The sequence below is a fragment of the Bubalus kerabau genome, chromosome 4 (genome assembly GCF_029407905.1).
Source record: "Bubalus kerabau isolate K-KA32 ecotype Philippines breed swamp buffalo chromosome 4, PCC_UOA_SB_1v2, whole genome shotgun sequence".
Classification (NCBI taxonomy): domain Eukaryota; kingdom Metazoa; phylum Chordata; class Mammalia; order Artiodactyla; family Bovidae; genus Bubalus; species Bubalus kerabau.
The window spans coordinates 124,298,545-124,370,633 of record NC_073627.1 but is presented as its reverse complement, the minus strand read 5'-3'; the positions used below and the strand labels follow the sequence as shown (position 1 = coordinate 124,370,633).

The 72,089-nt window shown below is 40.5% G+C and overlaps 2 long non-coding RNA genes across 5 annotated transcripts; one reads left to right on the top strand and one right to left on the bottom strand.

The window, feature by feature from the left end:
* Positions 1-44,099: 44,099 nt before the first annotated feature.
* LOC129651594 (uncharacterized) lies at positions 44,100-47,363 on the bottom strand. Of its 2 annotated transcripts, none has more exons than XR_008714229.1 (2): positions 45,813-47,363; positions 44,100-45,710 (listed from the first exon to the last, which is right to left on the bottom strand). It is a non-coding gene; the product is annotated as an uncharacterized LOC129651594 (long non-coding RNA). The 2 variants fall into 2 exon arrangements; XR_008714230.1 differs by having other exon boundaries at positions 44,100-45,085.
* Positions 47,364-47,366: 3 nt separating this feature from the next.
* On the top strand, positions 47,367-51,149 carry LOC129651593 (uncharacterized). 3 transcript variants are annotated; one of them, XR_008714228.1, is made up of 5 exons: positions 47,367-47,834; positions 49,654-49,763; positions 50,053-50,162; positions 50,467-50,590; positions 51,049-51,149. It is a non-coding gene; the product is annotated as an uncharacterized LOC129651593 (long non-coding RNA). The 3 variants fall into 3 exon arrangements; XR_008714226.1 differs by lacking the exon at positions 51,049-51,149 and having other exon boundaries at positions 50,467-50,597; XR_008714227.1 differs by lacking the exons at positions 47,367-47,834; positions 51,049-51,149 and adding an exon at positions 49,328-49,547 and having other exon boundaries at positions 50,467-50,597.
* The last annotated feature ends 20,940 nt before the right edge of the window (positions 51,150-72,089 follow it).

Below are 72,089 nucleotides of genomic sequence, written 5' to 3'. Positions count from 1 at the left end.
CTTCCTGCTCCGAGGATTCCTTTGGTTCTGAAGTGTGTTAACCTACCAGTAAGGATATCATATATCTTCTAAAAAGGACATCCATCAACTGGAGAAAGATGTGCCATCTCTCTCCACAGCTCATTAGCAGACTGAAAATGTGACACTGCCTGCATTACTCTGATTAAGGATTAATTTTCTAATTCCAGGGATGGAAAGCTCCTGTAAATGAGCAGGCCTTCACACAAAAACACAACCTCACATAGTATGACTGAAACACAATTTTTAATGCTGCCTTCCATCTTCCTAAGACCCAGTGGGGAAGAAAAAGGAGGTTCTCTAGCAAAAAGAGGAGTTAAGGGCGAGAGTTTTCCAGTTTCCCATCCAGACATAGGTCCCACCAGTGGGGGAGAAATGTGATGCCAGCTTTCTAGCAGACTGAAAACTTGGAAAACTAGGTCCTTCTAATCTGATGAGAAAGACAAAACACCTCCAACAGTCAACTGTAGCAAGGCAATAAATAGCAATGTCACAGACTAGATGTGTAACCTGTTACCCTTCCAGGTACATAAAATTTGGGTCCCAGGTGGCAGTAGTGGTAGAGAACCCACCTGCCAATGCAGGAGACATAAGAGACGTGGGTTCGATCCCTGGGTTGGGAAGATCCCCTCGAGGAGGGCACAGCAACCCACTCCAGTATTCTTGCCTGGAGAATCTCAGGGACAGAGGAACCTGGGGGGCTACAGTCCAGTGGATTGTAAACAGTCAGACACGACTGAAGTGACTTAGCATGCATCATTTATTAGAGATAACTGTATCTTGACCCTTTGAAAAATGCCCACTTATGCCAGGGCTAGGCTTCTTAGGAAAAAGTAGCTTTCAATCCCTTTAAAACATGTTACTGAATGCTATCTACACTTTTATATTTCAAATACATTTGAGGGGGCTTCATTTTAAACTGCTATATTTTTTAATTGCTTCTGCTGCTGCTGCTGCTAAGTCACCTCCTGCTGCTAAGTCACCAGTCATGTCCGACTCTGTGAGACCCCATAGACGGCAGCCCACCAGGCTCCTCTGTCCCTGGGATTCTCCTGGCAAGAATACTGGAGTGGGTTGCCATTTCCTTCTCCAGATAGCATTAAATTCAAGGGGGTAGTTTTCAAACACTTTAGATAGAAACTTGCAAAAATATATGGAGTAATTTTTAATGATAAACCAGTACATATACACATACAAAACTAATGCAAAAGTTTTATGAAACTTTATGTACCCGTATTACATATAATGCATTTTAGTATTATCTATTCTACATAGTTCCATTGTTTTTAAGTGCTTGTCACAACCTGAAGGAGATATGTGTGTGTATATATATATATATATATATATATATATATATATATATATAAATCTACTAATGGGTCAAGACCTGCATTTTGAAAAACACTATTCTAAAATTATAGGTTCTAGCTACTTTACTCAGTAGTATGGTGTCAAAAAGTTTTAGTCTCATTAAAATGCATCATTTAAAAAAGTATTTACTGAAGGTAACTCAGTCTCCATAAAGTACATTGTCTTGGGGATTTCAACCATAACTCACTAAAGGAGTAATAAGCCTAACCTTTGCAGAACTGAGATGTGAGCTGAACATTGAGTGAAAATGACATAAAATCAGAACAGAGTTAGGAAAGGAGGATGATCACCAAATGCAATATGTGATTCCTCTGGAAAACACAAAGCAGCATAAAATGAGGGGTATAAAATAGAAAAAAAACATATATGCTAATGAAGAAAAGATCAAACTTGAAACTTCAACCTCCAAGCTTCACAAGTTGCACTTATACTTTTGAACGCTATGAGACTGAGTAATATTCAGGATGACTCCACTAATCATGTGGTCTTGAATGTCTCAGCAGATATCATTTAAGTCATTTAAAAGGATAACTGCAAATTAAATTAGTTCATCCTAATTATACAAAAATGATAAATTCAAATAAGCAAGGTAATTCTCTTCTAAATTAAAATTTTTTTCAATCACTTGGCATCTCAAATCAAAGCAAATGGGTAATGCTACCAATTATATCAATTTGATTCTTAAATTTAAATACATAAACATATGATGAACTGAATTAAAATTCTTATTTGATATGCACTTAACGTATTAACATTTGCATTAGGATAGGAAACCACATTCAAGATATGAGACAGGGTCATGTCCTTGAAAACCAAAGAAGGTTGCCACAAAATTGCCTTTGTGAGAATCTAGCAATAGAATGAGTCCCAAAATCTATTAAACAAGTCATGCCACAGGAAAAGTAAGGCAGACCATACTACTAAAGGTAACGCTATGGAAGCCTATGAAATATTTATCAAGAGAAATATTTGATAAATGATAAAAAATATTGTTTTAGCAAGCTGTATAATAATGTGTTAAGCTTTGACATGGTTGCACTTACGAAAAGAGGACTTTCATAAGAAGGAAAGAAGTGGAAATTTATTGACTGTGTTTTGCCTGGCAGCACTAAATACTCAAATATACTACAGCATTGGAAACTAAGACTCAGAGATGTTAAATAACTTGCCCTAGGTCACACAGTGATGAATAAGAGAGTTAGAATTCAAACTCCACCTTCTGATTACAAATCAATATTCTCGTCACATCTATGTTGCTTTATCCTGAACCAGTACTCAAAATATGATAGTGCTTAAAATATTTGCTTAAATAGTTCCTAAGACTTCTGATCAAGATCAATTCAGATTCTAATTTCATGACTAAAGAATAATAAAGTGACCTTTAAAAGAAAAAAATTTTAAATATGCATGCATAATGTCTGGATGACATTATGAATCTTTCAAACAGCTGATGAAAGAATTATCTATTGCTATATAACAAACCACACCAAAGTAGAGGAGCTTAAAGTGGTAGCTTATCTTTGTCTCTTATTGTTCTGCGGGTTGACTGGGCTTGGCTGGGCAGTCCTTGTTCAGGGTCTCCTGGGAAGTACAGTCAGATGTCAGTTGGGGTTGCCATCACCTGTAGGCTCAGCTGGGTGGGATGTCAAGTTACTCCTGTGACTGACAGGAAGTGCTGGCTATGATTTGTCGCTGCCAACTGGAAGACCTACACGCAGCTTCTCCATGTGATCTGGACTTCTCTCAAAGTGCTGGCGGGGCTTCAAAAGTCACCATCCCAAGAGTAAATCTCCCAAAAAACAGACTTCTTACAACCTAGCCTAAGAAGTCCCAGAAAGTCACTTCCACCACATCCTGTAAGTTGAGCCAGTCACTGGGGCCTAAGAATAGTGATTTACACTCCACCTTTTGATATGAGAAACAACATAACAGAAAGGGAGGGCATGGAGTCTGCCCATCACACCTTAGTCTCCTGCCTCCCATCCTGGACTCTCTAGTTTAGTCAATGGAGTTTAAAGGGAAACTATACAAGTACATCAGAGAAGGCAATGGCACCCCACTCCAGTACTCTTGCCTGAAAAATCCCATGGACGGAGGAGCCTGGTGGGCCACAGTCCCTGGGGTCGCTAAGAGTTGGACAAGACTCAGGGACTTCACTTTCACTTTTCACTTTCCTGCATTGGAGAAGGAAATGGCAACCCACTCCAGTGTTCTTGCCTGGAGAATCCCAGGGACAGGGGAGCCTCGTGGGCTGCCGTCTATGGGGTCGCACAGAGTCGGACACGACTGAAGTGACTTAGCAGCAGCATACAATAACATTATAGTAACATAAATTACTTTGCTGTATTTTTTCTATCTCTTTGACTCTCTTTCTTGGGAACACAGCACTTCTTGAATGAAGGAATAAATAAAGTCTCTGGTTTTTCCATTCTGCTCTTTATTTTCCTTTCCTTTTTTATAACTGAAAATAAAAGATAAATATATTATTTACATATATATTTATAAAGCACCAACATATTATAATCAGTTGGTGAATCATATGGTTAATTTCTACCCATATCTCCCATTTTATATATGACTGACTGAATCATCATCCCATATAAAAAAGTAATAAGAAAAAAGTTTTTAATGCAGGCAAAGGAAAAAGAGGAAAAATGGTAAAGTAGGATCAAGAGAAGAAGGAAAATATAAATGGGAAGGGAAATAAATCAAGGAGAATGAGCAGTATTAAGCCCAAGTGGCTGAAAAAGACAGAAAAAGAAGCCAAATTCTCCCCCTCCCCCCTTATAATGCTGCACCTACCCCTTCATGTTAATCCAATACCAAAACTTAGCCTAAGCCATACTTTCTAATGTCTTAACTATTGCCATATTATCTTACCTAAGGGGCTTCCCTGGTGGCTCAGACCATAAAGAATCTGCCTGCAATGCAGGAGACCCAGGTTCAATCCCCGAGTTGCAAAGATCCACTGGAGAAGAGAATGACTACCTGGAGAATGCCTGGAGAATTCCACGGACAGAGGAACCTGGCAGGCTACAGTCTATTTGGTCACAAAGAGACTAACACTAACTGTCTTACCTAATCTCCCTGCCAAAGTCTTTTCCCCCTCAGAAACCACCAATAAACACTGTTTTCCTTGAGGTACTCTCAGTGACAAACAAACACTAAATGACTTCCAAAGGATAAAGTCCAATACAAGCATTTTATGGCTTGTCATAATCTGACCTAACCATTCTTGCCAATATTGTTTCTCAAATCTCCCCTACATGAAACTATTGATTCAGCTACAGCACTCTACTCACTATATTCAAGCACACAGAAAAATGAGACTCAGTTCAGTTCAGTTCAGTCACTCAGTCATGTCCGACTCTTTGCCACCCCACGGACTGCAGCATGTCAGGCCTCCCTGTCCATCACCAACTCCCGGAGTTCACTCAAACTTATGTGCATTGAGTCGGTGATGCAATCCAACCATCTCATCCTCTGTGGTCCCCTTCTCCTCCCGCCTTCAGTCTTTCCCAGCATCAGGATCTTTTCCAGTGAATCAGTTCTTTGCATCAGGTGGCCAAAGTATTGGAGTTTCAGCTTCAGCATCAGTCCTTCCAGTGAATATTCAGGACTGATTTCCTTTAGAATGGACTGGTTGGATCTCCTTGCAGTCCAAGGGACTCTCAAGAGTCTTCTCCAACACCACAGTTCAAATGCATCAATTCTTTGGTGCGCACCTAGATCTCACTATTTATTATATCATGAAAAATACAAAATCTGAATCAAGGAAAATAATTCACAAAGCAGTATGGCAAAATTGTAAGTTTGTACTACAGCATTTATAGTCCAGATATCTACTAATACAGCCTTCTCATTTTTGTCTTGTGTCCTTTGCTCTGGCTAATACTATCACCTCCAGCAGCTTTCCCTATTGCCCTTGACCCTCCCAAATCTTATCTCACCAGGATCCACCAGATCTCTTCTTCATGGAAATTGACATTAGCTGATTAATTTGGAAGTGTGATTAGCAAGATTATTCTGGACCTGAAGTATGTGTTAATACTACAGCATCTGATTTTATTGTCCATGGAATCCAAGTTCCATTTCAGTTTTTACTCTGTAGATGTATTTGGTGTACAGTGGTTTACAGGACCATTTCAGCCCAGTCTGATAGATAACTCAACTAGCATCTAATCATTTGTACAAATGTGATTTGCAATCATTACAAACAGTGATTACAGAAATAGCTAAAAACACCATTGCTAATATTATAACTCTTTGGGAGCTCTATCTGGATGGAATGTCTTTAAAATAGGATATTTGAAGATAATGATGGGTATATACATGATCAAACAGATTTTGTGGTGAAAGAAGCTTATTGTCAAGTATAATTAAAACTGTAGATACCATTTTTAAATGGTAGGGGAAGAGACTTTTTGAAGCAAAGTACAAATTAGGAATAATTACAGTGATGATCATGGAATGTCAACATCCATTTCATCAAGATGAGCTCAGTATCCTTCAAAGTTCCACTGAGTCCAGGAAAGCATTAGTATAACACCAAAGGGAGCTTTGGGAAGTATACCTTTGAAGTATAAAGGAGTAGAGGGATGGGCAACAGCAAACATAAAAGTGGACTAAAGAGTAAATGTCTTTTATATTTGGAATCTAAGAAATAAACAAATGTATGTAACAAAACAGACTCACAGATACAGAGAATAAACTAGTGGTTACCAGTGGGGAGAGGCAAGATGGGGTAGGGGATTAAGAGATACAAACTACTAGGTATAAAATAAATAAGCTACAAGGTTATATTTTACAGCACAGGAAAATATGGCTATTGTGTTGTAATATTTTTAAATAGAGTATAATCTATAAAGATACTGAATGAATCACTATGTTATACACCTGAAACTAATATAATATTATAAATCAACTATACTTCAATATTTTAAAAGAGTAAATACCTTGATCAGCAATAGAAATTGTACACTTTGGAATATTACTTAAAAATCTAGTTTTCTATTTCGTGCCCAACATTGAGTGTTGGGCATGCAAGTTGCATGCAAGTTGCTATTTTTCTTTTTTAATCTATTTTGATTTCAAAGTTTAGTAAGACAAAACTTTTTTGAGTGTGCATGCAAGTTGCTATTTTTCTATTTTAATCTATTTTGATTTCAAAGTTTAGTAAGACAAAAATTTTTTAGGAAAATTTACATAGATGGCATCATCAAATTAATGGACATGAGTCTGAGACAATTCTGGGAGAAGGTTCAGTTCAGTCACTCAGTCATGTCCAACTCTTTGCGACCCCATGGCCTGCAGCACTCCAGGCTTCCCTGTCCATCACCAACTCCCGGAGCCTACTCAAACTCAGGTCCATCGAGTCAATGATGACATCCAATCATCACATCCTCTGTCGTCCCCTTCTCCTCCCACCTTCAATCTTTCCCAGCATCAGGATCTTTTCCAATGAATCAGTTCTTCACATCAGGTGGCCAAAGTATTGGAGTTTCAGCTTCAGCATCAGTCCTTCCAATGAATATTTGGGACTGATTTCCTTCAGGATTGACTGGTTTGATCTCCTTGAAGTCCAAGGAACTCTTAAGAGTCTTCTCCAACACCACAGTTCAAAAGCTTCAATTCTTCAGCACTCAGCTGTCTTTATAGTCCAACTCTCACATCTATACATGACCACTGAAAAAACCATAGCTTTGACTAGACGGACCTTTTTTGGCAAAGTAATGTCTCTGCTTTTTAATATGCCATCTAGGCTGGTTGTAGCTTTTCTTCCAAGGAGAAAGCGTCTTTTAATTTCATGGCTGCAGTTACCATCTGCAGTGATTTGGGAACCCCCCCCCAAAAATAAAGTCTCTCACTGTTTCCATTGTGTCCCCATCTATTTGCCATGAAGTGATGGGACCAGATGCCATGATCTTCGTTTTCTGAATCTTGAGCTTTAAGCCAACTTTTTCACTCTCCTCTTTCACTTTCATCAAGAGGCCCTTTAGTTCTTCACTTTCTGCCATAAGGGTGATGTCATCTGCATATCCAAGGTTATTGATATTTCTCCCAGCAGTCTTGATTCCAGCTTGTGCTTCATCCAGCCTGGCATTTCGCATGATGTAGTCTGCATGTAAGTTAAATAAGCAGGGTGACAATATACAGTCTTGACGTACTTCTTTCCTGATTTGGAACCAGTCTGTTGTTCCATGTCCAATTCTAACTGTTCTCAGGAGGCAGGTAAGGTAGTCTGGTATTCCCATCTCTTTAAGAATTTTCCACAGTTTGTTATAATCCACACAGTTAAAGGCTTTGGCATAGTAAATAAAGCAAAAGTCAATGTTTTTCTGGAACTCTCTTGCTTTTTCTATGATCTAAAGGATGTTAGCAATTTGATCTCTAGTAGATAGTGAAGGACAGGGAAGCCTGGCATGCTGCAGTCCATGGGGTAGCAAAGAGTTGGACACGACTGAGTAACTGAACAACAACAAACAAAGATGGAAGAATTTTGAACAAAAATAAGTAAAATACTATTATATCAGGCAGGAGAGTGGAGGTTTCTGGGCTGATGTCAAAGTTGTATTACTTGACATGGGTGGCAGTTCTATGGGTGCTCACTTCATTCTATTTGTTTATCTATACACATTATCTTTATGCTTCCTCAAGGATGCAATGTAAAAAATCCACTGATGGTAATAAAATGCCCAAATTCCATAGGTCATTAGCTCACAGGTGTCTATTACTGCCCTACCCTACCTCTTGAGAGTCCCTTGGACTGCAGGGAGATCCAGCAAGTCCATCCTAAAGGAGATCAGTCCTGAGTGTTCATTGGAAGGACTGATGTTGAAGCTGAAACTCCAATACTTTGGCCACCTGATGCAAAGAGCTGACTCATTTGCAAAGGCAAATGCTGGGAAAGATTGAGGGTGGGAGGAGAAGGGGATGGCAGAGGATGAGATGGTTGGATGGCATTACTGACTCAATGGACATGAGTTTGGGTAAACTCTGGGAGTTGGTGATGGACAGGGAGACCTGGCATGCTGCAGTCCATGGGGTCACAAAGAGTTGCACACAACTGAGCAACTGAACTGAACTGACCCAGTCCTTTGCTCTCATTCCCTTTTGCCCAAATGAAGATGTTTGTGCATTGAGAGAACATCTTGTTTTCTAGAAGAAATAGTGAAACTGGTCTGGCCCTTGGTGATATTTCAAAAAAGTTTTGTTGTGATTGGCATGAGATGTCTTTCTTAAGCCAAGGATGAAGTCTTATATTTTTGTTTTATTTAAGGTACCTGATACAGTGCTACACAACTAGTATGCATGCATTCATTCATTCAACAAATATTTATTGACTTACCTATCAACAGACCTATCAAAAGCCAAAGCCATTTGCCAACTAATCTGGTAAAATGGCATTTGATAAGTGCTATAAAGACACTTGAGATTCAGCAATTACTCCTGACCATCAGATTTATTTTGCCTAAAGGATATCACTTACTCTCATTCCCATTTAAGTCCTACAAAGGGATACTAGAGGAAGATCAGCCAGTTAGAAGGTAGAGACTTAATAAAAACTGACATAGAGTCAAAGATAGGAGAGAATAAGCAGAGGAATAAGTAGGCAGAGATTGTACATGCAGCAAGGCCTCAGGACCTGCACAGGTTAAGCTGAGCCAGATATTCTTCCTGTTTCCTTGCTTGTCTTTCCTCTTGCCCATGCCCACATCTGGAGGAGTTAAGCCTAGCACAGATGCCACTGAGACAGGTTGAAGCCAGGGAAAGGTCCTGGGATCAAAACTTGGCTGAGTAGAGTCAAAAGTTTTGAGCAGCCAAAAGTAGCAAGAGCCAGAAGATAAACATAACCCATTTTTAAAGGAGTGCCAGAGGTGAAAAGCGGGAAAGGCACAATTACTCATCAAGTCCAAAGGGGTGAGCACAGAGCCAGAAGCTGGGAGGAAAATGGAGTTAAGAAAGTCAAATGCCAGACAAAGCTGAAATAAAGATTTGGGAAAAAAAAAAATAATAAAGCGAAATAAAGGATCCAAGACAATAACTGGGAACCATTCCTTGGAGTTTGACACTAAATGTGGTTAAGTATGAGTTAGCTTAATTTAAAAAGCACAGCATCTGAGCAGGTGCTTTCCCTCCTTCTGACATTATCTCCCACTTTTTTGCCAGTCCATTATCAATAAGCCATTAAAAACACTTACCAAACAAAATCTGGGAGCCATTTAGGCAGTCCTGCTAATGAACCAACTTAATTCAGACTGATTTGGCCATGAAGATGATCACATTTCTTGAGGACAGCTCTCCCTAGATTCTTTCACTGACTAGTTTGGAAAACAAAGCAATTAAAGAAACGGTATATGTAAATAAAGGAGTTCAGGTTCGAGTAGTCTGAGACGCTGGTGGATGGAAGTGCCTGACTTATCTGCAGAAAATTTACTGAGCACTTACTATGTACCACGCAGCATGTCCACCCAAAGTAATTCAGATATAACATACCAGGGTGTTTAACATTTAAAATTTTCTCCATTTGGTTAAAATCAATTAGATTTTTGTGAGGACCTTGATCCTTTCCACCCCAGCTTAATACTTTCATGAAATCTAGGGTTGTCTTGTCATATTTTTTTAACCTCCCTAATTTCTAGTCAAGTCTCAAAAAGTGAAGTATGCATTGGGGGCTTTTAGCACCTCCAAGATCACCTTCATTCTACTTGTAATAAGGTGGGGGTGACCTACTCAGTCAATATGAACCAAAGTGTTTAGTATCAGCCTTAAAATGAGTGGTTTCTTTCTTTCTTTTTTTTTTAATCATTAACGTCTCTCTTTTTCTGCTTTTCAGAAAAGCAGCAACAATAATTTAAACTTTTCCACTATGTGACCAACATTCCATAGACACTGTTATAATAGCCAAGCCGGGGCTTAACAAAGGATTTAGGTAAGTGTGGGTATATGTGTGTGCATGTATGTGTGTGTGTGTGTGCATGCACATTTTTCACACAATATGTGTGCCAATATGAGGTGGGAGACAAGAAAGAAAGTTTGGAAACATGCACATTTATATCAAAGAGATGCTAGGACCCACAAGAAAAGAATGCTTCTGTGTTATTAATGTTATATTTTGGAGAGATATTTACAAGGAAGGAAGAGGAGCAGCTAGGGAGTGGATTCCTATCTAACTGTGTAGGGAGGCTCCGGTAAAAAGACAACTGAAGCCTTTCCTGGAACTGGGATCTTTCAAGAAAGGAAAAAATGCAACACTTGTTCCCTGCCTCCCTCCCTCTCTCCCTGCTTCCTTGGTGCCCTTCCAAGGTAGGGCCCCTTGGTGCTGGCTTCTCAGTTCTCCCCCCAGGGAGGCTTGCCAAGGCCAAGAGGGCCAGATGGGGCTGCTGGCAGAGATGCTGCTGATCCGGCTCTTTCTCATCCCACTTTCCGTCTGCCAGTGCTTTTGGTGGTGGCAGTGCCTCGTCCTGATGAGGTTAGAATTACCACCCTGCAGCGGGTGGCATGTGTACCAGCAGCATCCAGTTACAATCACCAGCTCCCCTCTACCTGCTCTGGGCTGGAATGTGCCATTATCTCTATACTCCCATTTTACACTTCACACACCAGCTTTCTCTCAAGACAGTTATTTGATCACTAACCACTTTGAATATCATGATCATCGGCTCATTTATTTTTTCTATTTTAAAGGATGGTGCTGGGGTGTGCAGGGAGCAGCCGCATCGATTTCCACATTTGCCAAGGCATCCGAGTGTGAGCTGCCTATCACAGTGCTGACTTTAATAAAAGGTTATTACTGTGATCATTATTTAGCATTTATATAGCTCCTCACAATTGTTTACCCATTATTCCTCAGAGCACCCCTGTCAAGGTGATCAGAATTAGTAACCTCCATTGTAGAGGCAGTACATCAGGGCTCCTGGAGAGATTTTAGGAATATCCACAAAAGGACACAAAATGAATAACCACAGAAGTGGTGGGGCCTGGCCCTCCCTCTAACATTGAGTTCACTTATTCCATCATTTTGTTTAGCAGACCTCCACAAGGTGGGGTCCTTTTGCAGGATGCAGCTCAAATATCCTGAAAGGCCTTCCCCAGCTACCCGATCTAAAATAACATGGCCTTCCTAAGGCTCTCTCCACAACATTTTGGCGTTAATGGACTTCACAGTGCGTAGTGCTACCTGAAGTTATCTGATTTGTCTATTTACCATCTTGTTTACCGTCAGTCTTTGCCATTCAAGAAGGCCATCTCCATGACAGTAGCAGTCTTGCCTGGGTTATTCATTGCTATATCCATTCCCTTTTTGAAAGTAACTGGCATACAGTAGGTGTTCAATAATGCTTGTAGAGTGAATGACAATGACAAGAGCCCTGTAAATACTGCTACTCATGCATCATTTCCTATGCTTTTTCATCTCTTTCTTATGGGTATAATCACACATATAGTCCATTATTCTTAATTACCCTGGTACTAATGATCTAGTCTGTGGATGGCTCAGGTCCTTGCCTGCCTCTCCTTCTTGAGTTCCTTTCCTCTGGAGAGTCCTTCAAATCTTTCAGTCATTTCTTGCCTTTAGTTGAGAAGTGTCAGGAAGAGAGTAGAGCAATGAAAGTTCTACTAGACAATTTTACTAGTTCTAATAGCTTTGGAAAGGTACAAAGTTGAAAGTATTGATTCCAAGATTTCTTTTTCACCTTATATTTGTGGATTAAAAAAAGAATCCATCTGTGTTATATATGCAATACAGTGAAAAGTGCTTTGAAGAAGTTAAAAGCACTATATAAATGTAAGATATAATTATGTATGCATGTAGTCCCATTAACCTTGGTAATTGAGAGTTGGTTACACATTTAAGGTTTAATTAGTTTTGATAGAACAGTAGCTCACACTCTTCTAATGCGTAGGTCCAGACATGCTCTTAGAAAATGTACCTTTGGTTGATTTTTTTTTTTTTCAACCATTAAATCAAGATAAAGCTTGAAATCCCTTCAAAGTCTAAAAGGTTGGCAGTAATGCTAATGTCTCATCAACAAGTAAGAATAGACAAGTGCTACTAAGCATTTATATTTTCCTGCTTCAAATATCAGATGATTAGAATACAGTTCCCCCTAAAAAAAAAAAAAAAAAAAAAAAAAAACTTAGGCTGATCTTGAAAAACAGACCCTCTGGATAATAGAAAAATGGAATTTTCTCTTCAAAGGTTGTTTTTAATGTTCTTTATAGTGCTATTGTATTTGATAACATGTGCTGTTGCATTTCGTCCTTACTACAACTCTGTCCATAGACACTGTTACTGACACTTAATAGATGAAAAAAATGGAAGCAAAGCCCTTAAATGCCTTCTTAAGTCTTAAAAGTCACCAAGAAGACTGGTCTGGCTCAAGTCTCCTACCTCCAGTTTAATATTCTCTACAATAATATTAGAAAACCACACTGGAAAGGAAAGATTCATTCCTAGTACTGCTGTCATACCATCAAGCTTCAAAGGTCAGATAAATATTTTACTTTATGGTTAAATTGGCCACATTTACTTGGTATGTATTATATCCCAGGCCCTGTGCTTTGCCCAGGGAGGTTGCAGAAAGACTAAAAGACTAGTTAGATTTCCCTGCTTGTTACTACCTAGTTGTGATGAGGGATGCTGTTGAAATGCAAAGGAATGGTGTGGCATGCACTAGGAGAGATGCGGAGTTCTACAGGATCAGGGGAAGGGCAATATCTGAAAACATTACACACACACTTAAATCATATACCACACAAACAAATAGGTGGTATGCTCAGAAATTAGCTTTATATCAGCAGTGGTTCTCACATTTGAGTTTAAAGTGAAAGTCACTCAGTCATGTCTGACTGTTTGCAACCCCATGGACTGTATGTCCATGGAATTCTCCAGGCCAGAATACTGGAGTGGGTACCTTTTCCCTTCTCCAGCAGATCTTTCCAACCCAGGGATTGAACCCAGGTCTCCTGCATTGCAAGCAGATTCTTTACCAGCTGAGTCACAAGTGAGTTTGTTAAAACTTATGGGCCTCTGGGCTTCCCTGTGGCTCAGTGGTAAAGAATCTACCTGCCAGTGCAGGAGACATGGGTTCAATCCCTGATCTGGGAAGATCCTACACACCTGTGCTTGCACCACAACTATGGAGCCTATGCTCTAGAGCCCTAGGAGCAGCAGCTACTGAGCCCACATACTGTAGCTACTAAAACCTGTGTGCCCTAGAGTCCATGCCTGGCAACAAGAGAAGTCATCACAATGAGAAGCCTGCACACTGCAGCCAAGAATAGCCTCTGCTCACTGCAGCTAGAGGAAAGCCTGTGCAGCAACAAAGACCTATCATAGCCAAAAATCTAAACAAATAAATGAATAAAATTATTTGTTTTTAAATTGCTGGTCCCAGTTTCTTCAGGATGAGGCCCAAGGATTTTCATTTCTGATAAGTTCTAAGACGATGCTAATACTGCTGGTCTGGGACCCACAGTTTGAGAATCAGTAACAGAGTAATCTAGCAACAAGAAGACTAGAGTAGTATGAGAATGGAGATAACCTGTTCCAACAGGACAGACCAGGAGGAATGGAGTCCTTGCCTAGGAAGCTGATGGTGGGGAGGTACAGAGCAGCCATCAAGAGACTTAAACCACCTGCTTCCAAGGACAGGAGAACCACTGGGCCTGTTCTGGGCCATTTTAAATCACAGATCATTGGTAAATCTCCTTTGCCCATGCCAGGTATACAAGAAGCACTTGGAATTCATTTTGTAAAAAAGCAATCCTGTCTAGAAATTAAGGTGTGAGTTTTATCTTACTTTCCCTTCCTGCCACATCAGTAGCCTCACCCTAGTGCAGTTTAGGTTGCAAAAGCATCTTCCAAGGAGAACATCCATAGCTGCACCTAGTCAGCAAGTGTATCCATCTGTATGTGTAAAATTGTACTAAAACCGATTTCCTTATAATCTCATTTTAGAACATCCTTGTAGCTAAATAGTATTAAAAATAAATAGGGTGTACAGGTTAGCACCCATCTCTACAGACTAGGGCAAAAAACAATTAACTCACTCTATCATGTAAATACCCATGGAAACACATGTGAATCCTTTATCCAACCAACATTCATTGAGTATCTACTATTTGACAAGCACCATGGATGTGATTGGAGATGAAGATAAATAGAACATAGGCTCTGCTGACAGCAGTTCAAAATCTAGCAGGCTTCTTCCTGTGCTCTTAAATCTGCCTAAGGATTGTGTTTTGTTTGTAATAAAAATTCTAAAGCGGGGACAGAGGAAGATAGCTAGTTTTTCTAAATTGACCACCTCTTGTCTAATTATTCAACTGAAAAAACTGCTTCAGTCCTGGGTTATTTTAGTGAGCTCAGATCTATTTTGCTGACACATAGAAAGAGTCTGGGGAGTATCCAGCACCCGTTCACCCCTTGTCTTTAAGTATAGTGAGCCTTTTATCACTTACACTTTTCAGTGTCCAAAGAGAGCACCACTTGGGGTTTTTAAAATATCATTTCCTTTACTACCTCCCAAAATAACAGGGTCACTTCAGGACCAGAGAGTGGTTGGCACTGTAACGGGTTTCCCAGAAGTACTAATAGTTCTGGAGAGGAGCAAGTATTTTCACAGCTGCAGGTCTGGGTGCTGAACTTTCTACTGTCAGTGAGAATCATGTCCCAGTGAAAATATAGAAGTGGAATCAACTGTCAAAGGGATAAGGTGACAGGGAGTGTTGTTTACTCGAGTCAGGGAGCAACCAGAAATGATTTCTGCAGCTGGAACAAAACAAAGACAAGGGTTGAAGGTCAACTTCCTCTATTATTTTGGCTAACCAGCCTACCTAAGAGGCTTTTCTCAAATATTTTGGGTCTGTTGACAATTCCAACTTTATAAAGACCCCACATATTATACCAGTCTCTGCCTCTTGGGTACTGGAGGGAAACAAAAGGGAAAATGTTCAGTCTCATTAGGACTAATGAAGTCATGCCATGGCACCCAGCTCTTCCTGCCTAGCTCATCCATCTCCAAATGTTAGGAATTTTATTTGGTAAATGCTACTCATATCCTTCCACATCATTCCACCTTGGCTACCACCACGGTAGTCCAAGCTGATGTCATCTCTCATAGATTACTGCAATAGCCTGCTATCTGGTCTCTCACATCCTATTTAGACTCCTCCAGACCTTTCTTTATATTAATTCACAGCAACTCATTAATTCATGTATTATTTCATGGTAATTCATTCACAGCACTCTTTTGGAAACTCAAATAAAACCACTAAAGTCTAAATACCCCCACACATACACATACAACCTAGCTTAAATTTTTTCTCTGGCTCCCCGTTGCTCCAAACACTTAGCTAGTGGATTTGGCCAAGAGAGAGCCCTGTGTAATCTGTGCCTCCCACCCTTTTCCCTTTTCTTGTGGCATCATATTCCCCGCTCCTCACTCCCTCTGCTCTCCTCACCCAGATTCCCCCACCTGAAGCATTGCTCGCTCCCTGCTTTGCCAAGTTGTCTCTTCTACTCACCTTTTAGCTCTTAACTCATATCAGCTCCTGAAGGACTCTTAGGGAACACCCTATTCTCCCTGGTTAGGGCAAATCCCCATGCTTCAAACTCCCTTGACATCAATTGGCTCATGAACCCTTCACAGAATGTATCACAAGACAGTTATATAATTTTATTTGATTGTTTAATTTCTGCCTGGTCTCCTCACTAGACTATATGATCTGTAAAGGCAGGGACGCTATCTCTTTTTCCTTACCATTGTATTCCAGAGCCTAGCACAGTATCTGGCACATACCAGACACTGCGAAACAAATACATTTGGAAGAAAGGATGGGAGGGAGAGAGGGAGGGAGGAAGGGAGGGCGAAAAGGAAAGCAAAGAAGGGAAGAACGAAGGCAGGAAGAATTTGAGTGACAAATTGACACTATTAAAATAAGAAAAAGGTCTAGCATTTTAAATGAATGATAATAGGTAACACATTGAATTTCCAATGTTAGATAAAGTTTTTAAGTTATATTTATAATTTATTTGTCATGACAACCCTATAAGGTAGTTATTTTGATCATCTTCATTTCATAGATGAGGAAACTGAGCCACAGAGAAATTAACTACTCAAAATCACACAGTTAGTTACCTCACAACTATAGAGACATTATGATCATATAACCACTTGAAGCCACTGCTTTTAAGGGTCAGGGATTTAATCTTATTTGGAATTGGACCTTGAAAGTTAAAAAAAAAACAAAAAAAAAACCTCTGTGTCCTCTTTATGTGATAAACTCCCCAACAGATAAATATCAGAGAAACTCTTATGTGTATTTCAGCTGCCCCTGTGTCACTTCTCAGGATGAAATTTTTCTACATGAATTTAAGGACAGGCTGATTAAAATGAGCACACTGTGGCAAAAACCAATACAATATTGTAAAGTAATTAGCCTCCAATTAAAATAAATAAATTTACATTAAAAAAATAAAAAATAAAATGAGCACATTCTAGTCGCCAATCCTCACCTTAGTTTTGACTCTATTACTTTAATGTGAGCAGAACAGAAATTGACATGCCAAATGGATGAAAGAAAGAAAAAGAGAGCATTCAGCACATGGGAAGAAAGATTGAAACAGAAATATATTTGTTTAGAAAAGAGAAGATGAAAAGGAATGTGCTGCCCTCCCAGTAACCACAGGAAGCTGCTTGCCATGCGTGCCACCATAGATCAGTTTATTTGGGGCCAAACCTGGAATAAAAGCCTAATGTTTAGACAAGGTAAAGTCTTCTGGGGTGGGTAGGCAGGGCACAAAGTGAAAATAAGTAATCTTATTTGCAAGCTGGAACTCTAGATGGAGCAGTTCCCTCTATTTGAATTTTTTCTGGAGAGGGATAATGATTCCGCTGGATTAGTGACTACTGGAAAGATGACTGGTAGGAATACCTTAGCTCTGTGATAGGAAACAGAATTGGATGATCCACCACTTACAAATGTAACCTGACTCTACGAATGGGAGCCACGTAAACAGAGGAAGGCAGAAGATTAGGAGGAGGAGGAGCAGGAGAGAGAGGGGTTACAAAAGGAAGAACTTTGAAAAGTTGTCCAACAGTATGAAGCATAAATCAAATAAGATACAGGGCACAAGTGCTGGAGTCCAGCTGCTGGGATTAAAATACAGGATCCATTTCTACTAATTGTAACCTCCCTAAACTTACCGTCTTTAAAGCTGGGATTATAATCATCTCTAGCTCATAAAATTCTTTTAAGGATTAAAGAGACTAATCTTTGTTAGCTTCATAGCACATATTAAATGCTCAATAAATAACAGTGCTATTACTGCTGGTAAAGATGATCTACCAACTCATACTAAACTTGAAGTACTAGCTATGTTGAATACCACTGGACTTGGACTCCACCAGAAATACTCAGGGATAATGCTATATTGGACTCCCTCCTGGAGGAGGTCAGCACCTAATGGTAAGCTTTATACCTTTGATGCAGAAGTGCAGGGTATGATACTATCTTCCAGAAACTGTCCATTCTAGACTTCTGTTATGAAATTATTTTCTTCTCTCCCTCTCTTAGCTTTAATGCTCCATCTTTTTTCTCTGGGCTTATTTTCCTACTTCATGCTCTCTTTTCCATTCCTTTGAAACCTTTGCTCCTCTCCCCATGCAAGGATCCTGTCGAGACAGACTAAGCAAATCTTTTTCCTCTATGCCTTACACACTGGGGGCCAAGAGGGTAAAATGTTTCCTTTGGGTGGATGCCAAGGAACTTGGGATGTGAGGGGAGAGTTTTTAATGACACAGTAAGAAAGAAAATATTTATGTTTCATTTTAATTGAACTTTTCTTAAGCTTACTACATTTTAGTAGGTGAAAAAAAGTCAGTGTATGAGAACACTGGGAAGGAAAATACACATAGCTCTGGCTTCAGGCACAGGGGTGGAAAAGGCAAAGGGAAGTCTAGCAGAGGCATCTTACGGGAAGAGCTGCCCCACCAAAAATCTCAGCTTAGCAGCATGGCCTTTATCACTGCATTCCCAGGATAGGTATAGATCCCATTTGATTGGCCCATAAAATTAGCAAGATAATGAACCAGTTCACTCCTTTAAGTATATATCTATCTGTTGGGTCCACTGAAGTACCTTGAGAAACAAGTTCATAAGGTGTCACATCCAGTTAAACCTGGAAACTGAGCACTGTAAAAGGAGTTGGCTTACTTTGTTAGGTAATTCTAGAAATAGCCACATTGTCACTGTTCCTTAAGCATCTGCTATGTGTTAGGTACTGTTCTAACTACTCATATGATCTCATTTAAACCTCCCAGCAGCTCTGTGAAGTAGGTACTATTAAGACATTTTTATATATGAGTGACATTAGGCAATTTACTTGGGTCACACAGCTGATGAACAGTGAAGTTGGGATTTTAATCATGGCTGGAAGGCCACCAAACCCAGCACTGATACTATGATATCAGGTGTGGCCCCAGCTGTCCAGTTATCTACCTCTAACAATACCTGGAAAGGCTTATAATCTTAGGATTTATGAAAATGACATAAGATCTGAGTATGAGACTTTTGCTTTATTGACTATGACAAAGCCTTTGACTGTGTGGATCCTAACAACCTGTGGAAAATTCTTAAAGAGATGGGAATACCAGATGACCTGACTTGTCTCCTGAGAAATCTGTATGCAGGTAAAGAAGCACCAGTTAGAACTGGACATAGAATAACAGACTGGTTCTAAATCAGGAAAGGAGTACGTCAAGGCTGTATATTGTCACCCTGCTTATTTAACTTATATGCAGAGTACATCATGCAAAATTCTGGGTTGGATGAAGCACAAGGCATAATCAAGATTGAGGGAGAAATATCAATAACTCCAGATATGCAGATGACACCACCCTTATGGCAGAAAGTGAAGAAGAACTAAAGGGCCTCTTGATGAAAGTGAAAGAGGAGAGTGAAAAAGTTGGCTTAAAACTCAACATTCAGAAAATGAAGATCATGGCATCCGGCCCCATCAATTCAGGGCAAATAGATGGGGAAACAATGGAAACAGTGAGAGACTTTATTTTTGGGGGGGCTCCCAAATCACTGCAGATGGTGACTGCAGCCATGAAATTAAAAGACACTTTCTCCTTGGAAGAAAAGCTATGACCAACCTAGACAGCTTATTTAAAAGCAGAGACATTACTTTACCAACAAAGGTCCATCTAGTCAAAGCTATGGTTTTTTCAGTAGTCATGTATGGATGTGAGAGTTGTACTATAAAGAAAGATAAGTACCGATGAATTGATGCTTTTGAACTGTGATGTTGGAGAAGACTCTTAAGAGTCCCTTGGACTGCAAGATCAAACTAGTCAATCTTAAAGGAAATCAGTCCTGAATATTATTGGAAGGACTGATGTTGAAGCTGAAACTGCAATACTTTGACCACCTGATGCGAAGAACTGACTCACTGGAAAAGACCCTGATGCTGGGAAAGATTGAAGGCGGAAGGAGAAGTGGGTGACAGAGGATGAGATTGTTAGATGGCATCACTGACATGATGGACATGAATTTGAGTAGGCTCCAGGAGTTGGTGATGAACAGGGAAGCCTGGCGTGCTGCAGTCCATGGGGTCGCAAAGAGTCGCACATGACTGAGTGACTGAACTGAACTGAATTATAAGAATTTTGTGTGTGTATGTGTGTGTGCGTGTGTATGAGTATGTGTGTGTAATATAATTAAATGACATATAGAATCATTGTTCTATTAAATAAATCAGTGCAATTAAGATAAAAACATCCAGCTCCTCCCACTATTCCCAACTAAAACTATGCTTCTTTCCTTGTGAATTTTCTCTCCTTCCTGGGTTGTCCAGCTTTTCCTAATGCATTTCTATGTGGACTGTCAACCTTTACCTCCCAACTGTGCCTCAGTTTTGTTATCTGTATAAGTAGTACTGAACTCAGAGTTATTAAGAGAATTAATGCATTTAAAACACTTGGAAGAGTTTCTGGCATATTATTGGTATTTTGGAAATGTTACCTGTTAGCATTATGCCACATTCTTGAATAGGGATCATGTTCCCATTTGAAGAACTAGTTTTAGTCCTTACTGATGGGTTTGCTAAAAAAAATATTGACATTATCAGGATATATCCCAGGAGAGTTTGCTTCTCTCCCAGTGCTTGGTCACTCAGTCATGTCCAACTCTTTGCAATTCAATGGACTCTAGCCCACCAGGCTCGTCTGTCCGTGGGATTCTCCAGGCAAGAAAACTGGGGTGGGTTGCCATTTCCTTCTCCAGGGGATCTTCCTGATCCAGGGATCGAACTAGTGTCTCTTGTGTCTCCTACACTGCAGGCAAATTCTTTACCGGCTGAGCCATCAGAACATCTGTAAAATGCTATTACCCAATTGGCTTATTAACTGCCCAGAAAAGGCTCCCTCTTGTCCAGAGCCCTCCTAGTATACTCTGAGGGTATACCCTTTGCCACAGTGAGACAGGGAAAGATGTTTTCAAGGCTGATGATAACAAGAATAACCTCCTGGTTTTAGTCAAATCTACAAATGGATTTTTTTTTTCTTTTTTCCTGTCTTTTTATTCTTTTTTTGTTGATGGGCATGAGACCTGTGTGGGCTTTTCCAGGTTGCTCAGTGGTAAAGAATCTGTCTGCCAAACAGTAAATGCAGGTTCAATCCCTGGGTCAGGAAGATCCCCTGGAGAAGGAAATGGCAGCCCACTCCACTATTCTTGCCTGGGAATCCCATGGACAGAGGAGTCTGGCAGGCTACAGTCCATGGGGTCGCAAAGAGTCAGACATGACTCTGTGCCTAAACAACAAGAATGAAACCTATGTATATCCAAAATCCCCTGGAATGTAGCAATTTAGGAGTGCTTCTGTTTAATATGAAGCTTAAACAGACCTTGGAAATATAAATAATGATATTAATCCCAAGTTGATCTGCCTTTTCCATACGTCTTCAAGTTTTTCTTCCTATCTATTTTGGAGCATCCTGGCTCACGGAAAGTTGCTTTTCAAATTCTATGCTTATTTCAAGTGCCCATTAAATCTCGGATTCTTCACATTGAATCATCCACTACAATGTTCCCATTCTACAAATGAGAAAACTGAGACTCAGATGGGTTCAATCAGTGCCCCTGATACTATTTTTCCTCTGATATTTTATCAAATTCATTTTTTCCAAATTATGAAGATTTCCTACTTCTCTCTGGTAAAGATATTGCTCAATATTCTAGCAAAAATCCCTCAGGTAGTTATCATTTGTCTTGGTAGTATATGGAGGGTGGGAGGGGGCTTTCATTTTTTATGTTTTTGAATCTTTGTTTCTCACTTAATTTTAACTCCTTTGTTCCCCTAAGGGGCAACCTGTTTTTATAGGCCAAAAATATTGTCTGTTGGCAATTTTATATGTTTCAACCTGATAACAAAAAGTCAAACACTGTCTCTATTTCTAGGTTTCTATAGTCATTGGTACTGTGCATTTTATTTCTGTGTTTTATTTCTGTGTACTGTGCATTGTTTCTGTGTTTTCTTGGTATACAATATACTTTATTATAAAGTCAAAAGATTTGCTGTGTAAATAGCAGTAAAACATGCACATATATGAGCTAAACATTCATTAATATACCCCATGAATTTCAGTCTCTGACAACACATCTAGGGCACTTATTTTGGGGTCCCCGATATTTCGCAGCCTTGTCTGACACAGACACAGTAAGACATCAAGGAAAGAAAACAATCTACTAAAGTCCAAACTGTTGAACAACTAGTCAGAGAATAGCAAATTAAATTTGCAGCAGCAGGAGGTGAGTTCTGTGTCTAGCAGTGACCTTGATAGCAACCCAGGTTCAGCAAAACGTCAGAGGTCATAGAAGACCTCTCTCCTGATCTGGACCACCTGGTCCTTCATATGTAAACAATGGGAGAGAGCTCCAAGTTCACGATGTCAATATATTAGTGACCGTATGTTAAGTGTGAGAAGTGTCAGGGAATGTGACTGCTGCATCAAAATTTGTTCCCTCAGAGAAAGCCTCATTTGTGACTCAGATCACTTATCAGTCACTAAATCATGTATCAATCATGAGGGAGCTAGAAAATCATGAGCAAATTACAAGCCCCACCAAACAGCTCTTGTGCTGATGTATCCATAAGACAATGAATAGGGAGGATTTCCACAGTGGTGAAAGTCTGAGTAAAGTAATTCAAAGCAACTTCAAATCCAGCTTTTAAAAGCGTGAAGGAAGCAGTAGTTCATATCAGTTTCCCCAGGGGCCTGGAGCCCATTATTTCAATACAGTGGAGGTGAGTGTGGGCTGCCTGTGCAAGTGGGGGCATGGGGAGGAAAGCAAGCCATGGGCTCAGGCCCATGTTAATTAAAGCCTCACTGTGCCACTCCCTGCTTGTGTCACCTCAGGCAAGTAACCCCACTGAGACTCAGTCTCCTCACCTGCAAAATGGGGGTCCTAGTGAAGTCATAAAAGAAATAGTAGAATCTAGTCATTGGTATTCTTGAAAGCTTGTAGAACAGTGCCAGGCATATGTCAGGAAACAAAGATAAGAACTGCCATCTGTTTGGTGCTTTCTCTATGCCAGGTAATGTTTAAAGAACTTTAAGAGTAACATTTATTTAATCCTCTCGACAACACTAAGGCCAGCACTAATACCACCTGTGTTTTTTTGTGGTTTTTTTTATTTTTATTTTTTAGTTGCGGCATATGGGATCTAGTTCCCTGACCAAGAATTGAACCCAGAGACCCTGTTTTGGGAGCACAGAGTCTCAACCACTGGCCCACCAGGGAAATCCCCCTACCTGTGTTTTATAAGTGTGGAAAACTGAGGCATAAGAGTAGGTTTCCACATCTAGCTAGGGAAAGAATCAGGCCTCAAACTCAGGCTGGCATCCAACCCCAAAGCCCAAGCTCTTCACCAATGAAATCTTGTCCTGAGAATAACCCACAGAAGACAAGATGATATTAAGCAACTGACCCAAGGAAACTTCCCTGGTGGTCCAGTGGCTAAGACTCCATGCTCCCAATGCAGGGGGCCTGGGTTTGATACCTGGTCAGGGACTAGATCCCACATGCCCCAACTAACAGTTCACATGCTGCAACTAAACATCCCGAGTGCCACAACTAAGGCCCAGTGCAGCCAAAGAAATCAATATTTGAAAAATTAAAACCTTACCAAGTCCTTCATTCATCCTCCCTCTAACTCCCTCCACCCCCATGAAACCCACTCTCCATGGAACTTAGGTCTTTTAGGAGCTTCTAAGCCTCAGGGCTTGCTGACTCCTGGCTCAACTGTTCAGGGCTGAGGGGTTCCAGAGCCTTTCCAAGTTTTGCTCTGGCACTGAGCCTAACCTTTATTTTGTAACTGATTTACTCTACTCAGAAGTCAGCTTCGGCTACCTTCTGTGAGAACTGGGTAGACCCAGGAAATACTCGGCTGCCCAACCAGAAAATTAAACAAGAAAATCATCAGGCCCTGAAGCCTGATTCTCAATGCCAAACAATTTAGAACAATGAGTCACTCTTTTGAAATAGAAATACTTGTCATGTAGTGTTTAAGTTCTTGTAGCATGACATAGTATACTGGCTAAAAAACACAGTCTGAATGCCCAAGTTCTAGTCCCAGTTCCAGCTGTGTAACCCTGAGCAAGTCCTAACCTCTCTGTGCTGTAGTTGCCTTTCAATCATATGGCAACAGTAATAGGGTCGAGGTTAAAAACTTGCTATGAGGATTAATGATCAATATATGTAAATACTTTAGAATACGCTTGGCACATCATAGGAGCTACCTAAATATTAGTTTTTATTAGCATTGATTTATCTTATGTTTCAATAAAAGTATACAGGCTTTGCAACAATGTCTTTACAGAATAACTTTGCTGAAGCTTTATTCCTATTGAAAATGTTTTCTCCATTATTACCATCTCACTACCAGCCACCACCCATCCCCTATCAACCCCCTCCCCACCATCTCAATTTTTCCTTAAAAGCAAAGGAAATTACATTTAAAAGCCTCACAGAATTACAACACTCCACATGCTCATAAAAGTCAGGAAATGCAAAAGTTAGAATTCTCTGAAGACATTAGCTCAGAATCCAGGCTCTGACACAGTTCAGAGGGCTCTGGAGAACGCTTGCAAATTTCCCACTGGTGAGCTTTGAGGCCTTTACCCGCTGCCCCTCCTCCCCAGCTGCTTCTGTCTTCTGGAACCCTCTAGTAGACTGAGCAAGCCTTTGGACTTGCCATTTCAGAGATACTGCCCTTGTTCCAGCCTCAGAACCCCATCATGGAATAGCGGTCCTCAGATGAAGGAGCATCAGAACACCTGGCAGGGGTTTCTCTGGTGGCTCAATGGTAAAAAATCCACCTGCCAATGCAGGAGACACGAGTTCAATCCCTGGTCCAGGAAGAGCCCACATGTAGTGGTTTAGTCGCTAAGTCATGTCTGACTCTTGCAACCCCACGGACTCTACCCACCAGGATCCATCTGCACATGGGATTTTCCAGGCAAGAATACTGGAGTGGGTTGCCATTTCCTTCTCCAGAGGATCTTCCTGACCCAGGGATTGAACCCAGTTCTCCTGTGCTGCAGGCAGTCTGGTGCCCTGCATTGCAGGCAGATTCTTTACTGACTGAGCTACCAGGGAAGACCACGTGCTGAAGAGCAAATAAACCCATGCACCACAACTATTGAACTGTGCTCTAGAGTCCAGGAACCACAAGTACCGAAGCCCGTGCACCCTACAGCCAGCGCTCCTCACCAAGGCCAGCTGCCCACCAGATAGCAGATCTGGCTTGCCGCAACTAGAGAAATGTGCTCGCAGCGATGAAGACCCAGCACAACCGAACTACATAAATACATGGAGATTAGTTAATTAAAACAAAAAGAGAATGCTTGGTAGGCTTGTGGAAACATGGACAGCTGGACTACTCCCAGAGTGTCTCTCAGTAAGTCTGGGGTGAGGCCTGAGAACCTGTATTTCTAACAAGTGTCCCTGTGAGGTTGATGCTGATGGTCAGGACCACATGTTGAAAATCATTGTCACTGGAGTTTCTCTCACTTCAATATAGTTCCCCCTCAAATCCCACAGACCCCTGCCTACCCACTGCACCAAAAATGGAATGAAAAATTTTATTCACGCATGTACATTGCTTATTTTCTGAAAAATGGAAAACAAGTTCTGTCCAAACTCCAGTACAGCCTTGACCAAACAAGACTCACCTCATTTCGGCTGCTTCACTCCCTCTACCCACCCACCTTTATCCTTCCAGTGAGTTTCCACCTCTGCCTTTGCACAGATGGTCAGGACTGTGTGTGTGTTTATACATCTCCAGCCCTGCTTGTTTACATGTACACATTTGTATTTTTCCTTCCCCCCCATTAAACTATAAAGTCCTTGAATGTCTTTCTCTCTAAGGCTCCATAGCACCTGATGCTAAACACACAGTGGGTGTTTAATACAAACAGTTGACTGATAAATGTTGACTATTTTATTGTATCTGGTAAGCAAAGTGAAGAAACACATATTGCCATGAGAACTTTAAACTTTGCATCAGAGACCAAAGTGTGTTTATTTTTGCAGCATTAATGTAGCCAAAAGATGGCTTTCCACTCACATATAAATATGTGATATGTTGCCAATGAGCATTTTAAACACCATTTGATGTCATTCTCAGAAATACCATCTGTGCTTCTTCTTCTCACATAGTTATCAAAATGAGTAATTTAACATAGACGAGTTTGTTGCATCCTTACAGGGAATTGCAAGAGAGACACAAGTTCTAGAAATATTAATGAAATTGCCATCAACTTTTATTCTATGGGAAATTCATGTATGTAAGCCAACTACATCTCTGTCTTTTTAGAATTAAATAAAGGAATGGTATCAGCCCTGAATATTTTCAGAGGGTTAATAGTTAACCCAGAGTTTATTATTATGTACTGATTTACAAATCACATGAACTTCAATCACCAAAGTATGAGATCATTATTGTTTTATCTATTGAACAGCTAAGAGTTGAACTGCACCAAGTTAAGGACACAGTATATTATCAGTCTTTCCCAAGAAACAGAGGCTGTTAGGGAGCCAATTGGAAAGCAAAGCTTGCGGTCTGTGTCCTCCGAGGTCTAGAATATACATTAACCATAATGACATTGGAGGTCAAATATTTACCCAATTCTGTTGAAAGAAATCAGTGTTATATCTAGTCCCAGTTGATGTGACAAAGTGTGGCCTTTTAAGATTTTTTTTAGGGATTTGATGCTACATCTAACCTTCTGATCCTATTCTTCTCTAATCATTAAGTTAAGGAGAATTTCACTGATGCATTCTGAACACTTGGTTTCTTTCAGCTTAAATCTTTCTAGAGTTCAGTCAGGGACCAGTGATGAGTCCTAACTGAGAATACATGTAGGTTGTTTCTAAATTTTTTTTTTTAAGTTGCTTCTTGCTATTGTTCCTTTCATAATAAAATGTGGTGACAACTGAGTTGATTTCTTTCCTTGGTCTGATTCCCACTGTTGCTTCTATCCACTGAAGTCAGGTCTTATTTTATAAAAGAAGCTGTATTTGGGCACTTGACTTAGTCTTTTCTTACACATAGCACATAATTACAGGCAGCACATGTAACCCCCTTGCAATTAATCTTTTCCCCCAAAGAAAATAGGATGGTAGAGGATAAAGAGTATTATCTTGTCTTTAAAGGGTAAAACCACACTTTGTCATATCACATAGAGATTTCAAGCCAGTCAAACTTTTTATTTTTTTACCTAATTTTTGAGATATAGATATATTCAATAAATAGCACTGTATTCATTTAAGGTATACAACATATTGATTTGATACATTTATATATTGCAATATAATTACTACCTTAGCCCTGGCTAACACCTCTATCACATCACATAATTACCATTTCTTTTTTGTAATGGGAACAATTAAGATCTAGTCTCTTAGCAACTTTCAAGTTTGTAATCCAGCACTGTTGACTATAATCACTTGCATTAGATCTCAAGAACCTATTTATCGACTAACAACATCTCTCCAATTCCCCAGTCCCCAACCCCTGATAACTACCCTTCTATTCTCTGGTCTTATGAGTTCAGTTTTTTTTTAGCTACCACATACAAGTGAAACCATATAGTATTTGTCTTTCTCTGTTCAGCCTGTCAGACTCTTGGCTCATTGGAATGGTTTTAAAAATCAGAAAGTAGGTGTTGCAGCTATGGTCAAGAAAATTGGGAAAATAGTCCTGATCCTTCTCTGCTATTCCAAAAGCACAGTTAAAACTGACTTCAAAGGAAACCGATATTTAGATCAGTTCTGAGAAGATGAGAATTCAATCCGGTTCAACTGCTGCTGGAAACTGTGGATAACATGAAAGTAATAGTCAACATATACCTAGTCTTCAAGAAAGTTTGTGAACATTAAAGGGATGATAAGAGGTCAAAAGCATTTGTAGTGAAGTATTTTCATTCTTCCAGAATTTCATTGTGGTTTATTTTCTAAATTGTGTTGTTTCCCATTAATAGGTGCTTCCTAGACTTTGAAAGACTGTAATTAGTGGATAATTAAGCAATGTGTTTTCATTAATAAATAGATTTTTAAAAGCTTGTTATAGTCCTTTAGTGAAGAAATTCTTAATGAGAAAAAACTTTGTTTACTAAGTTTAACATTGTGGGACCAAAAAAAAAAACTAGATCTTCCATAAAAAGACCTGAACTGACTTCATTTTCTGCGTTTCACTTACAGAAGAATATGGCAACTTCACATTCCTACAATTGGACATTGGTTCGTTTGTCACATGGCAAGATTCATAGAGGGTTTCAGCTCTTCAGATGCTAATTAATTGGAATTGTTTAGGCTGCATTTTCCACAATTTCTTTGCATGTCCCACGTTTGTATCTAGTTTTTTTTTCTACTTAGTTGTTGCCTACTGTGAAAGTAATTTCATCCCCATATAAAAGTCTTCAAGTACCCAAATATATAATTTCACCCATCAGCAAACTTTCAGAAAATCTTCAACTGTTCCATGTATTTCTAAAGACATGTTCCTTTGAAGTGTAGTGCTTTTGTGAAAGCCTGCCTCAGAGACTGTTCAAATTCTATGATGTTCTCCACTATTCTGAGGGTGCTATTCAGGGTGACGGCTGTAACTTCAAAATATATTGGAACAGACACATGAGCTTGGGTTCAAGTCCCAGCTTCACTACTCAGCACCTGTGTGATCTATGAGATTTTATTCAATCCTTCTAAACCTCAGTTTCCTCGCCTATAAAGAGGGATATAACAGCAACCTCATGGGATTACTGAAAAAATTAAAGAAGATGATATATGTATATATAAGCTACTTTAAAGAATGTCAGCATATAGTAAGCACTCAATAAATGTGACTTGCTATTGTTACAATTGTTTGGTTGGTATAAAGTAACTTCTTCTCTTTAAGTCTTCTTGTCACATCAGTTTAAAAATACATCAACATTTTTTTTTCCCCAGAAATGGCTGATTCACATTACTCTGATAACAACACACTGGCTAACACTTGTTCACCTACAAATTGATCTTCACTCATTCAATGTATTTATGCAATATCCACTCCACAAGTACTTATAAAGTGCATAGTTTGTACTGGATTTGGCACCTGGGAAAGAGGGTAACTTTTTCCAGTAATATAAGAATGTCGCCCTTGCTTGTTAAGAGCTCACAATTTCATGGAAAAAAAAAAGATAATTTTTAAAATCACAATTTGGTACAAAAGAATTAGGGAAGTAACAGAGAAATCTTTTTCAAAGACGATATCTTGAAGGATGAAGAAGAGTTTGTCAGAAGGATGGAGGCTGGGGGAAAATGAGAATCTGTCAAAAGTATTGAAAAAGTCAAGTTATTAATCAGAAATTGACAAAAAAAATGGTAACAAAATCGGAACAAGAGAAAGAAAATAAATGGTGGAAGGAGTATTCCTGCATCTAAGTATTGAAGGGGGCACTGAGATATCTCTAACTGACCACAGAGAACAACAGCTCTCAGAGATTAGATTACATCTATTACCAAAATCTTATGTCTCTTTGCTTAAAAAACAATTAGCTTTGGAGCTTCCCCAGATGGCAGAGTAAGAAGACTCTGAACTCAGCTCCTCCCACGGGCACACCAAAATCAACTACTTACAGAGCAACAGCCTAAAAACTAGAAGAAAAGATTTCTACCACGAAAGATATAAAAGAGGAGTCATACCAGATGAGTATAAGGGGCAGAGACACAGTACAGTCTGGAGCAACACTCCTGAGGTCAGCGGCCCACAAACAGCAGGAATATCACAAACTGCAGAGGTTCTTCCCAAAGAGTGAGGTGTCTGATCTCACATCAGAATCCTGCATAGGGAAGATGAGACCACAGAGCATCATGCTTTGAAAATAAGCTTATGCTTAGGAGACCAGAGAGCCATAGGAGACAGAGACTATACTCTTAAAGAATGTTTATAGAAACTCACTTGCTCTGTGACTCAGCAGAGAGGTAGCAGTTGGGAAGGAGCCTGGGTCACATCCACTTGCTGATCTTGAAAAACCTACTGGAGAATCAGGAGGCAACTGGGACTCCCCCTGGGGATGGTGACACTGGCAACAGAAATTTTGGGGGAGCTCATTCTCTATGACGTTACTGGTGCTGGCAAGCACCATTTTGGAATCCTCCTTCTAGCCTATTGGCACCAGGGGCTTACCCTGCCTCCCAATTGGTCTGCAGCAGCCATGTGCCTCCAGGCCATGCAACCAGCTCTCTGGGACCCAGCAGGCCAGCAGATGAACATCCAGGTTGCACAGCCAACCATGCAGAAAGCCTACTCCAGCCCACAGCAGGCCTATAGCAACTGTATGAGGCTGGGCCTTATAGCCAACCAGGCCAAGAGCCAGCTCTGCCTACTGGAGCACCCACAGTAGTCAGCCTGCATGGAAGAGCACATAGCCCATGTAGGGGGCCCCACTAGTGCATACAGCTCTGCTGCCCAGAGAGGAGTGTACCGCTGGGCCCCGTAGGACATCTCCTACATAACACCACTTCTCTAAGATCAGGAAACGTAACTGACCTACCTAACACATAGATATAAACAAGAGAATTGGGCAAAGTGAGGAGATAGAGGAATATGTCTCAAACAAAGGAACAACCCATGACCTCAGAAAAAGAACTGAACAAGATGGAGACAAGTAATCTACCCAACATGAATTCAAGGAAATGATGATAAAGTTTCTCAAGGAACTTGGTAGAAGAATGGATAAACACAGTGAGAATTCCAACAGAGTTAGAAAATATAAAGAAGAAACAAACAGAACTGAACAAGACAGTAAAATAAACAATATTATAGAAAGAAAAAAAATCAGCAGTAGATTAGATGATACAGAGGAACAAATCAGCAATCAGAAAGACAGAGTAGTGGCAATCACTGAAGCTAAACAGCAAAAAGAAAAAAATGAGTTTTTAAAAATGAGGATGGTTTAAGAAACCTTGGGGACAATATCAAGTAAGCATTTGCATTATTGGTGTCCCAGAAGGAGAAGAGAGAAAAAAAGGGCAGAGAACTTATTTGAAGAAATAATAGAATATAAGGGAACAACCCCATTTACAAAGAACTACAACAAAAAAATTTTAAATTTCTAATGAAAACACAAAAAAAACCCAAAAAGCTAAAGCAATTTTGAGAAAGACAAATGGAGCTGGATGAATCAGGCTCCTTGACTTCAGACTATACTACAAAGCAAAAGTAATAAAAAAAATAGTATGGTACTGGCACAAAAAACAGAAATATAGAACAATGGAATAGGACAGAAAATCCAGAAATAAACTCACACACCTATGGTCAATTAATCTATAACAAAAGAGGCAAGAATATACAATGGGGAAAAGATAGTCTCTTCAATAAATGGTGCTGGGAACACAAAGAAGACATACAGATAGCCAACAGACACATGAAAAGATGCTCAATATCATTAATCAGCAGAGAAATGCAAATCAAAACCACAATGAGTTACTACCTGTCAGAATGGCTGTTATAAAAAAGACAACAAATAATAAGGGTTGGCAAGGATGTGGAGAAAATGGAACCTTTGCACTTTGGAGAGACTGTAAATCCCATGGACGGAGAAGCCTGGTAGGCTACAGTCCACAGGGTTGCAAAGAGTCGGACACGACTGAGCAACTTCACTTCTTCACTATGAAAACAGTATAGAGGCTCCTCAAAAACCTAAAAATAAACTACCATACCACCCAGTGATTTCCCTTTTGGATATTTATTCAATGAGAACAAAATCAATAATTTGAAAAAATATATACACCAAAATATGTGCACTTCTATGTTCATTGCAATATCATTCATAATAGCTTAAGATATGGAAGCAACCTAAGTATCTATCAATAGATGAATGGATAAAGAAGCTATGGTATATATAAAAATACAATAGAATATTAGTCATTAAAAACAGAATGAAATCTTGCCATTTACAACAACATGAGGATGGATCAAGAGGGTACCATGCTATGTGAAATAAACAGAGAAAGACAAATACCATATGATCTCACTTATACTGAAATCTAAAACACAAAGCAAACAAACCAAACAAAACCATACTCATAGGGACTTCCCTGTTGGTCCAGTGGCTAAGACTGCGTGTTCCCAATGCAGGAGTCCTGGGTTCAATCCCTGGTCAGGGAACTGGATCCCATATGTCACAACTAAGAGTTCTCATGTTGCTACTAAAGATCCCACAAGCCACAGCGAAGATTGATGATCTCATGTGCTGCAACTAAGACCTGGCACAGCTAAATACATAAATAGGTGTTTAAAATACCAACAATAAAAAACATTCTCATAGATACAGAGAATGAACTTGTGGTTGCCAGAGGGGGTTGGGTGAAGTAGGTGAAGGGGATTAAGTATAAACCTCCAGCTATACAAAAAATAATTTACAGAGATGTAATATGCAGCATAAGGAGTCAATAATATTATAATAACTTTGCATTGGGATAGATGATTACTAGACTTATGGTGATTATTTTGTAATGTAATGTGCTGTGCTTAGTCGCTTAGTCGAGTCTGACTCTTTGCAACCCCATGGACTGCAGCTCACCAGGCTACTCTGCCTATGGAGGTTCTCTAGGCAAAAATACTGGAGTGGGTTGCCATGCCCTCCTCTAGGGGATCTTCCCAACCCAGGGATCGAACCCAGGTCTCTCACATTGCAAGCAGATTCTTTACTGTCTGAGCCACCAGGAATGTATGGCACGCCAGCTATATTTCAATTAGGAAAAAAAGCAATAAACTTTGCCTCTATGAACTCCATTTTCTATATTGGCTACCTCTACTTTCATAAGATATTGATTGTTTCTTTCAAATTTATACTCTTTATTTACTAAATGATTGCGTATAAGTATAAATGATAAAATTAGGTAATTTTAGCAAAAACAAAAAAAAAATTATGCTCTTCTAATGTCAGTTCTTTTAAAATCTCTGCTTTAACTCTGTATTCTATGCTCACAATGGTCCTCAGGGCTATGTCAGCCCTTTGATAACAGCTGCCTAGTATTGCGCATTCATTATGCACCAATCAATTCCCCCTACCTCATGTAATCCTCCCAGCAGCCTTATGAAGAGTATCACTCTTATCCATATTGTGCACATGCGAAAATGGAAAATCAGGGAAATAACTTGCCCAAGATGATACACCAGTGGTGACAAGGCACAGACTTGACCATAGGTCATCTGATTTCACAGCTGATGCACTCAAACGCCCAGAGCCGCGTTTCTAGCACCAAGTTTTAAACTGGAGCCAGGCAGTAAGGACAAGTTCACTGCTCTAAAAGGAAGAAACAAAACCCCCAAAGTCTAGTATAGTGACACCGTACACAGAGATGGCTTTATTACAGAATGGTTTTCTATGGGATTATGTCTCACTTTTTCTTTACATCATATTGTCCTTATTTCTTGGGATGAGGAAATTGAAGATAGAAGTTACTTTCTTCATAATGTCCTATTTAGAAAATATAAACCCCCCAAAGTTGGCATCTGATGTCAGCTTGTAATTTAAAATTTTTGTTTTCATTCCCAGAAATTAGAAAACCAAAATTTCCTACTTGATGAGAAAATATCTTCCTTCCTGTGAGGCACATGTTTATCTTCTGTTGTCCGAATGACTAGTCATCGTCATCTTGAACTTTCAATTTTTCATCGCCTGGTTTTAAAGTGCTGTCACCTCTCTTCCCCGAACTTGGACCCGACCCCAAATTAAACACACTTCTATTTATATTTATAGGAGAAGAGTAAGACAATAGATAATCTAATAGCATTCTTCAGCTGTGGTTTCCACAAGAGTGAAAAATTCAGTCTTTTCTTATCATAACTGGCTGGAAACACTCCACATTAGAGATGTCAAGTCATAACAATGTGGGGGGGGGAGCCCACTTTCTCTCAGAATGACACAATTCTTCTATAGAAAAGACATTCTTAAAAGCTGTTTGCAATATCCTACATTAATTTCCTCTGGTACGGCATCTCATACAAAGGGGTCTTATAAATGGATTAAATGTGGTTGGGTGCAAAAGCACAGTAAGCCCTTGTCAGATGCTCTGGAGGGTGGACGCCACAAACAGGGGCCTCCTTCATCAGGGTTCTCTGCAAATAGCTGACTTGAAGTTTTGTGACCAGTAATAACCTCCTTAAAAATAAACCACTTATACCATCTGCTTAACAGTGCACTATAAATTATACCAAGAATGTGTGCCTTTTCCTCCCTGGCAAATGTCTTCCAAGTTGACAAAACGATAAACAGAGGAGGGAGGCGGGGTTGGGCCGTGTGCACGCTTTCATTGCCATCGATGTGAACCACCGTTCTGCCTCTGCATCTCCCTTGGCAGAAATAAGTTTGGGATGGGGAAGAACAGAATCCACTTCAGTATTTCCAAGACCAAACAAATCAAGGTTGGAAGGGGTTAGGTTAGAATGGGCAGGATAATGAGCTAGAATGAACCCTCAGAGCTGGAGTGGACAAAAAGTATTGGTTGTAGTCCAGGCTTTGATTGCTGAGCCAATTAAGACATACATGCATGACTGCAAGAGGGATCAAACTATTATTTTTAATATCTAATAAATATGTATTAGAAATAACTTCTTTGACCAGAGTCCAACATGGTTTCTTTTTATTGTTCAGTTGCTAAGTCCTGACTCTGTGACCGAGTGGACTGCAGCATGCCAGGCTCCTCTGTTGTCCACTCTCTCCCAGAGTTTGCTCAAATTCATGTCCATTGAGTCAGTGATGCTATCTAGCCATCTTATCCTCGCCACTCCCTTCTCTTTTTGCTTTCTATCTTTTCCAGCATCAGGGTCTTTTCCAATGAGTTGGCTCTTCACATTAGGTGGCCAAAGTCTTGGAGCTTCAACATCAGTCTTTCCAAAGAATATTCAGGACTGATTTCCTTTAGGACTGACTGACTTGATCTCCTTGCAGTCTGAGGGACTCTCAAGAGTCTCTTCCAGCACTACAATTTGAAGGCATCAATTCTTCAGCACTCAGCCTTCTTCATGTTCCAACTCTCACATCTGTACATGACTACTGGGAAAACCATAACTTAGACTATATGGACTTTTGTTGGCAAAGTGATGTCTCTGCTTTTTAACACACTGTCTAGGCTTACCATAGCTTACCTTCCAAGGAGCAAGTAGCTTTTAAGTTTGTAGCTGCAGTTACCATCTTCAGTGATTTTAGACCCCAAGAAAATACTGTCACTGCTTCAACTTTTTCCCCTTCTATTTGACATGAAGTGATGCGACCAGATGCCATGATCTTAGTTTTTTAAATGTTGGGTTTTAAGTTATGTTTTTCACTATCCTCTTTCACCCTCATTAAGAGGCTATTTGGTTCCTCTTCACTTTCTGCCATTAGAGTGGTATCATAGGCCTATCTGAAGTTATTGGTATTTCTTCTGGCAATCTTGATTCCACCTTGTGATTCATCCAGCCCAGCATTTTACATCATGGACTCTGCATATAAGTTAAATAAGCAGGGTGACAATATGCAGCCTTGACATACTCCTTTCCCAATTTTGAATCAGCTCATTATTCCATGTTCTAACTGCTGCTTCTTGATGCACATACAGGTATCTCAAGAGACAGGTAAAGTGGTCTGATATTTCCATCTCTTTAAGAATTTTCCAGTTTGTTGTGATCCACACAGTCAAAGGCATTTGTGTAGTCAATGAAGTAGAAGTAGATGTTTTTCTGGAACCCCCTTGCTTTCTCTATGATCCAACAAATGTTGGCAATTTGATCTCTGGTTCTTCTGCCTTTTCTAAACCCAGCTTGTACATCTGAAAGTTCTCAGTTCATGTACTGCTGAGGCCTAGCTTGAAGGGTTTTGAACATAAGCTTGCTAGCATGTGAAAAGAGTGCATCTATACAGTAATTTGAACATTCTTTGGCATTTCCCTTATTTGGGATTGGAATGAAAACATATTCCCTTAAAACATAGACTTAAGCGAACTTCCCTCATGGTTCAGTGGTTAAGAATTGCCTGCCAATGCAGGAGACACAGGTTCAATCCCCAGTCCAGGAAGATCTCACATAAAGCAGGGCAACTAAGTCCATATGTCACAACTACTGAGCTCACTCACCCTAGAACCTGTGCTCTGCAACAAGAGAAGCCAGCACAATGAGAAGCCTGCACACCGCAAGAGAGTGATCCCTGCTTGGGGCAACTAGAGAAAGCCCTTGCAGAGCAAAGAATATCCAGCAGAGGCAAAAATAAATAATAAATGTAGAGTTAGGTGAATCTTCAGGAGGAAAATGCTCTTCAGAGAGGAAAGTCTTTGGGAAGGGTGAGGCAGGCATGTGGGGAAAGGAACAAGGAAGAAATTGAAGGCTGTTTACCCCAGAGGATCTTTTCGGCAAGATCTATAAAGCAACAACTTCAAAATTCCTCCAAACTCAGAAGAGCTTGCTTGGGGTACCCCTCAGATCATAAGAGAAACAATTTTTCCTGACACTTATTCTGTAAGTGCTGTGCCTAGAATCACAGAGTTATTTAGTTTTAGTTGGCTCTTTCTTAGTTGAGTAACACAAGCAATAGCCAGGCTAATATATAAAACTTAATTGAGCCTTTCTCTTAAATAATTTTTCACTCTACAAAATGAGGCCAAACATGACAACAACAGTGGGGGGAAAATATCCTCAAAAAGAAAGCCCTATGTTCAGGAAATGAGAGAATGAAAAGAAAAATCCTTGTACTTACACCAAATAAACTATTATATTGGGTGTCATCCAAGTCAAGATTTTTCTCCAGAAAAGTGCAAACAAGCTCATTTGAAATTAAAGTCTTCATTCCTCTCCTAGTCAGCAGTCAGGCTCCCAGAAGGTCAGTCTCCATTATGCCCTAAAGTACTAAGAGAAGGACGTTCCACTGCTGGTTCCAGCTGACAGCATTCTCTCCAAGAGCAGACTTCTCAAAGGAGTGCATTACACTCTCGTGTGTGTGTGTGTGTGTGTGTGTGTGTGTGGAAGCAGCCAACAGCAGCATTCAGGAGCACCCAGGGAACATTTTGGGTGCTAGTCCTAAAAGGCGGGGAACAGCAGATTGTCACTCTGTGGACAAGCTTCTGATTGTGTGAGAGGTGAGTTGCTAGCTTGTCTTCAACCGCTTCTCCTTCCTCTCAGGCACACTCAGCTCTTCTTCAGATAAGAAAGGGGAAAGAAACCGGAGTGACACTGAGACAGGCAAGCTGTATACTTTGCATAATAGAAGGAGGACATGTGTCTAGCTACTTCTAATTCCCAGCAGCATGTGTTGTTCTTCCTTTCAGAAGATCATTCAAGGCAAGTTGGGAGTTGTTAATTAGAAAATATAAATATCAGTGTGTATGTGTATACACAGACACACACACACACACACACACACACACACAATGGAATATTAGTCAGTCATTAAAAAGAATGAAATAAGGCGCCCTCTGAAGCAACATAGATGACCCAAGAGATTATCAGTTTATCAGAGAAAGACAAATATCCTATGACATCACTTACTGGTAGAATCGAAAATATGACATAAATTAACTTGTTCTTGAAACAGACTCACAGACATAGAAAACAAACTTATGGTTACCAAAGGGAGAAGAAGGGGATAAACTAGGAGTTTGGAATTAGCAGATACAAACTACTATGTAAAAAATAAACAAAAAGGCCCTACTGTATAACACACGGAACTGTATTCATATATCTTATAATAAACTATAATGGAAAAGAAAAAATGAAAAATCAGTGTCAAGGTACAGAGAACACACTAGTGGTTACCAGTGGGGAGGGCAGCGGGGAGAAGCAAGACAGGGGTTGGGGAGTAAGAAGTACAAACTACTATGTACAAAATAAATCACATACATGGATATACTGTGCAGCACAGGGAATAAAGCCAATATTTTATTATAAATATAAATGGAGTATAACCTTTAAAAGTTGTGAATCACTATGTTGTACACTTGAAACTTACATAATATTATAAACCAACTGTATGTCAATAAAAAAAGAAAAATGTAAATGTCAGGATGTTGAGAAAAAGGTATGTAGTAGGGGAATGAATAGATATGAAGCAGAGTTCTTTGGATACTGCTAAATGCAAACTCAGACTCCTCAGTGTTGTGCTCAGTCCTCAAACAGTAGCCTCTGGCTGACATTTTTGACACTTCCTGGGCTTTATTATACTGCAGATACTTATTTGGGTACTTGGGCTTCAGTCCTTTTCAAATGATTATTTTTTTTTCTTTTTTAAGTATCATTTCATCCAGCTAGAGAACCACAAGCACAGGAAAACTCAAATTGTCTAGAAGTTTAATTGTGTTTTCCTCAAACTTATCACATGTTTATCCCCACCCTGACCTCCACCCTTTTTTAATTTTTCTGATAACTTATTCAAGCATATTTTCCCTGGAACCTACAGTGAATACATCCCTTACAAACATAGAATTAACTAATCTTGAAAATTTCTCAAGGCAACATTCCTCTGATTCCAACAGTCAAACTCCGATTATGAGCAAAGCATCCCATTACACACTTTGGAGAACATGAACACATGCCAGCCCTACATTTTAGTTATCTACTGCTGTACAACAAATTATTTCAAAACTTAGCAACCTATTACCTCATAGCTTCTGTGACTCTGGAATGGAGAAGAGGTTGAACTGGGTGGTTCTAGCTCAAGGTCCCTCACAAGACTGCAAATCAAAGTTTCTGTAGGAGCGGCAGTCACTTCAGAGTTCAGCTCTGGGAGGACCCACTTACAAGCTTACTCACAGGCACCTTCCCACAGGGCTGGCTCTTCACTTCTCCATGTGGCGTCTCATTCTCCAGGGCCTCCCTGGCAGGACAGCCCAGGTTGGAATGAGCTTGTTTGCTGAAGGGGACCCCTTCCAGGGCCCACGAGTGGGCTCTTGTCTAACACTTGCAAATGAATTGTCCGAGGAGACATATGCACTGACAAAGCCAAAGATTTTGCTGAAAAGAGGCACTAAACGGGACAGCAACAGAGTAATGGAACACAAAAGAATTGCTCTGCCTCAAGGCTGGCCGTCTTCGGTTTTATGGAGATGGGGTTAGTTTCACGTTGTCTGGCCAATCATCGTGCCCGTGCCCATATCTGGTCCAACTCAGGGCCCTTCCGGTGGGGCATATGTGTCCCAGTCAAGACAGATCCCAGGGTGAGGGTTCCTGGGTGGTTGGCAGGGCCAACAGGCTGGTGTCTCCTCCCTCCTTTTGGCCCATGCTAATTCTTCTGGTCTTTTTTTTTTGGCGGCCGCTTGTCAGTTCCTTGTTCTTTATTGGGACCTCATTATGAGCAAATTTATGCACATGGTTCCGCTTCCCAGGTGGCATAAGTTGAAGAACCTGCCTGCCAATGCAGAAGACTTAAGAGATGCAGGTTTGATCCCTGGGTCGGGAAGATCCCCTGGAGGAGGGCACAGAAACCCACTCCAGTGTTCTTGCCTGGAGAATCCCATGGACAGAGGAGCCTGGCAGGCTATGGTCCATGGGGTGGCAAAGAGTCGGGCACGACAGAAGTAATGCAGCATGCCTGCATGCATGTGGTTATTTTCCTGCCTGGCCAGGGTAAGTGGTTTCGCCCTACAGTTCCCTAACATTTAAATGGTGGTCAGACTGGGTGGAAGGGGTGATGAGGCAGGAAGAGAGAGGAGAAAGCTGAGAAGAAGAGGAGGGAGGCAAGGAGTGAGAGAGAGAAAGAAGAGGGAGGCAAGACAAGAGAATATGACCAAGATGGATACCAGTCATTGTATAACCTTATCTTGGAATTGACATCCCATTGCTTCTGCCACAGAAATAAGCCTTACTTAGACCAACTCACACTCAAGAGGAGGAAAACAAATGTGTATCATTGAGGGCCATTTTAGAGGCTGCTTACCACATGATGCCAGACTCCACATCATGGACACACATACAGTTACAGCAGATGAGAAGACGTTTGACAGAGGTAAAAGGGAAATGGTCCGAGGCAGTAGGAAAAGGAGAATCTAATTTCATTTGGGGGATGCTGAAAAGGCTTCTTGAAAAAAGAAGTATCTGAGCTGGGTCTCAAACAGACCTCAAAAAAAGTCATGTCAGGCAGCTGGGACAGCTAGAGCAAGTAAGTGGTCTGGGAAATGAGCAAACATCAGAATTACTTGGAGGGCTGGTAAAAGTGTAGATCAGTTCAGTTCAGTTCAGTCGTTCAGTTGTGTCTGACTCTTTGCAACCCCATGGACCGCAGCACTCCAGGCGTCCCTGTCCATCACCAACCCCTGGAGTTTACCCAAACTCATCTCCACTGAGTCAGTGATGCCATCCAACAATTCATCCTCTGTCATCCCCTTCTCCTCCTGCCCTCAATCTTTCCCAGCATCAGGGTCTTTTCCAATGAGTCAGCTCTTCTTATCAGGTGGCCAAAGTATTGGAGTTTCAGCTTCAACATCAGTCCTTCCAATGAACACTCAGGACTGATCTCCTTCAGAATGAACTGGTTGGATCTCCTTGCAGACCAAGGGACTCTCAAGAGTCTTCTCCAACACCACAGTTCAAAAGCATCAGTTCTTCAGCGCTCAGCTTTCTTTATAGTCCAACTCTCACATCCATACATGACCACTGGAAAAACCATAGCCTTGACTAGACGGACCTTTGTTGGCAAAGTAATGTCTCAGCTTTTCAATATGCTGTCTAGGTTGGTCATAACTTTCCTTCCAAGGAGTAAGCCTCTTTTAATTTCATAGCTCCAGTCACCATCTGCAGTGATTTTGGAGCCCCCAAAAATAAAGTCTCTTACCACTGCTTCTCCATCTATTTGCCATGAAGTTATGGGACCGGATGCCATGATCTTAGTTTTCTGAATGTTGAGATTTAAGCCAACATTTTCACTCTCCTCGTTCACTTTGATCAATAGGCTCTTTAGTTCTTCACTTTCTGCCATAAGGGTGGTGTCATTTTCATATCTTAGGTTATTGATATTTCTCCTGGCAATCTTGATTCCAGCTTGTGCTTCATCCAGCCCAGCGTTTCTCATGATGTACTCTGCATATAAGTTAAATAAGCAGGGTGACAAGATACAGCCTTGATGTACTCCTTTTCCTATTTGGAACCAGTCTGTTGTTCCATGTCCAGTTCTAACTGTTGCTTCCTGACCTGCATACAGATTTCTCAAGAGGCAGGTCAGGTGGTCTGATACTCCCATCTCTTTCAGAATTTCCCACAGTTTATTGTGATCCACACAGTCAAAGGCTTTGGCATAGTCAATAAAACAGAAGTAGATGTTCTTCTGGAACTCTCTTGTTTTTTCAATGATCCTGTGGATGCTGGAAATTTGATCTCTGGTTCCTCTGCCTTTTCTAAAACCAGCTTGAACATCTGGAAGTTCATGGTTCACATATTGCTGAAGTCTGGCTTAGAGAATTTTGAGTATTACTTTACTAGAGGGTGATGAGTGCAATTGTGCAGTAGTTTGAGCATTCTTTGGCATTGCCTTTCTTTGGGATTGGAATGAAAACTGACCTTTTCCAGTCCTGTGGCCACTGCTGAATTTTCCAAATTTGCTGGCATGTTGAGTGCAGCACTTTCACAGCATCATCTTTTAGGATTTGAAATAGCTCAACTGGAATTCCATCAGCTCCACTAGCTTTGTTTGTAGTGATACTTCCTACGTGCAGTGGGAAGTGCAGATGGCTGAGTCCTATTTCCAGTTTCTAATTCAGTAAGTGATGGAGGAGGCTTGATCATTTGCATTTCAGATGAGGCTGATGCCCTATGTCCAGAGACCACACTTCAAGAAACTCTAGCTTGAGTAAGGCTGGAAAGTGGAGCCTTTTAGGAAAGTAACAAATAGATCTTTTTATTTGTCAATTTGGTCTGATTCAATTAGTTTCAAGATCCTGTTAGAATCAGTAGGAATGAAAGGCATTAGCCTTCCAAAACTATCCACTTTTAGTGCTGAGAGGGATTCAGAGAATATAAAGCCATCATATTACAAATGAGGAAAGTGAGGTTAAGGGATGGGCTCAAACAGATAGTGAGAGTTTTCTTTAAAGTCAAGTGGATTTCTGTGGCTCTCACTCAATGGTTCCTGAAAGAAATAGGCTAGAGCCCTCTTCCCTTAGAGTGTGAGTGCTTTCTACATGAAATGAACTAACAAGTTTGTGATCCACTCTCCCAGTAGAATACTCACACTCTATAAAATGCATGTGCCCATACTTTGGTACGGAAGGAAGGCTAAAAGAACTCTCTGAACACCTCTGGGTCCATTATTTCTTGGGCAAAAGGATAATGTAACTCCTGCCTGACTTCTAGCAATGAGATGCCTTCCCCAACTTCTGCCCTCTCTTAGCCTTTGCAGTACTTTTTCTTTCACAGGGCCACAGGTGTACACATTTGGTGGCCAAAACTTCTTTGCAAAACTTGGGTTTGGTGTGCTGTTTCTTTTTAAAGGCTAAATAATTAGTTTTAAAAAAAATCTAATGCAAACTGGGATGAATCTATCTCAGTCCTTGAAATATGCTTTCTTTGGAAAGAGGGTAATGAAACCCTGCAGTTTGTTCCATGTAATGTGTGCACAAAATTAGCTTGATGCCTTTGTTCTGCTGTCTGAGCTTTTGTTACCTTTTATTTGACTGTACTTAGGGAACAGTATGAAGACATTTAAAAGAAGCCCAAGGGAATTTCATTTCCACATCCAAACATAAGTGTTTTTAAATCACTATTCCCCTATACCTTCGACTTCCTTTACTCTCACTCTTCTCCCAGTTTCCAGCCCTCCACCCCACTCTGACATAAATTCTTGCTCCAGAAGCAGAAACAAAGATCCTAAAGGTAACTGAACTGTAACCTCTTTGCACTTGTGGTTTTTGCACTTGCTTCAGCACAGGTGTCTCTTGAACTGTGACATTCTGAGAACTCCTAAAGCTCATCAACCACATTTCCTCCCAAGAGTTGGACCTGCCCTCTGCTGTAACCCTGAATGAGAAGGTAATCTACAAAGAGACAGAGGTTAGCCAAAACCTCACAACAGCTTCAGTCACTCAAACCTGGTCTCTGAGCATGTGTTGGTTAACTGGCATCAAGGATACTGTGTAGTTCATGTCTTCTTACAAAGCTTAGAGGTGAGAATGCAGCAGCAGCTGCTGCTACTGCTAAGTCGCTTCAGTCGTGTCTGACTCTGTGCATCCCCATAGACGGCAGCCCACCAGGCTCTGCCATCCCTGGGATTCTCCAAGCAAGAACACTGGAGTGGGTTGCCATTTCCTTCTCTAATGTATGAAAGTGAAAAGTGAAAGTGAAGTCGCTCAGTCATGCCCGACTCTTCGCAACGCCATGGACTGCAGCCTACCAGACTCCTCCGTCCATGGGATTTTCCAGGCAAGAGTACTGGAGTGGGGTGCCATTGCCTTCTCTGAGAGGTGAGAATAGCAAACTGTAAATCCACTTTATTTGTTGCCTTTACCAATTCAACCACAAATTGCTTCCTGTTCTCCCACTGAGCACCGTTTTATGAGCTCTATCAGGTGTACAATGGAAGCAGTCAACCTCAGAGGCAGAGACAGCACATCTCGTGAGCAAGCATATAGGTCCTACCCTGTCTTTCCCACTTCCCAAGTCTTTGGACTTGACCAAGTTATTTAACATCTCCAGGCCTTGGGTTCCTCCACTGGACCTTGGTTTCCTCAACTAAAATGATGGTGATAAAATGGAATTTAAAGATCATGGCCACTATGTGAAAATTCTCACTATCTGTGTATACTTTAGTTATCTGATACTAAGCAGGTATTCAATAAAAAGTAGTCATGATGAACTGGACAGTAAATTAAACACATGATTTTTCTCCCAAAGAAGCTCACAGTCTTCATATGCATTGTTATTGGGTAAAAAACAAACAAACATGACAACAAGTCCAAAATGGAGTAGCTTATGCTACATCCCGCATCACCAAACCAAGATTTAATTACAGTTTTGGTCCCTCCCAGAGATAGAATCTTAAACCAGTCCATCAGGAATCACCTAAATAACACTAGTGAGGTTACCTGCCTGACAGACCCCTTGTTGTTGTTCAGTCACTAAGTCCTATATAACTCTTTGCAACTGCATGGACTGCAGCACGCCAGGCTCCTCTGTCCTCCACTGTCTCCTAGAATTTGCTCAGATTCATCCATTGAGTAGGTAATACTATCTAACCACCTCGTCCTGACAGACCCCTGACATCCCCTAAAGGAAAGTGGCCTGGCCACAACCAATCCACTTTTTGTTCCTGCTTCCATCTGCCTACAAAAGTCTTTCATTGTGTACAGCTCCTTGGAGCTCCTTTCTATCTGCTAGATTAGATGCTGCCCATTCTGTAACTTCTTGAATAAATTTTTAAAATGTAATTGCTTAATTTTGTTTTTTTAACACTGGCTTGATTTGCGTTTTCGTTGGCTCAGACCCACTTCTATGTATCATATTCTCATTCCAGGTAAACTAGAGAAATCCAAATTTACCAAAACATTACACTCGGGTCAGCCTCTGAAGTAAAAAACCTGTGTTGCCCTGAAATACCCCATGTGCTTTTTCCAATCAACACCAAGTTGTTAACAACAACATTATTTTCTAAGTCATTAGTAAGGAACTGTCAGAAAGGAATTACTCCTATTTTCTGGGGGTTGATAGAAAAAAAAAGAATTAAAAAATGTTGAAGGCTGAAGCATCCGTCACTGATATAAATTCATCTGAAACAAAGATGACTTAAACAAAAAAATCTGTGCTGCACATAGACAAGGAAAGAAACTTTGGCTGCAAAATACCACCCCTCCCCCCACCATCTTCTCTGGGGAGACTCATGCCTCTGCCTGCTGTTCATCAATCAGCCTTGATTTTGATGGTGTGATTTTTAGTCAGCTGCCTCGATCATTTTGGCACAGACAAAAATCCTTTAAAAAATGTTACACTTCATCAAAGTGTATCATGAGACTTCACGGTCATTATCTCAATGGCCGCTCTGATGTGCTACAATTGGCAGAGACACAAACGGTAGGGGGTGTGTGAGAAGAAAGCCAGCATTTCGTGTGGAAAGCTGGCAAGCCTCGCCAAGCTTCTGTCAACAACTCCGCGGTCTGATCCGATGCACTGAGCGTGCTGATGATGCTCTTGTTTCTGGAGGAAGTAAACAAGAAAATGAATTCCACCGTGCAACACAGCCTCTTTGTATCTTCAAAATGGTGTGACTGGACCAGGGCCAACCGCGTTGAAAGTTTGGCCATTTATGTCATCAAGGCCCCAGTACTGATGGAGGCTTTGATTATGAGTTGGACCAGCTCTAAGACCCTTCAGGGGCAGCCACGCAGCAAATAAAGGCATTGATTGGTTGTTGGGTCAATCTAGCCATAAGGGTACAGAGCATAGCTCTTTTGAAAAGCCTAATGGATTAGCTACACAACCAGTCCCACTATAGGTCTTATTTTTCAAGTAACTTCAGGACAGTTTTCCAGCTTGGCAGGGAACAAACTCTTCCTCTAGAGCAAGCTTCAGGGCTGTTCTTGTTATCAATAGTGGGCTCCAAGGATTAGACACAGCGGGCTTTACAATTTAATGAAAACAGCTGTTGAAACAACAATTAAGGCAAACAATAGTTTGCCTGGAAAACTATTAATTATGTAAAGTTATGCAGAAAGTGGAATACGCTGTTATTCAGGGCCTTCTACAGCCACCGAGCTGCCTTCCATTCCAGGGCTCTCAAGTGTCAGGAAGTGGGGGTGCTGGTAGGAAGCGGCTACTCTGCCTGTGGAGTGAAATGTAAGCAGAGTTCCAGGCTGCCAGTTTGCTGCAGAGCAAATCAAGGGTAAAACATTCAGGCAAAGAGTATCAGTTAAACATACATTACCTTGGGTACCGCGGATCTTTTCATATAAACTCAGAGCTGTGTTTTCACAGGTTATCTGAAATTCATTTTGAGCCTTGAGGTTGGGATTTCTACTTTTACTTGAAAACAAAACAAAACAACATATTTCTATCATATGCCTCTTTTGGGGCCTCACCCTGAGGAGTTATGAACAATTACAGTATTTTAAAAGTTGTTAGTACGGACTGTCAGAAAGGAATCACTCTCCAGGAATTGGTGGAGTTCCTTGTCCTTAGGAAAAAGTAGGTTTTCCTTCCATTAGGATGGTCCAACTTGGACTCTCAATCACTCCCCATCTACCTCCTCCCCTAGAACAGCTCTCCTTCCACTTTCTCTGCTTGCTGGGGCTTTTAAATTCATTGCTTCTCTCTTTGCAATTTCCACCCTTGACTAACAGTGCTGGGAATTGACTTATGGCCCTTCGCCTACCCTGTGTTCCACATCTCACTTTCCTCCCCATACGGGAATCACCAAGCCAAGAAGTCCCATTAAGAAGGTTATTAACTGTACACATCAACATTGCCTCCTGCCTACAGTTAGATTTATTTCTCATCACTTCCAAGTAACTGGCTTTAACACTCTTTCCAGCACGCCCAACACCTTTTATTTGACTATACTGTTTTAGAAAGACCTTTGGGAATTTGGTTAATTTCATGCTGAAACTTATTAAGAGGGATTTGACACTCTTTGATAATTCCAATAAACCATTAGTCAAGTCTCACTCCCTTCAGGGAAAGAATGAACATTTTATTAGTCAAAGGGTCTCTATTCTAAACATGTCACCTGAATTTAGTAGGGCATCTGTGCTGAAATGAATGCAATTGACTTTGTGATTGAAAAGAACTTTCCTGGAAACTATAAGAAAGTTGTCATTGGCTATTATCAGTAAGATAGCATCTTTTTTTTTTCCTGAAATTCTCATGAGGTTCACCTGTGTATTTTGAAACAATCCAGTGAATTCGATTTACTAACCTGTGAATGTTAATAAAATAAACAGCACACACACCAATACACACAAACTTTCTCTAAAGTTCTTGATTTAGTCCTTTCTTCCATCCAGGACAAGAAAGAGAATACACAATAATCTCCTTTCCTTCTACAAATAGTTTAAAAAATCTTGAGAGATCTTTATCTTTAGAAGTCCCCAGAACATAATTGAGTGTGCAAATGAAATTCATTACTAGGGTCACAAACAATAATCCAATTAACATGTATTTGCATAATGCTTTCAAAATCATTCTAAACCCCAAACCACCTTCATCTTCAAAGCATAACTTAAAACAAGTACCACATCCCAGCATAATCGAGTTCACACTTTTGCACTGGAGAGTACAAAATAGCATCAAGATTGCAAAAATAATTATTCCGGTTATTCAGATGTGATTTTTCAATCATTCTAAGAAATTTTTTTAGCAGTTCTTATTCCGTGGCACCACTCACAGCTCTCATGCTGGCGCGGGGCTTACATCTCTTCATTATTAATTCAGCTCATGGAGCTTAATTGGACAAGGCTAGAGCGAATTTGACAAACATCACAGCAGCAGAAAAAGCAATCACTCTTTCAAGATGAAAATTTGTTTGATGTCTTACTGTGTAACTCATTTACTCTCCTCAGGAGTCATGTGACCTGAATGTTAATCAGCCATTGATTGGTTTCTCTCCTTGGACAGTCACGTGACTCGAATATTAATGGGCTGGCACTCGCTAGCTGTACTGTTAGGCAACCTTGTGATTGGCTGCCAGGTTAAGATACGGAGATAAGTGGGTGCTTGATGAGCACTTGACAGAACTTCACAGAAAATTAAGGCCCTAAAATAGCATGAGAAAGTCTTGTCAAATCAAGCATGATTATCATTGAATGCTTAAGGAATTCATCATCTGCATGAAATTGATACACTTCAGCACCAGCAGGCCCTGTAGTCAGCAGGGACTCATCAGATTTTTATTTATATGTGTTCACCAAATCACATTAATTCTGAGAGCTAAAACATGCTAAGGATGAAGGTTATTTTCTGTTCAATCTAATTTATCTATGACAATAATCATCACTAATAATGTGTCAAATTGGATTGCAGTCATTTTATGCATGCATGCTGATTTGGAAAATAGTGTTAAACCATCCTGCGGTAATTAACAACCGGTAAAGGTATGCCAGGCCTGAAGTAATCAGCATATCTAGATGGAAAATTAAGTTTTATAGAATGGATTTATAGATACATATCCTTATTTAATTCAGAATATAAATTATTCCTGGTAAAAGCCAACATCATTTTTATAACACCATTAAGACCAATAACGATTGAGGGACTTGCATCCCTAATTTACTCCATCCTTCATTTTTTCTCTCATTTTCTGTGGTTAACTTTCTAATGGGTGTCACTTCCTTCTTGGCAAGTCCTCATTTTAGTTGGGTTTGGTGGAGCTAAGAGATGAATGAATATGCATTGGTTTAAGTGTTAATCATGGATGAAGGACTCAGCATCATACCTCTTAACACACAAGGCTTTATAATTACTGGCGGGGGTAGGGGGTGGAGGGGGGTAGGGGGTGGAGGGGTGTTGGGAGGTAGGCATTAGGGAGAATACAAAGGGGATGGTGGGGAAAGACTTTGGCCTTTTTGCTGTTTCTCTATTATTTCTTCTGGCAAAGGGACAATGGGAAATTTTGCAGATTAACTCATAAGAGATTATTGGTTCTTGGGGAATCATTTAAGCCTAAATTGCTTTTGTGGAAATACCTTTTATGGATCAGAAGTTGTGTTGTTGTTGTTTTAAATAACCCCTTGGTTTATGGAGTATGGGGAGTAATGAAATCTTAAAGAAACATTTAAACCCTTTGATGAGTGTGGCTAAAATGTTTGAGAGAACCATCACACTTCCAAAAGAAGAGCAAAATAAATACAGATAAATTGTTCTTTCTTTCCCACCACTGTCCCCAACCCCCATCTTAATCTCCTGAGCGACCAGGACTGCCCTGACTCTCTCCCCCCTCGCTCAGGAGGTCTCTTTATTGATTAAATGAATCTGCTCCAAAGGCTGGCTCCCAGGCTCTTTGATCTAATCCGATCTGATTTTATCCTATCGCTTCAGCAGGACATCGGGGAATTAACAATAAGCAGCTTTACCACAAGTGTTTAATAACTCAACACAATCTCCTTATGGCTCCGAGCTGCTCATGCTCCCATCCAGTCCAGGCAAACAGTGTAACAGATTGGCCATCCCCCCCTGAACCTGAGGAATTTTCATGCACTGTGAAACTAATCGCTTCAAGTTCCTTCATAAATCACATAAAGCAGATTTTAGCATCTTAACAAATTGAAAAAAAAAAAAACACTCACAACCAGTAGAGTGGGGTGGGGGTGGGGTGGCAGTGAGGACAGGCCCTCCAGCTAAAAGAGGGTGGGAGACTGGCAGGCAGTATTACAGTGGGGGAAGGGGCAGATGTAAAATAACTTGTCTTCTCCTGCAATATGTTTCTCATCTCCTTAAATTTGAACATGAATGAAATAATTTGAGCAGGCTCAACCCTAACAATGCTCCAAGCTCACAGTGACCTTATTACTTTTTTTTTCCCTCTGTGATGGAAACGATGTGGTTTCAACAACAGGCCTCTTATTGTTGTTCCTATGACAGCTCTTGAAGTATGCAAGAAGCACACTATTGAACAAGGATTGTACATCCTGCGTGATGCAGACAGCTGAGATGTTAGGCTGAAACAGTATGTCCCCTGGCTTTCAAACCAGGGTACATGCATAAAGGGGCGTCTTAAATGATCATTCAATTACAAAATGCTGTTCTTGAAATGCTTTTTTTTTCCCACTCAGGGCTGTCCAGAAATATATCTCTTTCTGTAAACTGTAGCTGCAGAATGGAGCAATATCTTACTCCTCTCAAAAAGAAAAAAAGCATCGTATCACAAGCACAGATAGTAAAGGTGATTCTCTCCTTTTGTAAGGCAGAAATTTTGATTCAAGGGCTCACCCCGATGCTGGCATAGACAGAGCTCGTGAGGAGCTGGGAGGCGAAATGGGCTTGTGAAAGCTGCCAGATTATTAGTGCCATGGGGAAAATATCACTCTAGCAGTAATCTAAAATAAAACATCTTTCAGTTGCTCTATTTAATACCTACCGTACATCAGAATTGCCTATAAAAACATGTTTCATAACAGAGAAACAGCCCTAGCTCTCCACCTCAGTCACTGTTCTCTCCATTACCCTGGCAGTTCTGCGATTTCTCGCTACATCAGCAGAGTAACGAAGTACCCTCTAACTGAACATCTGGGGGCAGCAGGAATTTTATGACTCAGGTTCAGACCAGCTTACTATTACTACGGTGAGATCTTTTTCCACATCCCCGGGGCCCAGGGTTCTAACACATTCATATACAATTGGATGCTTCATTATTGCTTTCCTAAGTAAACGCATCTATTTTTATATACTTCTCCATCCATGCCCATTCATCAGCATTCATACAGATTTTCCCACCATTACATGAGTTCAATATTTTGAGACACCCCCACCCCTGAAAACAATCTCCAGTTTCATGATCTACTCAATATGGAATGGAACACTAGCATGAATAGTGTTATTTTTTCCTTTTGGGAAATGACTCTTGTGTTACTTTTTTTTTTTTCCAGATAAACTATGTCATAACAGAAAAATCCCTGTGAAGTTCTCCAAAGAACGCTATGCTACTTCCAGACCCTGGAACTATAATTATGCCTTGCATAATTAAACCAGAAAGAGCATCCCCTGCCAACTGTAAGCACCCCTGTTTACATCAAAAAGCAATAGCAAAATGTACTCTAGAAGGTTCTGGCCAAAGTAATTGATTGGGCTGCCTGAGCCTAGCGCTGCTTTCTAAATATTGTCCCTGGGTTAGGAACTGGAGGGACAAGGAGGGAGGGAAGCACGTAGGAGAATGCGCCAGAGGCCTATTGACTTTTCCTGCCCGGGAATGATGTCATGGAGTTCAGTGACATAGGGGGCTGGTGTTGACTGAAGTCTCATGGCACATTTTGCCCAGGTGCTTCTACTGGGGAGCTTCAGACCTGTCGCTCCATTACGGGCTGGCCTTCATATGCTCTGAATCCCTGAACTCACATGAAAAGGTTCAGAGCGTTAGGCCAGGGTGTAGACACATTCTTGACATCGAGGAGTACAAGGAGGATTCTTCTGCTTGCAGTTCAATCAGTCTTTCTTTGGAGCTTTCTTTGTAGGTTGCTGCAGCTGGAACATGAAAAGAGAGACACAGACAAACAGAGAAAGACAGAGAGACAGAGAAAAAGAAAAAAATAGCAAGGCACCGAGGAAAAAGGGAAAAAAAAAACAAACAAACCCAAAACCAAACCAAAGCCACAAACTGCAAAAAAAAATCCCTATAAAATAGAAATGCATTATGTTTTTGTGTATTTTCGAAATGTAGCCAAACTAAACCATTAAATGAGGATTTTGTTTCACAGAGTCTGCAAACTATTCAACGCTAACCCACTACACCAAGAATGTGGTGCCAACCAAAATATGTCAAGATTAGTAGTACTCAATAAAATCTCAAAACCAAATGACATGCAAGCTGTATTTCATGATTAGAGTGCTTCCTTATGTCAAGAACATACATATTAACTTGTTTAAACACAGCGATGGGCTGTCACTCTGTTTGTCAAAAGCAAAGGAAGGAGAATCTAGCACTTCCCAAATCCATCCAGATGATGCTTCACACTTTCTGTCTTCCTGGCAGACATCATGGACCCCATCCAATTAATCTCTACATCTGAGATAAGAGGAACTGAAGGAGAAAAGGGAGAAAGAAGGAGAGAGAGAGGGAGAGAGACCACTTCCCACTTTACCAAGTCAGGCAGTAAAAGCAGGATTTGCAATTGCTCTGCTCAAGGCCCTAATACAGTAGAGAACTGGAATTAAAAGAAAAAATGCTTACTCTTTTCTGTCAAATCACCAAAATTATAAAATACAAGCACCTTGAAGCTTTTTTTCCTTAATCCAGAGAATAAACATTAGCATAAAGCATTAAGGTCTACCAAGGGCTCTTTTCCCTCACTGAATCCTCAACACTCTCCTAGTCATATATATATTATTATCCCCATTTTGGGCTTCCCAGGGGGTGCTCAGTGATAAAGAATCTACCCATCAATGCAGGAGATGCGGGTTCGATCTCTGGGTTGGGAAGATCCTCTGGAGAAGAAAATGGCAACCCACTTCAGTAACGTTGCCTGAAGAATCCCATGGACAGACAAGTCTGGTGGGCCACAGTACATGAGGTCGCAAGTCTGTGACTCTTTGAGCGACTGAACATGCAAGTACATATCCCCATTTTACAAAAGAGAGATGCAGTGATATGACCAAGCAGCTACTCCAGAAACAAAGAAAACCAGAGCCTGCTCACACCCCTGTTTCAAGCCACTAATCCAAATGGGAACTACACAAAACAGTGTCCCTTTCTGCCTCGAAATGTGTGAGTTTGAGCAGGATTCTCAAATGTAGAGGAGTAATTATCTCATTCTCTGTCACCAGCAACGAGCTGCTGTGTGCTTCTACTTGGCAGGAGGATGAAAGGGAAGCTGTTCTCTCATTTACAAAATACAGTAGTAAGATATGTGATTATGTTAGAAACACTTGAGGGGCGCCTTTTGGTTGAAAAGGAAAAACTAGAGCCTGCTTCATTTGTTATTTGGGTGCTTTTTCACTTGTGTGAGCCTGGCAAACCCCCATCGGTGCTGACACAGCCAAAGGGGCTGCTCCCACCACAGACTGGAAGCTACACCTGCCTCCATCTTCTGCACTCAGCTGTCCCCCTACACCCACACAGCCTTGTTCTCAGGGGCCCTCTTAATGCCAGGGTATCGCTGCCACCTTGTACCTGCCTTGGGGCAGGGTGGAAGAGAACTGGAATCCAAACCAGTGTCTCCTCTGACATAACCACAGTCTGGCTCCTTCCAGTAAGTCTGCCCTGCACACTGCAACCTGAAGGGGCCAGGGTCACCGAAATGTGGTGGTGATGCCCATTTCTATGCACTCTGACATCCTCCTTAGCCTGATGAGAAACCAAGCCTTTCGAGATCTGGGCACTGTCTGACGTTCCGGCTTCATTTCCTGACGCTCATTCGCATGCACTTGACTCCAGTCATGCTTAACAGATGACTTCTCTTATGGGCTGAATTGCAGCCCCTAAACCTTCATATGGGGAAGCCCTAACCCCTCAGTGCGTGAGAATGTGACTCACATAATTAGAGACAGGGCCTTGAAAGAGGTAACTAAGGTAAATGAGGTCATATGAGTGGGCCCTAATCCAACATGACTAGCGGCCTTAAAAGAAAAAGAGATAAGGATACAGAGAAAAGACCATGTGAGGACACAGTGAGAAGGCGCCTGTCAAGCCAAGGAGAGATGCCTCAGAAGAAACCAAACCTGCAGACTTCTGGACTTCAGCAGGGAGTGGAAGGAAGCAGCAACAGCAGTAGCAAAAATAACTAAACCTTATTGAATATTTACTATGTGCTGGACGTTAGTCTAAATGCTACACCTGTATCAACTAGCTTTATCCTCCCAACAACCCTATGAGGTAAATAATACTGATATCCTTATTTTACTGGTAAGGACCAAGGCAGACCAAAATAAGTAACTTGCCCAAGGTCATGCACAGCGGGGGATTTAAAACTATCTGGCTTCAGATATATCTAGAATGTCCAGGGACATTCTTAAGAGAATGTCTTTCAAGGAGAACTAAAAGGAGAAAAGCAAGAAGATAGGAAAGGAACAAAAGAAGGAAAGAAATCACCAATTGTGTAAACTTGGGCTAGATACTTAAATTCTTTGGAACTCAGTTTCCTCACCTGCTTATCTCAGATAAGTCTCAAGTGAGATAATACAGGAGAATATATTCTAATTGCAGAAAGCTGAAGAACTACACAGCCTCTATTTTCAGTAGCCAGAAGTCAATGAAGTAACCCCACAGGCCTTTGACCTGAGAATTTTCAGGTAGAGACTTTCTTCATGGATAATCCTGAAGAGATAAATTCAAGGCAGAGAAGAATGGGGTAGTCAAAGATGAGTGTTGCAAAGAAATACTTCTCTGCCTCCCACCAGGGACCAGAAATTTCACCACCTTTTTCCAGACCTCTAGGAGAACTGGTTGGATGAGATGGTTGGATGGCATCACTGACTCAATGGACATGAATTTGGGTAGACTCCAGGAGTTGGTGATGGACAGGGAGGCCTGGCGTGCTGCAGTCCATGGGGTCACAAAGAATTGGACACAACTGAGCAATTGAACTGAACTGAACTGAAGGACAACTATTCCTCCCTGGTAATCTTTTTGCCTCCAGGGGCCATGCATTCCAACTGACCTGGTGGTGGAGGGTGGGGGAATGGGTGTGGTGGCGGGGGGCGGTGGGGGGGGGGAGGGTGGGGGGGGAGGTCTCTCAGGATACCCTACAAAGGTGCTGCCTCTGATTCAGAAACCGCAGATTACATCCTGGAGAGGCTTACAGATCAATGTTGTGTTGAAATTTCAGTTTAATAATTTAGTTTGCTGAACTTAATATTCCGGGATTCTGATGTTACCTGTGGGGTGGAAGAAGTTCCTGTTTTATTTTCAAAGTGGACTTTTCCGTTTGAGGTTTGCTTGTTTTTTCAATACTGTCTTCAATGGAGCATCTTCATCTCTCTTTTTTTCTGTGATTTAGAAATGCACAGAGCATGAAGTAAGGACAAATACAACCTGGTAAGGAAACAGGTTTTGTTGTTCTTCACCTGCAAAGACTCCTCTTCTTTGGTGGTTTTCAGATGACCTACTTACCTAGGCAGGGAGAAAAATGGTTAAAGCGCTAGGAGGAAATCAACTGTAAATAGAAAGTCTATGTTTATAATCCCCTCCAGAAGATTCCCCGTTCTCCAGCCACTGTAATCAACCCTGTAGTATCAAGTGAAGGTTCTTGATTATCTCCCTGTGGCATTATGTCTCACCACATAGCTGATAATAAACTGATAGATTATCAAACAAGATTACAGCTTTAGCAAATAAATCATGTTTTGTGTTGAGAGAAAATGCTTACTATCCCTATCTACCTGGCTAAATATTTACATATCACAGGCTTTCTAGGGTCCCTGTTCTTTCAAATCTGATTTTTTAAAAACAAGACAAAGGTTAAGTTAACAAAAAGAGAACATGCTGTGCTTCAACACCAAGCTAAATGCACCTTTGGGAGAAAACAGTGCTGCCAGAAAAGTAGGAATAAATCCAAGGCCTCAGGGGCTGGTTAGATCAGTGGACACAAGTGATAAAAAACTGACCTGAATGTGTTAGCACTAAATCACTTCAATCATGTCTGACTGTTTGTGACCCCATGGACTGTAACCCATCAGGCTCCACTGTCCATGGGAATTCTCCACACAAAAATACTAGAGTGGGTTGCCATGACCTCCTCCAGAGGATCTTCCCAACCCAGGGATCAAACCTAGGTCTCCCGCATTGCAGGCAGATTCTTCACCAGGGACGCCCCTAGGAGGAATTCAGATGCCTACTTTAAAGGGAACATAGGGAATTCTCTGGTCCAGTGGTTAAGACTTTGCCTTCCAATGGATGGGGTGCCAGTTCGATCCCTGGTCGGGGAGCTAAGATTCCGCATGACTTGCAACCAAAAAAATCAAAGCATAAAACAGAAGCAAAAAAAAAAAAGAATATATAATATGCTTTATTTTAATCATGCCTTTCTGAAGAGACTCTTGAAAACTAAATAATTTTGAATAAACTCATATGAAAGATAAAAAAAAAAAGAAGCAATATTGTAACAAAGCCAAAAGACTTTAAAAATGATCCACATTAAGAAATAAATAAATAAAATAATAAAAGGAACATAAATGAAAGAGAATATAAATCCAAAGTGTGCTTGCAGCTGTGTGTGTGTGTGTGTATGTGTGTGTGTGTGAAAGAGACAGAGAGAAGGGGAGAAATGGGCTTGCATAAAGTTTCACATTGGCCTGTTGTTTTATACTTTCCAAAGCTCTTTCTCCTTCATTGAATATATTCCTCCTTTTGTCTCCCCACAACCCAGTTTCTCCCTGTTTTTCCCAATCTCTCCATCTACAACTGGCACAAAGGAAGGCCTAGGAGAAGATACATGAGTTGCAAAAGGACCTGGAAAGCAGACCTCAAACACAAATTTTCTGATTCCTGATTCCAATTTTCTCTCTACTCCAGGGATGTTCTCCTGAAGGACAGAAATAGCAGAGATTTTACTTTTTTTTAACGCTTTGTGTAGCCATATTGCCAAATCTCAAGTTGAATTACTATTAGGTTTAAGACTTACAGACAGAAATGGATGTAATATAAAATAGGAAACAGGAATTTTAAAATGCCTATCTTTCAAGAGATGGAGAAAGAAAGAGAAAGTGGCTTGGGAATTGTATACGGGGGTCAGTTTAAATTTGTTACCATGCCAGGGAAGAGGAAAAAGCATGGGTAACCAACCTGACTAGTCGTGGAGCAAGTTATTCCAGATAATCTGATTTCCTTCTCTTAATGACAGATCTCACAAACACAGCAGGGCAATGAGATGGGGCTTTCTGCATGTGAAATTCAGAGAGGCTCTGGGTTTCAGTGTCTTTCACCTGCCACACACAGAATAGCACTGGGCTGACCTTCATTGCAAAGGAATTTCTGTTCAGCAGTCTGGGGAGGTCCACAAAAGCATGAGGGCAAGGTTGCTCTGCACGTCTCCCGCCACGTTGTCATGGGGCCTGTCATCTTCCAGGCAAACAGACCGGAGTGATCCTGGAGTGAGAACGCTGCTACTCGGGCACTGCCCGGGGAACCAGTGTTCCACACACACATGTTCAATATATACACTGATGCTCCACACACATACATGCTACTAATGAAGATTCTCAAGTGACAAAATAATGAACATAACACATAATAAAAATATAATAATATATTTCTCTTTTGTAATGGTATGTCATCTATGAAACTTATCAAATAGAAACTAGTGAAATCATGACTTTTCCCTTTTAAAAATTAGAAATGTGAAAGGAGATAGAAGTTTTAAAATACATGGAATATGATAAACAATACATTTCAAATTATCTACAGTTTTATATATAAATATCAACAGTGAAAATATATGTTCCATCCCCCACAATCTTCCTTTCCCCATTTCCAGAAGGATTTCCTCTATAGTGTGTGTCTTTCTAGTTCTTTTTCTACTTTTTATATATATATATATATATATATGCATGCTTAGTAGTGTCCAGCTCTTTGCAACCCCATGGACTCTAGCCCACCAGGCTCTTCTGTCCATGGAATTCTCCAGGCAAGAATACCAGAGTGGGTTGCCATTCCCTCCTCCAGGGGGTCTTTCTAACCCAGGGATTGAACTTAGGTCTCTCATATTGCAGGCAGATTCTTCACCATCTGAGCTAGCTAGGGAAGCCCATTCTTGCCTGGAGAATTCAATGGACAGAGGAGCCTGGGAAACTACAGTCCATAGGGTCACAAAGAGTCAGACACAACTGAGTGACTAACACTTTAACTTTTCTTATAAATGTTTAAGTATTACATATATTAAGAATAATTAAATATATATACTTTATAGTTTTTGTCACTTTATTATTATTTGTTAATATTAAATATGAACGAGCTTCTCAAGTTAGTAGACAGAAGTCTACTTCATTCTTTCAATCTTAGCATTTGAGAATATGTACCACCCATAAATATTAAGTATTCTCCTACTGATGGACATTTAGGTCATTTCCAGTTTGGGGATAATATAATCAACAATGCCATAAACATTCATGCGTGTACTATTTTATGTACATTGTGGAAATGCTGAATTGAAAGAAATGTCTGGTTTTAACTGCAGCTTGTTCAGTTGTTAAGTCATGTCTGACTCTTTGCAAACCCATGGACTGCAGCACACCAGGCTTCCCTGTCCTTCACTATATCCTGGAGATTGCTCAAACTCATGTCCATTGAGTCAGTGATGCCATCCAACCATCTCATCCTCTGTCACCCTTTTAAACTCCTACCCTCAATCTTTCCCAGCATCAGGGTCTTTTCCAATGAGTCGACTCTTCACCTCAGGTGGCCAAAGGATTGGAGCTTCAGCTTCAGCATCAGTCCTTCTAATGAATATTCAGGACTGATTTCCTTTAGGATTGACTGGTTTGATCTCCTTGAAGTCCATGGGACTCTCAAGAGTCTTCTCCAGCACCACACTTTGAAAGCATCAAAACCTCAGTGATCAGCCTTCTTTATAGGCCAACTCTCACATCCATACATGACTACTGGAAAAACCATAGCTTTCAGTATATGGACCTTTGTTGGCAAAGTGATGTCTGTGCTTTTTAATACACTGTCTAGGTTTGTCATAGCTTTTCTTCTAAGGAACAAGTGTCTTTTAATTTCATGGCTACAGTCATCATACCCAGTGATTTTGGAGCCCAGGAAAAGAAAATCTATCACTGATTCCACTTTTTCCCCATCTATTTGCCATGAAGTGATGGGATCAGATGCCATGATCTTCGTTTTTTGAATACTGAGTTTTAAGCCAGCTTTTTCACTCTCCTCTTTCACCTTCATCAAGAGGCTCTTTAGTTCCTATTTGCTTTCTGCCATTAGAGTGATATCAAATGCACATCTGAGGTGTAAATATTTCTCCTGGCAATTTTGATTCCAGTTTGTGATTCCTTCAGCCCAGCCAGGCTAGTACTGTTGTTCAAATAATTAGCTACTGACAATAGGTAATGCTACCAACAAGCAAAACAGAGCATATGTATTTCTACTTCTTTAAACTTTGCTGTAAGGACCCTGTAGTTAATACAATAATTCATCACTAGAAATTATCATGTTTTATCATTTAATAGCATTTTTAAAAGAAATATCTGTTTACGTTGAATTTTACCTTAATCTATGTTCTCAGTTACTCTGTTCAATGGAAAACTTGGTCACTGGCATTACAAAACTTAATCCAAAAAATACCATTCACCACATAAGCTTCATGGACTACTGTGAAGAAGGAAATAAAATGTCTGAATGACTAGTTTTACACACTGATATCTGTAAGATGACAAGTAATATATTATCCTCTCTACTTTTCTCACCACCATCTCCTTCCCCTCAAAATTCCTTGTCATTGAAAAGGGAGAGAACTAACTTCACAGAATCATATTCAAACCAAGAAGAAGAATTCTTTGTTCATATTTCAAATCTTCTGCAGAAAACGTGTGCTTTTTAGATCACCCACACCATTTCTCACTAGCACAGCCTCTTGAATGACTAACAATATTCAAAATAGAATGTACAGATCATAGCTGCTAAAAGGCCAAAAAGAAGCAACTGTGTATAGCAAAGTTTTATTAGACAAATTAATCAAAGAATGTTATGTGGGTAGTTATCTTTGTATATAAAAGGGAGGGGGTGAGAGTGACAATGAATTAAGGGGACTACGGCCATTTTCTGTACATTTGCATACTGTAGAAAACTTTTACACTGAGAACGTGATCATACATGATTGTATAATATTTAAAAATAGGACGAATATCACAAACAAACAAAAAGAATATTAACAATGAAAGGACCATTAGAGATGATCTAGTCCCAAATCCCTCAGTTGGGGTGAAATTGAAATTTGAGAAAGTAACTGACACACTCAAGTTGCAGAGAAATTCAATCTCCAACTCCTGAAAGTGTAAGTGTTAGTCACTTCAGTCATGTCCAACTCTTTGCAACCGCATGGACTGTAGCCTGTCAGGCTCCTCTGTCCGTGGAATTTTCCAGGGAAGAATACTGGAGTGGGTAGCCATTCCTTCTCAAGAGGATCTTCCTGACCCAGGGATCGAACCCAGGTCTACTGCATTGCAGGCAGATTCTTTACCAGCTAAGTCATGAGGTGGGAAGTAGTGCAGAGCTGCTCTGACAACAGGCAGCCTCTCTTGAAAAAAACAAGAGAAAGATGCCAGGGCTTGAAATATGAATTAATCCAGAAACCAAATAGGAAGACTTTTGTTCATATACTGGAGGAAGTAAAGAAATATACCCACTATATTCCTAAAACCTAGAAATATTATTTTCATGTGATAGGGACTGAATCCACAAGCAATCTTTCAGTCTGCTGTTTGGCAGAATCCAAAAAGCGTGAGTTGCAGGGGGAACCAAAAGAGATGAAAAAGATATAAGGATGTGAGCACAAACAATTCTGTGTTCACAGACTTCTCTTCATGTGCCCATACTCTCCTTAGATAAAAATCAAAATGGTATCTTACAGAACAATAACATAATACCATCAAACTATAAATACCAAAGTTAACTAAAGTTTAAGTTTCACATTTACTGAAAGTCTAAACAAACTCCTTGATAATTAATCTCCGAAATGTATAGCTCTGCTTCAGATATGGGCACATAAATTATAATAAAGAATGTTGGTATGCAATTTGATTCGAAGTGCTTTTTAGTAAAGTACATAATGATGCATGCTGAGGAGATGCAGGTATATTTAATTGGATATCATTAAAATAATGATGTGTGTTTAAAATAATGATATACTAAAAAAATTTAAATGTAAGTGACTGAAGAACATGTAATAAAAAGTCAAAGCAGTAACTACTTTTTGATTACCTGATTATTCTCAGACCTAATACCTTTCACTTTAACAAGTAACACAGTAATGCTGTAATAATGTCACACTGGAGGGATCCAGGGAGCCTGCCGACAACGTGGGCCTTTGCTTCCTCCACTGCAGAGTGTGCTTCCAGGTCTCTGCTTATGCCAACTTCCTTCATCAAAAATGATTTCTTCCAAGAAAGGTATAATTGATAATTGGTGAAGCTGGAAAATGGGTTCATAAGGGTCAGTGTATTTCTCCTTTTCTATTTATTTTATCTGCATTGGGTCTTAGTTGTGGTACATAGGCTCTTCATTGCATCATGTGGGATCTCTTGCTGTGGTGTAAGGGCTCCCTAGTTGTGGCGTGTGGGCTCAATTCCTACACAGCATGTGGGATCTTAGTTCCTGGACCAGGGATCAAACCTGCATCCCCTGCATTGCAAAGTGGGTTCCTAAACTCTGGACCACTAGAGAATCCTTTCTGAATATATTTGAAATGCTAATTAATGGGGGAAAAAGAAGTTTCTACATTGGAATATAATGTTCTATAATATTTGATAATTTTGTTCCTTTCCTGATGCAAAGGACATCACTTATTAATGTTTCTGTGCATATACTGGTTCTTCTGCATGATACTCCCTTCAAGTAAGTGGACAGATGTACATTTCTAACTCTTCAGTTCAGTTCAGTCACTCAGTCATGTCCAACTCTTTTGAGACTGCATGAATCGCACCACGCCAGGCCTCCCTGTCCATCACCGACTCCTGGAATTCACTCAGACTCATGTCCATCAAGTCAGTGATGCCATCCAGCCATCTCATCCTCTGTCGTCCCCTTCTCCTCCTGCCCCCAATCCCTCCCAGCATCAGAGTCTTTTCCAATGAGTCAACTCTTTGCATGAGGTGGCCAAAGTACTGGAGTTTCAGCTTTAGCATCATTCCTTCCAAAGATATCCCAGGGCTGATCTCCTTTAGGATGGACTGGTTGGATCTCCTTGCAGTCCAAGGGTTTCTAAAGAGTCTTCTCCAACACCATAGTTCAAAAGCATCAATTCTTCGGCGCTCAGCCTTCTTCACAGTCCAACTCTCACATCCATACATGACCACAGGAAAAACCGTAGCCTTGACTAGACGGACCTTTGTTGGCAAAGTAATGTGTCTGCTTTTCAATATGCTATCTAGGTTGGTCATAACTTTCCTTCCAAGGAGTAAGCGTCTTTTAATTTCATGGCTGCAGTCACCATCTGCAGTGGTTTTGGAGCCCCAAAAAATAAAGTCGGACACTGTTTCCACTGTTTCCCCATCTATTTCCCATGAAGTGATGGGACCAGATGCCATGATCTTAGTTTTCTGAATGTTGAGTTTTAAGCCAACTTTTTCACTCTCCTCTTTTACCTTCATCAAGAGGCTTTTTAGTTCCTCTTCACTTTCTGCCATAAGGGTAGTGTCATCTGCATATCTGAGGTTATTGATATTTCTCCTGGCAATCATGATTCCAGCTTGTGCTTCTTCCAGACCAGCATTTCTCATGATGTACTCTGCATATAAGTTAAATAAACAGGGTGACAATATACAGCCTTGACATACTTCTTTTCCTATTTGGAACCAGTCTGTTGTTCCATGTCCAGTTCTAACTGTTGCTTCCTGACCTGCATAGAAATTTCTCAAGAGGCAGGTCAGGTGGTCTGGTATTCCCATCTCTTTCAGAATTTCCCACAGTTTATTGTGATCCACACAGTCAAAGGCTTTGGCATAGTCAATAAAACAGAAATAGATGTTTTTCTGGAACTGTCTTGCTTTTTCCATGATCCAGCAGATGTTGGCAATTTGATCTCTGGTTCCTCTGCCTTTTCTAAAACCAGCTTGAACATCTGGAAGTTCACGGTTCACGTATTGCTGAAGCCTGGCTTGGAGAATTTTGAGCATTACTTTACTAGCATGTGAGATGAGTCCAATTGTGTGGTAGTTTGAGCATTCTTTGGCATTGCCTTTCTTCGGGATTGGAATGAAAACGGACCTTTTCCAGTCCTGGGGCCACTGCTGAGTTTTCCAAATTTGCTGGCATATTGAGTGCAGCATTTTCACAGCATCATCTTTTAGGATTTGAAATAGCTCAACTGGAATTCCATCACCTCCACTGGCTTTGTTCGTAGTGATGCTTTCTAAGGCCCACTTGACTTCACATTCCAGGATGTCTGGCTCTAGGTCAGTGATCACACCATCATGATTATCTGGGTCAAGAAGATCTTTTTTGTACAGTTCTTCTGTGTATTCTTGCCACCTCTTCTTAATATCTTCTGCTTCTTTTAGGTCCATAACATTTCTGTCCTTTATTGAGCCCATCTTTGCATGAAATGTTCCCTTGGTGTCTCTAGTTTTCTTGAAGAGATCTCTAGTCTTTCCCATTCTGTTGTTTTCCTCTGTTTCTTTGCATTGATCGCTGAAGAAGGCTTTCTTATCTCTCCTTGCTATTCTTTGGAACTCTGCATTCAGATGCTTATATCTTTCCTTTTCTCCTTTGCTTTTCGCTTCTCTTCTTTCCACAGCTATTTGTAAGGCCTCCCCAGACAGCCATTTTGCTTTTTTGCATTTCTTTTCCATGGGGCTGGTCTTGATCCCTGTCTCCTGTACAATGTCACGAACCTCAGTCCATAGCTCATCATGCACTCTATCTATCAGATCTAGTCCCTTAAATCTATTTCTCACTTCCACTGTATAATCATAAAGGATTTGATTTAGGTCATACCTGAATGGTCTAGTGGTTTTCCCTACTTTCTTCAATTTAAGTCTGAATTTGGCAATAAGGAGTTCATGATCTGAGCCACAATCAGCTAACTCTTACCCCTGGTTAAATAAGGCCATCCATAAAGATGGATGCTTGTTATTTCAGCGTCTCCCACCATCTTGAGTTACTCTTTGATCTCCTTCCTTGGTCACCGTGTTTCCTGCATCAGCTTGAACCAATGAGTCACGTGTGCCTCATTCAGGCTTTCTCAGATGAGCAGGTGATGAGCTACCCTACTGCCCAGACATCTCATTACCTTCTGTCCTCCTCATCCCTGCTGTGACCTAAAACTCAACTCAGTTTAACTCCCTGCAGGATTGTATGGGCAATTAGTGTCCTTGAGCACCCTGCCAACTCTATAATTCATGATCTTGGGAAAGCCAAGTGGCTTGGTTAAACTTTTTTTTATTTCTGCTTATATGACTAAGCTTCTTGCATTCAAAAGGGGAAACTACGCTTATGGTGCACATATAACATTTCTGAAAGATAAAAAAAGTATTATACATGCTCTCTATACTTCTTGCTTTACTCGTTATGTTTAATAATTGATAAATTATAACCATGCTAGTAAAGTAATGCTCAAAATTCTCCAAGCCAGGCTTCAGCAATACGTGAACCGTGAACTTCCAGATGTTCAAACTGGTTTTAGAAAATGCAGAGGAACCAGAGATCAAATTGTCAACATCTGCTGGATCATTAAAAAAGGAAGACAGTTTCAGAAAAACATCTATTTCTGCTTTATTGAATATGCCAAAGCCTTTGACTGTGTGGATCACAATAAACTGTGGAAAATTCTGAAAGAGATGGGAATACCAGACCACCTGACCTGCCTCTTGAGAAATGCAGGTCAGGAAGCAACAGTTAGAACCGGACATGTAACAACAGACTGGTTCCAAACAGGAAAAGTAGTACGTCAAGGCTGTATATTGTCACCCTGCTTATTTAACTTATATGCAGAGTACATTATGAGAAACACTGAAAAAAGCACAAGCTGGAATCAAGATTGCCAGGAGAAATATCAATAACCTCAGATATGCAGATGACACCACCCTTACGGCGAGAAACGCTGAGAGAAACACAAGCTGGAATCAAGATTGCTGGGAGAAATATCAGTAACCTCAAATACGCAGATGACACCACCCTTATGGCAGAAAGCAAAGAGGAACTAAAAAGCCTCTTGATCAAAGCGAAAGAGGAGAGTGAAAAAGTTGGCTTAAAACTCAACATTCAGAAAACTAAGGGCATCTGGTCCCATCACTTCACGGCAAATAGATGGGGAAAGAGTGGAAACAGTGTCTCACTTTATTTTTGGGGGCTCCAAAACCACTGCAGATGGTGATTGCAGCCATGAAATTAAAAGACGCTTACTCCTTGGAAGGAAAGTTATGACCAACCTAGATAGCATATTGAAAAGCAGACACATTACTTTGCCAACAAAGGTCCATCTAGTCAAGGCTATGGTTTTTCCTGTGGTCATGTATGGATGTGAGAGTTGGACTGTGAAGAAGGCTGAATGCTGAAGAATTGATGCTTTTGAACTATGGTGTTGGAGAAGACTCTTGAAAGTCCCTTGGACTGCAAGGAGATCCAACCAGTCCATCCTAAAGGAGATCAGTCCTGGGTGTTCATTGGAAGGAATGACGCTAAAGTTGAAACTCCAATACTTTGGCCACCTCATGCAGAGTTGACTCTTTGGAAAAGACTCTGATGCTGGGAGGGATTGAGGGCAGGAGGAGAAGGGGACGACAGAGGATGAGATGGCTGGATGGCATCACCGACTCGATGGACATGAGTTTGAGTGAACTCCGGGAGTTGGTGATGGACAGGGAGGCCTGGCGTGCTGCGATTCATGGGGTCACAAAGAGTCGGACACGACTGAGCAACTGAACTGAACTGAACTGAACCATGTTTTCACTAGCTTGAAACAGATAATATGGACTTGGGAAAAATCATTTTTAAAAACGTCAATTCCTCTATCAGTTAAGTTTTATGGCTCACCACTTGATCTTAAAAGTGACTGTGAGGTAGAAGCATCTTCTTTTCAGAAGCTTGTATAGGACTCCAGTGAACAACATACCATGGTAATAAAGATTAATAAACTTTTGGCATTATTTTGTCTTATAATAACTCAATATCAACTTATATGGGCTACAATGTCAAGCTTTTGATTATTTAATGGTGATGATGCAATTTATAAATTGCATTCCCTTATTCCTGTTTTTGTTCACTAATCTTCTCTTTACTTTGTTGCTCAATATCATTATCAATGGGGGCTTCCCTGGTGGCTCGGTACTGAAAACAATCCACCTGCAATGCAGGAGATGTGAGTTCAGTTCTTGGGTTGGGAAGATCCCCTGAAGAAGGGAATGGCTATCCACGCAAGTACTCTTGCCTGGGAAATCCCTGGGACAGAGGAGCCTTGCAGGCCAGAGTCCATTGGGTTGCAAGAGTCAGATACGACTTAGCAACTAAACCATCACAACCATCATTATCAATTTTAGTAAACAAAAGGCAAAAAAATAAAGGCAGAAAAAAACACAAGCTAACCTATAGTATCCATTTTAGCATCTCTCCAATAAGATTGTTTGAAGGGAAACCTGAAACAATTGACTAAAATAAAATCTCTAGAGTTTGAAAACCCATGCACAATCACCCTTCTTCCGATGCTAAAAGCTACGAGGGAGTTGATTTTATATCCCAAGTTTAACAAGATAACCACGAAATCCAATTCCCAAATACTGTGACTGAATTTTTATAAGATTTTCCAGCTAACATGCTTATATAAACAAGTACCCTGAGAGTATCCAGGATTTGACTGGATGTCTGAAAAATCATAGTCTACATCCCACAAGAGTGCTTGCATTTTGAGATCTTACAAAGGACAGTTAAAAATTTAATTAACTAAAACATAATTTTTTATCTTTAAAAATTAAAATTTTAAAAAGACGGAGAAGTCTCCTCTCTGCAAGTTTTAACATTGCCAACTCAGTTGTCTTCGTATTTCTCCCTGTTCCTTCACTTCCTTCTTGCGTACCCACTGTCACCGACCCAGATCTCCTCCACCAGATTTCTGCATGACAGAGAATGGGAAACACAAGGAGAACAATGAAGGGTGAGGATGGAGGACAAGAGCCAACAGCAACTTTGAGGGCAGGATTTAGAGATTAAGCTGCAGGCTAAACTCAACATGGCCAAACTATTTTGCAGCTAGTGGAATTTTCTTCATTGTCAAGAGGCAGGAGCCAAACTTTGGAACGTCACAGTTTTCCCAAGACTTAAAAGAAAGATAGCCTTGATCACGCACGTATTCTTGGAATGTTTGTAGGTTAGAACTGATGATCTTCCCCTGGATGGACTTACAGGCCAAAATGCAATCAAGCTTAGGAGCTCCTGGCTCCAGTCACAACTGCAAGTGAGGTAAATACAGATTTCTAAATTACATCTTTGATCTGCCAATGTATTCTCTGCTCCCCACTTCCTCCACTGCCCGAACTTTGAGATTCAAATGACAACTCCATATTCTTTGAGGTGCTGTAATCTAAGATTTTCTAAATCTCTAAAGCACAAGAGAAAGTATGCATGGGTCAAAATATGTTATATGTTATGCAAAAAAAAAAAAAAAAAAAAAAACCTTTCCATTAGGGAAAGCGATGAGAGCTTTTTAAGCAGGATAATCATAAGACCAGATTTGGTTTAGGAGGATAGTTCTACTGATGGCAAATTCTTCCAAAATAATGTATAAATTTAATACAATTAACATAAAAATCTCAACAAGTGTTTTTGAGACATGATACAATTATGCTCAATTTTATTTGAAAAATAAATTTATATATTTTATATATATATATAAAATAAATATAAATAAAGGAGCCAAGAGGAGGACTTGGCCTATCAAATATTAAAACTCATTAGAAAGCTACTAGATTCAAACCAACAGAGCATCTTTGCTAAATTTATAGTCAAATTGAAGGAACAGAATAGAAAGCCCAGAAACAGACCCAAAATTAAATAAAAATTTAGTATATGACAGTGTTGTCACCTCAATCATTGGAGAAAGGTTGGATTTAAGTATAAATAGTACTGAGGAAAGCTAGCCAACCATTTTAGGAAAAATAAAGTTCAAAACACTGTCTCACACCTCATGCCAAAGATTTTCCTATTAAAAACAACTATACAAGAATTCCCAGGTGACCTCGTAGTTAGGATTCCAGGCTTTCACTGCTGTGGCCCAAGGTTCAATCCCTAGTCGGGGAACTGAGATCCTACAAGTCATGTGCCACAGCCCCCCCAAAAACAAACAAGCAAAAAGACACAACTATACATCGTGACGGAGAAGGCAATGGCACCCCACTCCAGTACGCTTGCCTGGAAAATCCCATGGATGGAGGAGCCTGGTAGGCTGCAGTCCATAGCGTCGCTGGGAGTCGGACAGGACTGAGCGACTTCACTTTCACTTTTCACTTTCATGCATTGGAGAAGGAAATGGCAACCCACTCCAGTGTTCTTGCCTGGAGAATCCCAGGGACGGGGGAGCATAGTGGGCTGCCGTCTATAGGGTCGCACAGAGTTGGACACGACTGAAGCGACTTAGCAGCAGCAGCAGCAGTATACATCGTGAAACCACAATTAAATGATATGTGATCAAGGACTTCTGGCAACTCAGCGGGAAAGAATCCGCTTGCCAATGCAGGAGTCATAATTTCAATCCCTGATGCAGGGAGATCCCACATGCCTTGGAGCAACTAAGCCCCTGCACCACAGCTACTGAGCTTGTACTCTAGAGCCTGGAGCCACAACTACCGAAGGCTGCTCATCCTAGAGCCTGTGCTCCACAACAAGAAAAGGCACAGCAATGAGAAACCCGCCCACCGCGACTAGAGTGTAGTCCCCACTTGCCACAAACTAAAGAAAAGGCTGTGCAGCAACGAAGACCCAGCATAGCCAAAAATAAATAAATAAGTACAACATTTACATAAAAAAATTATATGTGATAGACAGTCCTATTTCAAGTGACTCCTTCAAAGAAAGTAACACAAGAGATACAAGTAGCAAAATAATAGAAGGATGTTCAATATAATTTGTGAAAGCAAAATAACTTAAATGGCTTTCAAAAGAAAATTATATAAGCAAATTATAGTACATTCATATAACAGAATAATATAAAACCACCAAAAATGATGTCGTTGTGTATCTATTCATTCAGAAAAATGCCATCTATTAAATAAAAAGGGAAGTCACCAAACAGGATTATATTATAATCTAATTTGTATATATATGTGCATAATCATAGAAGAATGTTTAGAAGGATACACACTGAATTTTCATTTGGTAATAGGATTGGGTTATTTAACAAGAAAGTATTACCTTTGTATTGGGAATAAAATATAAAAGAGTTTGCATTTAGGGATAAAAAAATAAGATCAGGTCAGTAGTAGTTTGAAATGACACTGGAATAAAGATGACTGATGCTAATTTAGGAAGTTGCTGCAAAATTTTTGGTGATAGCAGATGAAAACCTGAAGAGGGACAAGGATGATGAAACTGAATCTGAGAAATATTTGGGTGGTAGAAGATGTCAGAACATGGTGGTCAACTGAACTTTGTTACTTGGTTGTCATTTAGGATGCCCAGAACTTAGAAAATAAAAAAGGAGAATACCACTGTATGATAGGGTAGGTGGGCAAGTCAACGGATAGACCTAAATCGCAGATCTACATAAATTGCAGGACTCTATGGGTCAGCTGTCCAGCAAACAGTTGGAAATAAGAAGCTGGCAACTGAGACATGGAGTTTATTAGTATAAGCATACTGGTGGAAACCATAATCAAGGTTTATAAAAGCACCTGTAATTCTCTAGGGAAAATGACCTCTGGGTCTGCATTGCTTCTAGAGCTCTTATCCTACTAGACTACCTTTTCCATTACATGGGCTTTTATTTCCTTAGATCCTAATCATCCAGTTTTCTATATCATTAGGATGCTCACTTTGTCACAGTCTGGCTTAAGTAACTGCCCATCTCTGCTCTTTAAATCTTTCATTGGCATCCCATTTCATTTAGAACAAAATCCAAACTCTTGGCCAGGATCTACTGGTCCTACATATCTAGACTGATGCTATTCCTATCATTTTCCCCACTACTCACTATGATCTTGCCATTCTGATCTTCTTTCTGATCCTTTAATACACTGAGTTCTTTCCCATTTCAGAGCTTTGTCCATCATCTTCCCTTTGCCAGGAAGGTTTTTCTTTGCCTTGTCTCACAACTGACTCCCTATCTTTCAGACCTCAGCTCAAACATCATTTCCTCCAAGGGGCATTCCCTGACCTTCAACTCTAAAGAACTACTCTCTTCTACACGTGACCACTCTACCACATCACCACATTGTATTTCCTTCACAGAACTTACCTCTACTGAACATTATTGTTACTTGTTTATTGTCAGTCTTTCCTTCTAGAATGTAAGCTCCATAAGAGAGATCATGTCAGTCCATCACCTGTAATAGAGCCCAACACACAGCCACACAGCAGGCTTTCAAGTCTGTGGAATAGCTATAGAATAATATAATGATAAATGAATGAAGGATTGAGGCATTTACAGTAAGTAGCATGTACAGTGGACAAGGCGATGGCACCCCGCTCCAGTACTCTTGCCTGGAAAATCCCATGGATGGAGGAGTCTGGTGGGCTGCAGTCCCTGGGATCACTAAGAGTCGGACACGACTGAGCAAATTCACTTTCACTTTTCACTTTCATGCATTGGAGAAGGAAATGGCAGCCCACTCTAGTGCTTTTGCCTGGAGAATCCCAGGGACGGGGGAGCCTGGTGGGCCGCCGTCTATGGGGTCGCACAGAGTCAGACATGACTGAAGCAACTTAGCAGCAGCAGCAGCATGCACAGTAAGTAGATTTACTATAAATGCTCCATGGGCACAAAAGCATTGGACACGACTTAGTGACTAAACAACAACAAACAACAAAAAGCACTAGAGCTGCAGTCAGAAGGCAACATTACTTTGGCTCAGTCAACCTCAATTTCCACATCTCTAAAATGTAGCAACTTCAGTTTCCATATCTCTAATACGTTTACCCTGCCTATGCATTAGTGTTGTCATGAGACTTCAATTCTTCATTCATTCATCAATAAATATTTCCCAAGTACCTACTACGTGATAAACACTGTGTTCATCATTGTGTTCACAGCTATGAATAAGAAGTTTAGTCTAGTGGCACAGAGAGAAGTTTGTAACTTAACTCTCTGTAATTTGTAAGAAAATTACAAATGGTACAGTTCAGTTCAGTTCAGTTCAGTCGCTCAGTCGTGTCCAACTCTTTGCGACGCCATGAATCGCAGCACGCCAGGCTTCCCTGTCCATCACCAACTCCCAGAGTTTACTCAAACTCATGTCCATCGAGTCGGTGATGCCATCCAGCCATCTCATCCTCTGTCGTCCCCTTCTCCTCCTGCCCCCAATCCCTCCCAGCATCAGGGTCTTTTCCAATGAGTCAACTCTTTGCATGAGGTGGCCAAAGTATTGGAGTTCCAACTTTAGCATCATTCCTTCCAATGAACACCCAGGACTGATCTCCTTTAGGATGGACTGGTTGGATCTCCTTGCAGTCCAAGGGACTCTCAAGAGTCTTCTCCAACACCATAGTTCAAAAGCATCAATTCTTTGTCACTCAGCTTTCTTCACAGTCCAACTCTCACATCCATACATGACTACTGGAAAAACCATAGCCTTGACTAGATGAACCTTTGTTGGCAAAGTAATGTCTCTGCTTTTCAATATGCTATCTAGGTTGGTCATAACTTTCCTTCCAAGGAGGAAGCGTCTTTTAATTTCATGGCTGCACTTACCATCTGCAGTGATTTTGGAGCCCCAAAAAATAAAGTCGGACACTGTTTCCACTGTTTCCCCATCTATTTCCCATGAAGTGATGGGACCAGATGCCATGATCTTAGTTTTCTGAATGTTGAGCTTTAAGCCAACTTTTTCACTCTCCACTTTCACTTTCATCAAGAGGCTTTTTAGTTCCTCTTCACTTTCTGCCATAAGGGTGGTATCATCTGCATATCTGAGGTTATTGATATTTCTCCTGGCAATCTTGATTCCAGCTTGTGCTTCTTCCAGACCAGCGTTTCTCATGATGTACTCTGCATATCAGTTAAATAAGCAAGGTGACAATATACAACCTTGACATACTCCTTTTCCTATTTGGAACCAGTCTGTTGTTCCATGTCCAGTTCTAACTGTTGCTTCCTGACCTGCATACAGATTTCTCAAGAGGCAGGTCAGGTGGTCTGGTATTCCCATCTCTTTCAGAATTTTCCACAGTTTCTTGTGATCCACACAGTCAAAGGCTTTGGCATAGTCAATAAAGCAGAAATAGATGTTTTTCTGGAACTTCTTGCTTTTTCAATGATCCAGCAGATGTTGGCAATTTGATCTCTGGTTCCTCTGCCTTTTCTAAAACCAGCTTGAACATCTGGAAGTTCACGGTTCATGTATTGCTAAAGCCTGGCTTGGAGAATTTTGAGCATTATTTTACTAGCGTGTGAAATGAGTGCAATTGTGTGGTAGTTTGAGCATTCTTTGGCATTGCCTTTCTTCGGGATTGGAATGAAAACGGACCTTTTCCAGTCCTGGGGCCACTGCTGAGTTTTCCAAATTTGCTGGCATATTGAGTGCAACAGTTTCACAGCATCATCTTTCAGGATTTGAAATAGCTCAACTGGAATTCCATCACCTCCACTAGCTTTGTTCATAGTGATGCTTTCTAAGGCCCACTTGACTTCACATTCCAGGATGTCTGGCTCTAGGTCAGTGATCACACCATCATGATTATCTTTGTCATGAAGAA